The sequence below is a fragment of the Scyliorhinus canicula genome, chromosome 6, assembly GCF_902713615.1.
Source record: "Scyliorhinus canicula chromosome 6, sScyCan1.1, whole genome shotgun sequence".
Taxonomy (NCBI): Eukaryota; Metazoa; Chordata; class Chondrichthyes; order Carcharhiniformes; family Scyliorhinidae; genus Scyliorhinus; species Scyliorhinus canicula.
The window spans coordinates 216,082,366-216,154,454 of NC_052151.1; the positions used below are offsets into that span (position 1 = coordinate 216,082,366).

The 72,089-nt window shown below is 43.6% G+C and overlaps 1 protein-coding gene across 1 annotated transcript; it reads left to right on the forward strand.

Moving 5' to 3' along the window:
• The first annotated feature begins 14,336 nt into the window (after window positions 1-14,336).
• On the forward strand, window positions 14,337-41,255 carry LOC119967871. The gene is made up of 12 exons (XM_038800950.1): window positions 14,337-14,521; window positions 17,398-17,509; window positions 24,626-24,719; window positions 25,203-25,257; window positions 28,630-28,770; window positions 30,651-30,811; window positions 33,522-33,620; window positions 34,439-34,584; window positions 35,287-35,458; window positions 38,928-39,040; window positions 40,582-40,666; window positions 40,846-41,255. The coding sequence occupies exons 1-12, from the start codon at window positions 14,407-14,409 to the stop codon at window positions 40,900-40,902; spliced, it is 1,350 nt and encodes a 449-aa protein (XP_038656878.1). The 5' UTR covers window positions 14,337-14,406; the 3' UTR covers window positions 40,903-41,255.
• The last annotated feature ends 30,834 nt before the right edge of the window (window positions 41,256-72,089 follow it).

Sequence of the window (72,089 nt, forward strand, 5' to 3'; positions counted from 1 at the left end):
ACAATGTTAGATTTGTAAAGAAGGTGTGTGGGGCCATCCCCGACTTGGCCACATATGAACTGATAGTGGGAAGGGACTGGAACTTGATGCAGGAGCCAAGGTTGGACAAATCACAGCTGTGGTTGCTAGTCCCATCAGTGGGAGCATAGGTGTTGGCTGAGCTAATGTGGAAATGGGAGGGATGAACCCTTGGAGGTTTCCGCACCCGAGGGAGCGGGAGTACTTGTTTTTTCTCAGCGGTCCATAAGGTGTGCTAGCGGATCGACTTTTTCATGGTGGGGAAGGTACTACTGGCTGGGGTTAAAGGGTCGGAGTGCTCGGCAATTGCAATATCAGATCCTGCTCCTTATTGGGTGGATATGGTACTGGAGAAGGGAGTGGGACAGAGACAAGGTTGGAAGTTAGGACTGGACTGTTGGGGGACCGAGGGTTCTGTGACAAAATTGGAAAGGTAATCGAGGAATATGTAGCTATAAACTGCAGGGGTGAGGTGTCGAAGAGGTGCGGTGTTGAGGGGTGAGGTGATCTCGTTCAAGGCGAAGCTAGACACAGAGGAGCGTGTGGAACGTCAGAGGGTTATAGATGAGATGCTGGAGGGAGACAGAATGTATGCAGAAGATTGGGACCCAGCGAAGTTGGAAAAGAGGAAGGAACTCCAGGCGAGCTTTGACCGACTGTCTACCAGGGAGGCGGTTCACCAATTCAGGTGAGCAAGGGGAGCAGTTTACGAGCACGGAGAGAAGGCAGGGCATTTGTTGGCGGGTCAACTCCAGAGGGAGGCTGCGGCAAGGGAAATTGTCCAGTTGCGGGTCAGGGCAGTGAAGTTGGTGGTGGCTGAAGATCAGATTATCAAGGTCTTTAAGGAATTTTATGAGAGGTTGTACAGGTCAGAGCCACCTGGGGGACGCTGAGAGATGCAAGAATCTCTAGGTGGGATGGAGTACCCAAGATTAGGGGAGGGGGACAGGGCTTCATTCGAGGCGGCCATAGTGGAGCAGGAGATAAAAGATGCCATTGGGAGGATGCAGTTGGGGAAGGTGGCAGAGCCGGATAGGTTTCCGGTGGAATATTATTAAAAAACCAAAAATACACTTGTACTGCTGATGGTGGGGATGTTTGAAGAGGCGGTAGTGAAAGGGGTGTTACCACAAACTTCGGGGCAGTCATCCATTTCCCTGATACTTAAAAAAAATAGAGATCCGACGGAAAGTTGACCGTATAGTCCCATATCACTTTTAAACATGGACGCAAAGATATTGTCTGCGGTACTTACAGGCAGGTGAGGAGTGCCTCCCAAAGGTGATAGGTGAAGCTCAGATGGGATTTGTTAGACGCAGGGAGCTCTTTTAGAACATTAGGGGTGTATCGAACATGGTTATGGCACCGGCGGATGGGAAGGAAACAGAGGTGGTTGTGGCATTGGATGCTGAGAAAGCATTTGACCGGGTAGAATGGGGTTACTTGATGGCAGTTCGAGAGCGGTTTGGAATTGGACCCAGATTTGTGGACTGGGTAAAGCTATTATATAAGGAGCCGAGGGCCAGTGTCCGCAAAAATAACATCAGGTCAGAATACTTTCCTCTACACCGTGGGACAAGGCAGGGATACCATTTACCCACGCTGCTGTTTGCACTCGCGATTGAGCCATTGGCCATCGCGTTAAGATGTTCGGGGGCATGGAAAGGGATAGTGCGGGGAGGGGGGTGCGGATAGCGTATAGGGTGTCTTTATATGCCGATGACTTGTTATTATACATGTCGGAACTCAGTGTGTCAATAGGGGGAATACGGGAGCTGCTTCGGCTGTTTGAGTCTTTCTGGGGGACAAATTAAATCTAGACAAGAGTGAATATTTTATGGTGTCTCGGCCAGGGGTGAGGGAAGGGGTGGGAGGGCTGCCATTCCGTAGGGCAGTGACTCACTTTAGATACCTGGGGTGGGGGTGCAGATTGCTCGGGTTTGGGGGGGGATGCTCCGTAGGTAGAACAATACTAGTTTGGTGGGGAGGGTGAAAGTTTATTTGGCAAAGTGGAATGGTCTCCCTCTGTCACTGGCGGGTCAAGCACAGGCGGTTAAAATGAGTGTGCTACCGCGATTCCTGTTTATTTTCCAATGCCTGCCAATTTTCCTGCCAAAGGCGTTTTTTAGAGAGATTGAAGGGATGATTAACTCGTTCATATGGGGAGGAAAGGTGGCCAGAAATAGAAAGGTGCTACTGCAAAAAAGAAGGGAGGAAGGGGGCTTTGGTCTTCCGGTCCTGATGTATTATTACTGGGCGGTGAATGTGGAGGTGCTGAGCTGGGACAGAGGGGTTGACTCCCAATGGGTCAGAATGGAGGAGAGTTTGTGTAGGTGGTCGAGATTGAAAGTGCTAGAGACAGTGCCGCTCCCGACGGCCCCAGGCAGATACTCAGGGAGTCTGGTAATAATACTTTCATTGAGAATCTGTAGCAGTTTCGCCAGCAATTCGGGTTGGGGCAGAGTCAGTGGAAATGCCGAATCGGAGAAAACACCGATTTGAGCCAGGGAAGTGGGTTGGAAAGTTTCGGAGATGAGAGGAACAAGGAATTAGGACACTAAAAGATTTGATTCTTGGGGGTCGTTTTGTGGGATTGAAGGAGCTGGGAGCAAAGTATGGGCTAGAGCAGTGGGGCATATTTCGATACATGCAGGTTCGATACTTTGCCAGAAAGGAGATACAGAGTTTCCGGAGGAGCCGGCCTCCACATTGCTGGAGGAGGTGCTGACTACAGGGGGACTGGAAAGAAGGTAGTATCAGCGGTTTACAGAGCGATTTTGGAGGAACAGAAGGCACCACTGGAAGGGATTAAGGCAAATTGGGAGGAAGAGTTGGGAGAGGGTATGGAGCAGGAGTTCTGGTGTGAGGTGCTCCGGAGGGTGAACGCCTCCACCTCGTGCGCGAGGTTGTGGCTGATACAGCTGGAGGTGGTGTATGCAGCACAACTTAAGAGGGCGAGGATGAGCCGATTCTTTGAGGGGGTAGAAGGTGTGTGTGAATGTTGCAGGGGAGGGGAGGGGGGAGAGGGACCACAAACCACGTTCATATGTTTTGGTTCTGTCCAAAGCTGGAGGATTACTGGAAGGAGGTGTTTAGATTTATCTCTAAAGTGGTGCAAGTGAAAATGGACCAGGGACCTCGGAATGCCATATTCGGGGTGTCGGACCAGCCGGGTTTGGAAACTGGTGCGGAGGCAGATGTTTTAAACTTCGCCTCGTTCATTGCTCGAAGGCATATCCTGTTAGGGTGGAAATCAACCTCTCCACCCTCTGCCCTGGCATGGCGGGGGGGGGGGGGGGGGGGGGAGGGGGGGAGGGGGGGGGGTGGCTGGAATTCTTCACGCATGAAAAGGTCAAATTTGAACTGAGGGGAAGGATGGAGAGGTTCTACAATTCATGGGCGTTATTCATTATGCACTTTCTTGAATTAGATTACATCGAACATTAGGGGGTGGGCTGGAGGGTTGTGGGGAGCGGGACAGTATTTGTTAATGGTGACTATAAGTGATTATTGATTCTTTGTTGTCATTTGGTTTTTTTAAAAATGCGGACTATTGTCTGGCATTTCGTCGGAGGATGCGATCGTTGTTATTGATATGCGTATTGACATTACATTCGTTCGTGATTATTGTTTATTGCTGGGTGTAAATTTGGGAGAAAATGTGAAAAAGGAGCATAATAAAAATGTTGCAAACGTTACAAAAATATCCATTGATTCCACCACCAATGCACAGTAGCAGCAGTGTGAACCATCTAAAGATATGCTGCGGGTGCTCTACAATGGTGCTTAGCCAATCTCAGGAACACGAGCATCTGAAAGGACAAGAGGAGGATATATCTGGGAAGAGCATCATATGGAAGTTGGCCTCCTCGCCATTCATCATTATAACTTGGAAACACATCACAATTATTTCACTGTCGCAGGATGAACATCATGGAGATCAACCTCTAAAGGTTCTGTGGATGCACTTACACCAAAGGCACTGAAATATTATATTAGAAAGCTCACATACATCATCTTAAGGTATTTCCTGGATGGGCAACTACCACTTTGAACAGAATGGCCAAATTAGTCTTGGAGTCCTGTTCTGTTCTCTGAGCCTTCACTGAGGGTTCTGCATGTGCGATGTTGTTACTAGGTCGTACCTGAGACAAATACTTCAATGCTTGATTCCTTGTCCTTATTTGTGTTCTATTTTGAATTGTTGAATGATGTCTTTTTTCTAACAACAGGTTCATATTCCAGATATTGTTCCTCAATATTCAGACATTATGTTCCCAGGTGTCTTAAAAGTATTGATGGGCAGAGGTATCTGGGTGTACAGTTGCACAGGCCACTGAAATTGGCAACTCAGGTGGAGAATGCAGTCAAGAAAGCACAAGGCATGCTTGCCTTCACGACCGGGACATTAAGTTTAAAAATTGGTAAGTCATATTGCAGCTTTTAAAATCTTAGTTCGGTCTCACTTGGAATATGCTGTTCAATTCTTGTCGCCACAATGCCGAAAGGATACATTAATAGGATGGGACTAGATGGAGATGGTCTCCCAGACGGGCAGCATGGTCGGTGCAGACTTGGAGCCGAAGGCTCTGTTCCTGTATTGTAATTATTTTTGTTCTTTTGCTCTTTGTTCTTTGTCAGCTTTCTTGAATTCTGTAAACTTTGGATCTGTGCATTCCAAGCTTTCCTTTAAAGAGTTCACTGGTGCAAAGGTGTCATTTCAAATTGATCGAAACGTCTCATCTTGCCTGCTTCAGTTATTTTAGCACAAACAGGACCTTATCGCTACACCATTTAGACCTATGCTCTGTTTCCTATCTGTCAGCCAACTTCTAATCGATGCCGCCAAGGACCCATCATTCTCAAATATTTTTATTTTGCTAGCAAGCCTACAAAGTGGCACTCTAGCAAATCCTTTCTGAAAGTCCAAATGCACAATGTCCACTGAACTACCTTCATCCATTGCCTGTGTTGCCTGTGTTAACTCGTTAAATATCTCAGATAAATTTGTCAAACATGACCTCCCCTTGACAAAGCCATGTTGACTGTCTAATATTATCATATTTTTTCTAAGTATATTTGTATCATCCCATGTTATGGCCTCCATCAGTCTTCCCACTAGTGATGTCAACCTAACAGTTCTGTAGTTTTCTGCGTTATCCTTTGCTACTTTTTTAAACAGCGGCGTTTCATTTGCAAATGGGACTAATCCTGTGTTCAGAGAGGCCTAGAAAATTTCTGTCAATGTCTCTGCAATATGTTGTTTTACCTCTCTCAACAATCTAAGATGCACACCAGACTCTTCCCAATTAATCCAACTTCTCCATATGAATACGGAGTCTACTCCTAATGATTAGAGCAACTTCTGCACCGCTGAATTCAAACCGATTCGTCGGTAATTACGGAGTTCATCCTGAGAAACGTTTTCTTTGTGTAATTTTCTTTGTCATTGAACACTGAAAGATGATAGCTAGTGCCGGCGCAAATTCCACTCTCACTTCGTTCAATGTCCTTGGATGCATCTCAAAGAGCCTCGATGCATTTTAACTTTCAGGCAGCGACTGTCAACACAACCGTCCCTGCTCTTCAATTTTTCAACGCTTGGTGGCAGAGTTTTGTCCTCCGTCACCACAGCTTGGATAGACTCTACATCCCTCGTCAAGTCAGAAGCAACATGTGAACTTTGTAGCTCGACCACGCTGCCTGACCATGTGTGAAAACTGTCTTTTAGATTAATGATCGGGCCAAAACGTTTGCTGTCATGTTTATTATTGTATATCGAAGGAGGACTTTGGGATTACAGAATTACCTCGTAGCTCTTCTGCATTCTTCTAATGTGTATTTTCAACATTCTTCTGAGTAGTTCATATTCCACTTGGTTCTCAAGTGCTCTTTGACCTTTCACATTTTTTGTCCCCTTGGTATCTGTGGCCATTAGCACCAGGTCTCCCTGGGTTTCTGTTGCTATGACTCATCTTTCATTCTCACTCCACAGTATAAATATTTCCCACTTTTTCTGTCTGTTAGCTTTGACAAAGAGTCATCGGAATCGAATCGTCAGCTCTTTTCTCTCGGTACAGATGCTGCCAGACTGGCTGAGATTTTCCACCATTTTCTCTTTCATTTCAAATCCATCATCCGCGGTCATTTGCTTTTATCTCAATTGTATTTCCGAACCTGGCGCTTTTCATAATTCTTTCCCTAATTATTTTAATTTCAATCTCCATTATCACCCGGATGTGTTTAACCGATTACCCCCTTCTGAGGAAATATGCCATCACCGTGCTCAAACCATTTATCTTTTGAAGGTGGCCCATTGTTCATCGACAGCTGTTTTCTTTTTTCAACAAACTTTCTTTCACGTCTTGCTGTCCCAGTTCTGTTATTTTCCATGGAAGCCGGCTCCGCACCATTTCGTTATTCTTACTCTCGGATTATCGTTCTCTAAAATCATCCTAACCCGAGCAATGAAACAATCACTTTCTCTTCTACATATATCGTCTACTTGGCCCATTTCATTTCGAGACTCGGAGTTCATCCGTCCTTGTTAGACTGGACAAGTATTGCTGTCGAAAGTATCCTTGGAAACAAATCTAGGAACGGTTGACCCTCTCCGCATTTTACCTATGTACTGTCCACTTACATTCACATAGTTAAATCTCCCAATATAAATACTTCAGACAATTCGAATCTCGCTATAATTGCGCTGCAGATTTGTTCCTTTACATTTTTCTCACTGGTTCACCGTCTGCAGAAAACACAAAGGAATAGAATTGAATAGTTTTTGTTCCTAAGCTCTGGACAACATTATTTTCTCTTTGGCCCTTGGAGTCTGTTTCCAACAGCTCTGCAATATTCTTATCCAATATCGCCTCCTCTCTTTTTATTTTCATTTCCAAACTTTTCTCAACATTTTTCTTCCCAGGAATATTTAAAACCCAGCCTTCACTTCAGTGATCCTGGACTGTGTTATCGACACAACGCTAGATTTCCAGGAGGAAATGTGTTCCTGTTTTGATGCGCCTGCTCAGTGCTTCAGATATTTGCCTCTTTTTATCCCGGCACTTGGCCTCAGGCATTTAACTAGCAGATATCAATCTTTTCGACTGTGTTCCTTGCCGTCTCTTTACATTTCTGCGCATCTCGGTGGTGCATGTTTAGTTCCGCGTGCTTTTACCCAACCGAAGTATCCGCTTACATTCATTTCACTTCTCTAGGTTTTCTGAAAGCATTTCAGACATCTGGAAATTTACAGGTTACTCATGCTGAAATGTTTCAGTTTGCTCAGCGGCTTTAGGCTGCTTTACGGTTTTCTGAATATTGAAACCTGCGAGGGCCTGCCTTGCATGGGCTGCTTTGAAAGAACACTCAGCATTTTCCAAATCTACGATTACTGCCATCTTGAAGGACAAGAGCAGCAGATACTTGGGAACACCACTACCTGGAGGTTCCCCTCCAAGTCACTCACCATCCTACCATGGAAATATATCGCCATTCCTTCCCTGTTGAAAATCCTGGAACTCCCTCCCTAACAGCACAATGGGTGTACCTACGCCTGAAGGACTGCAGCGGTCCAACAAGGTGACTCATCGCCACCTTGCTTTGATTTGATTTATTATTGTCACATGTATTAGTATACACTGAAAAGTATTGTTTCTTGCATGCTGCACAAACAATGCATACCGTACATAGGGAAGGAAGGAGAGACTGCAGTATATAATGTTACAGTTATAGCAAAGTGCAGAGAATAGATCAACTTAATACAAGGTAGGTCTATTGAGAAGTCTGATGGCAGTCGGGAAGAAACTGTTGTTGAGTCGGTTGGTACGTGACCTCAATCTTTGGTATTTTTTCCTGACAGAGAAGGTGAAAGAGAGTATGACCGAGGTTCGTGGGGTCCTTAATTATGCTGGTTGCCTTTCTGAGGCAGCGGGAATTATAGATCGAGTCAATTGATGGGAGGTGGGTTTGTGTGATGGACTGGGCTACATTCACGACCTTTTGTAGTTTTCTGCGGTCTTGAGCAGAGCAGGCTCCATACCAAGCTGTGATACAACCAGAATGTATGCTTTCTATGGTGCATCTGTAGAAGTTGGTGAGGGTCGTAGCTGGCATGCCAAATTTCTTTAGTCTTCTGAGAATGTAGAGTCATTAGTGGGCTTTCTTAACTATATTGTCGACATGGGGGAACCGAAACAGGCTGTTGGCGATCTGTACACCGAAAAACCTGAAGCTCTCGACCCTTTCTACTTTGTCCCCATTGATGTAGACATGGGTATGTACTCCACTACGCTTCTTGAAGTCGATGACAATCTCCTTCATTTTGTTGACATTGAGGGAGATATTATTGTCGTCTCAACAGTTCATCAGATTCTTTACCTCATTCCGGTATTCTGTCTTATCATTCTTTGAAATCCGACCCACTACGGCGCTGTCATCAGCAAATTTGAAAATTGAGTTGGAGGGTAATTTGGCCACACAGTCATAGGTGGACGAGGAGTATAGTACGGGGCTGAGGACACAGCCTTTTGGGGCACCGATGTTGAGGATCATCGTGGAGGAGGTGTTGTTGCCTATCCTTACTGATCGTGGCCTGTGGGTTAGGAAGGTCAGCATCCATTCGCAGAGGGAGGAACCGGGGCCAAGGCCGCAGAGTTTGTAGATGTGTTAGTAGCAATGATGGTGTTGAAGACTGAGCTGTAGTCGATAAATAGGAGTCTGGCATAGGTATCTATATTATCTAGGTGTTCCAAGGTAGAGTTCAGGGCCATGGAGATGAAGTCTGCTGTGGACCTGTTGCAGCAGTAGGCGAACTGTAGTGGATCAAGGTAATCAGTGAGGCTGGAGTTGATTTGTGCCATCACTAACCTTTCAAAGCACTTCATGATGATGGATGTCAGAGCCACTGGACAATAGTCATTAAGGCATGCTGCTTGACCTTTTTGGTACAGGCATGATAGACATCTTCTTGAACCAGATAGGGATGTCAGATTGTTGTACAGAGAGGATGAAGATGTCTGCGATTACCTCCGCCAGCTGACCGCGCAAGACCTGAGTGCTCGTCTGGGTACCCCATCCGGGTCATTGGCTTTCCGTGGGTTGAACTTCGAGAAGGCTGCTCTGACGCCAGCAGTCGTGATCTCAGATACAAGTTCATCCGCGGAGTCTGTGGTGGAGGGCTCGCTCTCCCTGACCTCTTGCTCAAAGCGTGCATAGAATGCAGTGAGCTAATCAGGGAATGGTGCACTGGAGCAGACGATTTTGCATGCCTTCATCTTGTAGCCCGTTATGTCTTCCGTGTGGCTAGCCTGGGACTTGAGCTTGGTTTGGTAGTGTCTTTTGGCATTTTTGATGGATTTCTTTCGATCATATCTGGCTTTCTTGTAGAGGTCAGGGTCACCTGACTTGAACGCCTCAAACCTCGCCTTCAGCAAGCAGCGGATCCTGCCTGTTAATCAAGGGTTTCCAGTTGGGAAACACACAGATTTGCTTCTTAGGCACAGACGTCTAAACACTTACGAATGAAGTGAGTTACTGTAGTAGTGTACTCGTTCAGACTGCTCACAGAGTTTTTAAATATTGACCAGTCCACTGACTCTCAGCAATCCCGTAGGAGATCAACCAGTTCCTCAGACCAAACAAGCACGACTTCCTTTCACGGATTCTCCCGCTTCAGTTTTTCCTTTTAAGGCGGGAGCAGGAGCACAGCCTTGTGGTCAGATTTGCCAAAGTGTGGCGGCCGATAGAGCGGTCGGCATGTTTGATATTTGTGTAGCAGTGGTCCAGAATGTTCGGGTCTTGGGTGGAACAGGTGATGTGTTGGTGGTAACTTGGTAGTATGCTCTTGAGCTTCGCCCCCGCTACAATGATCAAGGCCTCGAATGTTTCATTTCAAGGCTATTTGTGGTGGTGAATATTTCATCCAGTGCGATTTTCACGTTCGCATGGGGTGGGATGTAAACTGCTGTCAGGATAATGGAGCTGAACTCCCGTAGAAGGTAGTAGGCGACATTTTAGCTTCAGGTATTCTTATTCTGGGGAGCAGAAACTCGCCAGCGTTGCTACATCTAGGCACCAGGAAGTGTTGATTAGGAGGCAGACCCCACCTCCCCTTGCCTTGTCTGCGGCCCCTGTACAGTCCATTCAGTCAATTGAGAAGCCTTCTGGTTGTAGGGGACAGTCCGGTGAAGCCGGAGTGAGCCATGTCTCCATGAAGCAGAGCACACAGCAGTCCCTTAGTTCTCTTTGAAAAGTGAGTCTGGATTTAAGTTTCTCTAGCTTGTTTTCTAGAGATTAGACTTAGCCAGGAATAAGCTCGGCAGAGGGGCTTTGGGGCTGTGTTGTTTCACTCCCACCTGCAGGCTTGCATATTTTCCACACTTCCTGGGGTGACTGCTTCTTTCCGAGCCCGGGAGACGGTTAAGGGAATAGTTGTGTCAAATTAGGTTCTTCACTCTGGTCAGTGTGTGGATGGAGTATTTGTTGCCTTGCTTGCAGTTCCTGCGTCACTGGGTGGGTCTGCGTGGTCGAGCGTTCTGGGTTGCTGTCGGGCTGTGGTTTGTCCTCACAGGTTGGTGAATATCCAGACCACACTCGGGCGCCGATGTGGTGAAGGCCGGTAAGTGGATGGCGTCTCTGGGGTCATGGTTGTTGATGAGGCAATGACCTGGTCTATGCGTTGGGGTCCAGAGCGACCATTCCAGATCGCGGTCTTCCTTCACAGGATAGAGGATCTCTAGACCTGCAAATAACTGAAAAGTGCAGTATTTGTGATTGTTAGGCTGTTGGAGTTGATTTTTAGGAGTGCTGAGCAACTATAGGGGGGGGGGGGGTGGAGGGTGAGTTTGGGGCCGGCGGGAGGTCGCAGCTCTCCGGGTCAGAGGGGTTGGAAGCTGGGGGGTGGGAGGAAGGGCTGGAGCTCCTGCGATGCTGGTCTTGTCTTTGGAAAGCAGCAGAGTGGATATCGCGGCTTCTGCGGTGTCGCAGGGCTCTGGAAGTCTGAAGAGTGAAGGCCTTGGCTTCTCTGGCGTTTTCCTGGTCTCTGGCAGCCGCTGGAGGGGAATTCCCAGGCATGGGACTGCAGCTCCGCCAGCTGCTCACACGTGGTCGGCTGGCCCGTGTCGATTTCAGGTCGTCAGTTTGAGGTGTCTTCAGTGTCCTAAAGAACGCTGGATCTGAAAGTATTTGAATAAGAACATTGTTTGAAAGTTTACAAGAGTTAGAATTAAGTTTTAGAAGCATAGAAGGAGAGTAAAAGGAACAATTAGAGGGTATGCTGGGCCCAGCTTGCAAGAAGTCGCCACGCTCCGGCGCCATCTTGAATGGCTTTTTGAGGTATGGGCAATGAATGCCGGCCTAACCAGCGACGCTCACAGACTTAGTAAATTATTTTTGAAAAATCACCAGGTCGTAATGAGTAAATGTTCCTGATTTCCTGTTAACTTTGAACTACAGGTGTAGGCTCCACAACGGTTTGTTTTAGGATAGGTGCACGATAAAAAAAATTCCAGGAGCCCTCCTCGGTCAGTCCTCGTTGAGAAGCAGTATGTGTTGCATCGAGCTTCTCTCGTGACGGCAGAGGTAGTTCTGCACCCAGCCGATGCACTTGCTGCTACATCTTGACAATGAAGTCATACTAGCCGCTGCACCATGTGAATTCGACACAAAAAGTTTGGAAGCTGACCAGGCGCCGGAATGTGGCGTCGAGGGGCTTTTCACAGTCACTTCACTTAAAGCCTACTCAGGACATTAAGCGATTTTCATTTCAGTTCATTTTCATTTCAGTTTAATTGCAATCCAATTGAGCAATTCAAAGACTTCAAACCAGCTGCAATATTCAAAAGAGGCCAATAGTTTCACAGGTTCATGGACAACCATTGGATGTTCTGAGGATTCATCGGATTTCAAATGGCTAATATTTGACTGGATATTTCTGCCATTTAGAACTCTCTGAAAGCCTGATATAATTACATGAGAAAAAGCCAGGTGACTTTTTTTCCTTCGGATTTCTTTTAACCGTCTAAAAACGTCATGTGTTTTTTTTCACACAGATAGACACAATGAGGAGATGCCGGTGTTGCAAGGGTGGCCCTGTAAGAACTTTTCCAACACCAGGTTGAAGTCCAAGAGGTTTGTTTGAAGTCACTTCTCTCCTTCATCAGGTGCTTCACAGAGAGAAGATGTGTGTGTGGATGGATGGATCGATGGAACGATGGATAGACAGATAGACAGTCAGTTAGGGGAGTGAGGGATGGAGAGAGAGGGAGAGATGGATAGATAGGTAGAGAGATAGAGAGAGAGCGATGCAAGGAATTGTTGGAGTAACAAACGAATGTTGGAGCAGCTTCAATTTATCAGGAGTGCATCTAAGCCTCTAAATGCAGAAATGTGAAACATATCAGCCCACGATTCAAGATGGACACTGTCGTAACGTCTGGTTGATCATATACAATATTCTGCTCTCGCCATGAGTTGCAGTGCAGCAAAGAAATCTGTAGAACTTAATATAAGGGCGGATATATGGACGCGAGGCAATTGGAAGATAGTAACACTCTTTTGGAATTTTGGATGTGACAAAGGACTAAAGAATCATGAGAAAAAATAACCTTGTCGACCTATCCTTTCAACACACAATGTAAACATTACAAAAAGCTCCGTACCCCCAGACGTTGTCTTGGTTGTACCACAATGCTCGGAAAAATAAAGAAGAATACATAGATAAGCCGCTCAGGTGGTCAACAGAAAACCAGCAGAGCGCGTGTATTCTGTACTCGTTAATTATTAACACAATATTTGAGATACAATCTCAAATCTACTTCTGATGTTCACAATTCAATTAGGTAAAAAATAACATCCAGCCAAATTCCACGTATGATATCTCTATTTGTTTCCAATAGTTTTCCAGACCATCTCAGATTTTCAGAAAACGGCTGGTATTCATCTATTCAGTTTGTTTTTACATTACTTCATTTATCTCTCAGGCCGGCTCTTGCTTAAGGCGGGGCTACAGCTAGGAACGCTGTGAAGAATGGCCAGCAACGTCCATCCGCAGCAGGATCAGGTGTACGACGAGGGAAAGACCCACAAGATTGGATTCTTCGCTCTTGGGTTGATGAACAGCTGCCCTGAGATTTATTATCAAATGTGTGGCGAGGCTATAAATGTATTAGGAAGAGTTAGAAATGGCGATGAGATTGTAAGTACTGGTTAACCGTGATAATACATTCTCCCACGAGCAGACATTCCTTCCTAATATTTACTTGCCTGATTCAATAAAGGTTTCACCAGATTTTAATGCATCTAAATAATAAGTAGAACATTAACAATACAGCCAATATTTAATGTCGTTAGGCTTGAGGGTAGATTGACTGCCACAAGTTATTGAATAATGCTACATGCAACAGCAAGATGCAAATATCATTGACAACTGTATGCTATGATTAATGTCAATGCTGTGACTCAGTTGGACATGTGTAACCTACAAATTACTGATGATATTGTGGTCGTGTTTTGCTTCATTTAACTACTCGACTGATGTGTATTTTGTAATGAAAACGACAATCCAGATGCCAGTATTTACTGTCACCTTATGGTGGCACGGTAGCACAGTGGGTAGCACTGTTGTTTCACAGCGCCAGCGTCCCAAGTTTGCTTCCTTGCTTGGGTCACTGTCCGTGCAGAGTCTGCCCGTTCTCCACGTGTCTGCGTGGGTTTCCTCCGGGTGTTCCGGTTTCCTCCCCCAAGTCCCGAAAGATGTGCTTGTTAGATGAATTGCACTTTCTGAATTCTCCCTCAGTGTACCCGAACAGGGGCCGGAGTGTGGCAACTGGGGGCTTTTCATATTAACTGCATTTCACAGTAACAAATATAAAGATTATTATTATTCTGAATCACTTCTTTCGAAACAGTGAACACTCGTCACATTAAAAAAGTTGCATTAGATTCACCGTAATTAATCACCAGTTAAGATCCAGTAATGAGCTAAATGAAAGGCTAAATAAGGTTTTGTTAAAGTTTGTTTGTGATTGGGGCCAGAAGGATTAATCTATTTTTATTGTTAATTTGGCTGTGTCACTGGACATCAGGAGATTAGTTAACCTACTAAAATATAGCAGTGTGCAATTGGTGTTAAATGGTTCAATATAAATATATTGAGCTGTGCCAGTTCCTGGATTGTAGATGAGCAGAAAAAAGCGATACTGCATTTGGTGGAGGCATAGAGTGGATACTTCAGCGAGGTTAGTGACCTCGCACACAGGGGGTGTCGTTCACCCATGCGTGTGCTATTCCTGCTTCTTTGCGTGTCACTGACGGTTATCGACTGGTCAGCTGTGAAGCTGCGCATTCTGGGTCTGTGTGGAAGGAGTTGCGGTATTTCGAACACAGATCATGTCGGGATTCCTCAGGCTCAGGACGGTTTCAAACCCTTCAGAGAGTTTGAGTCTTTCCGTTGATGAGAACATCCTCCGCGAGTGTAACTTTCTTTACACTGACCCAAAACATGGTAAGTCATTGGGTGCAATTTTTATTCGTGCAGAAGTGAGATTATTTTCAAGACGTGCTTAAAGCAACCACCAAGGTCAGCCCCTTGGATCCGAGAGACAGCAACTGGCAGCTACATTTTCGTGTTGGTGAGTCACTGGGCTCTCGGGTGTCACTCAGCCTGAATTAGCACCAGTTTAACTGTGTCATGTTACTTTCGGCAGTATTTTGCTAAAACGCTCTATGCTTTGCTCCAGCTATAGGCATCTGTGATGTTTAAAGGGCATTGGATCTATGCGGCATTATAAGAAATCAATGGGCCACAATGGGATTTAGAATTGCAGAAGGATAAGGGATGCAATGGGCGTGAGGTTGACAGAGTAAAGGTCTCTAAGTGAGAATTACGGAGCGCGGTCATAAGCATGTGTTTTTCAGTTAAGAATGTGAGCCTTATATTTCAAAAGTAAGCGAGGGATTTAAGCTTTCCAGAGTGCGGCAAAACGACTTGATCCATAACCACAGGTTGCTAGTGAACCGTATCGTTCACCACATAGCCCTAAGACCTTCTGAAGCTGTGTTTCTCCGCTCATTAATAACTTTGCTGATCTTTTACAACAACTGCGATTTTGTTCTCCCACACTTTGTCCGCTGAGAGGCAAGAGTCTATTTATATCAGCCTGGAGTACACTATAAAAATAGTAGGGTCACAACGCTCTGAGGCAGAAAATAGTAATGGCACACATCACGCAATGCGAAGAATTATCTTCAAGCTGATATAATGTTACCATTTATTGTGAGGGAATTCATTACAAGTTGCTCACGAAGGTCGGGAGGTGATAGGGAATTGGCGAATCCACATATGGAACTTTGTGTACAGTATTAATATCCTTATTTAAGGGAATAGACAAATATGTAGAAGTAGTTCAGACAAGCTTTATTATAATGATGCCAGGAATGGGAGGGTTGTCTTATGAGGAAAGGTTGGAAAGGTTAGGTTTCTGTCCATTGGAGTTTAGAAAGGTAAGAGGCGATTGGATCGAAACCTTGAAGCTCCTCAGGGATATTGACAAGATATTGATACCTTGCATGGGGATTGGATGTGTCCTCTTGTTGGAGAATCATGACTATGGATCACTGGGAATAGGAATTACAAAGAAAATAAGGGGTCGATCATTTGAGACAGATTGTCTCTGAGAGGGCCGTGAATCTCCACAAACGCCCCCCCCCCCCCCCCCCCCCCCCCCCCCCCGCCAACCGATACCCAAGGGTCGGTTGAAAACAAAGTTGTTTTTAAGACAGAGTTAGATATACTCTTGAATACCAAGGAGTGAAATGTTATCCGGGGTAGGAAGGAATGTGTGGTTTAAGTCACATCAGCCAAGATCTAATTGAATGGCGGACAGGTTCGACTAGTCGAGTGACCTACTGCTGTTCCTAACTCGTATGCTCCTATGTTTGTATTTTGTTTTAATTAGAAATGATCGTCCCCCATATCCTAACACCGTTGCCCCATGCAATATGTTCCCTGGCCAGGTAAAGGGAACAATTCAGTATCTATCCCGTGAACCTTCTTGAGATCTTACAGTTTTCAATATGTTGGCTCCTGATTTTCTTAACCTCAGAGAGTATAAATCCTTCTAATGAGTCTCTAATCGTAGGACATGTTAGCGGATCAAATTGCATTCAGTTTCGCTGCACTAAGCTAATGCAATACTTGCATTGGTGCGATATTGAGTCCAGCACAAGGTATTATAATATATATGTGACACCAAGGCCCAGACATTTGCTGCAGGTTTTTCTTATTCTTGTATCCTGCATCACTGCCACTGGTGGTAAATTTCAGTTTGCCACTTGCCTTCCCAGTTGTTTCCTGTGCATGTATGATTCCACGTCACACGTGTGCACAAATCGTTCTGAACATCAATAGTTAGACATTCCATGATTTTTCAGAAAAGTCTGCTTTCCATTCTTACTGCCAAATTGAATGAACTCACTCTGTCCCTAATTATAATCCAGCTGCCGCCTTGCCGTACTCACGTGACATCGCGCATGTCATTCTGTTTATGGCTCTTGGCAAAGTACTTATGCTTCCTCAACTATCGATTGTGTGAAATGCATTGTAAAAATGGATACAAGAGAATAAAGAAGACCATGTGATTAAAAGGCTGAGGGAATAGGAATTACATTTGCAAATGTGTGTATACCTGAAAACTGACTATTATGCAGGTAAAGTTAAAGGGTTAGAAGAGTAATCCATCAAATAATCTGTCTCTGATCTCGTTGGCCGAGATTTAGAATCCAGTTCTTTAGTTAACGTTGCTTTCAGTGGACAAGGGAGTGGGATGATATATGAAGTGATTTATTGTTACTCATTCTGAATGCCTGCATAATACAATGTATTATCTTTAGCGTCCTTTCTTTCGTTCATCTCTCTCGATGTGTTGTCTTTTTCCTCCCGTTTTGCAAAAAAACAAAACAGGCGTCTCTTTTTTACACAATGTGCATCTCTCCTTGTCTCCTTGTGGTAATATGCACTCAAGAAGAACAGTCGGCTGGGTGCGAAATGGACGGTCAAATCTGCATCGACTGTTTCTGCCGCCGTTCAAGGATAAAATGATTCCGTTAATTAAAACAATATGAGGAGTCCAAAAAGTCTGCTTATCGCAGCTAATACTCCCATTTCGCTACCGTTATTGGGGCGTGAGGAAGCATCCGGTAGCAATATGATATAGAAATTAGATAATAGACCTTCAATGATTTCAATGGAAACGTAAATTTGGTGTGTCTCAGCATTGTTTAATCTTTCATCTTTGAACGACGTTAAAATATTGTGCATGTGTTACTTAAGTCTACATGAAAAATATTTTTTTTTGATCGGGCTGCTTGTTATGTTGCAAGGTCTCGTGGACATTGCCAACCGGCTTGGACTCAGACTCTTGGCTCCAAGGAAGAAGATCACAGTGATGCTAATGGGTAATCATTCGGCCGGGAAGAGCTCCTTTATCAATTGGTGAGCACTTCGGTTTAATATTCCTCTTGGGGCTTTGTCGACGTTGGTGGGAATGTATTTTTTCCAACTCAAGCTATTATTAGGGCATTCATAGAACATATAGCGCAAAAGGAGGCCATTCGGCCCATTGAGTCCGCACCGACGTACGCCAGGCCTCGGTTTCACCCTATCCCCGTAACCCAATAACGCTTCCTAACCTTTTTGGTCAGTTAGGGCAATTAAGGAATGGCCAATCCACCTAACCTAAACGTCCTTGGACAGTGGGAGAAAACTGGAGCACCCGGAGGAAACCCACGCAGACATTGGCGCGGTGAAGCCACAGTGCCTGGCACGTGTGCTACCGTGCTGGCCAATTCATTGGTAATAAAGTGCCTATCAAAAGCAAAGCAAGCATTTTCTTCAAATGGTGATATCTACTTTATTAATTTTAGTCATATTTAATGCCGTGAATAACTGGAGACAGCAGATAATACTGTAAATTATATTTTCCAAAGCTTTATTCATGTCAAACCTTATTCGCATTATTAATGCCAACATTTCTGAGCATGTGACATGCTCGTGTTACAAATTTGTTACGTTACCAAAAACAATAGCAGGGCGGTGATAAAGTGGATGGAACGAGAGGAAAGACATTCTGGGAATTGAACATTTTTTTCTCCAGGAAAATAGTCCCCTTGGTGGTTGGCGTTGTGCTTGGAAAATAATGAAAAAATAAACTTCCAGTTGCAAATCGCATCTCCCATCCTTTGAGATCAAATTTTGCTGTTCCACAACTGGTACCACTCTCGTCTGAACATAGCAAGTTATTAATTTCAAATTAGAGCGAGGACATCAACATAGAAACTCTGTGCACATTGGAGAAAAGTTCAAGTGGAGGTTATTAGTCCTCTCAAACCTGCTCCATCAGTTAATTAGATCATGGCTGATCTGATAGTAACCTCAAATCGACAATCCTCCTGCCCCCATCACTGTTGCTTACAAATACTCTATTGACCTCTGACTTCAAAGTCTTCACATAATCTGCTTCCACCAGGAGGAGAGTGCCAAAGACGCACGACCTTTTCAGACAAAGAAAAACAATCTTATCAACATTTTAAATTGGCGACGTCGTATTTTTGAAGCAGTGACCTCTAGTCCTAGACGTTCCAAAAAAGGAAGAATTCTCATCACAGCGAACCTTTTAGGACATCTCGGGATCATGTATGCTTGAAAAGGTCGCCTGTTCCTGTCCTGCACTAAGTGCAGACAATGGTGCTTTCCCATAAAACCGATTACCTACCTATTCCAGGCATTATTCTGAAATTATTTTCTTTTATTTTGCGAAAGTGCTTCCAACGAATATTGTCCCTGATACTGGGTAGAACAGAAACATTTCCTTCCTACTTTTGTTTGTTCTCCTCCCAATAAACAACCAGACACGATGTTATTACCTGATTACTTGCTGTACCTGTATACTGGCCTTTTGTGATTCATGCACAAAGGCACCCAGAACCCTCTGCATCTCAGAGCACGACGATCTCTCACCATTTAGATGGTATGATTTTCTTATATTCTTCATTCCAAAATTATAAATTCCCATTTTCACATATTATATTCCACTTTTCAGATCTTTATCCACTAATGGAACTTGTGTATATATTTTGGCAGGCTCCTCATACCCTCTTCGCAACTTACATTCCAGCAAACTTTGTGTTATAAGAACATTTTTCATACGTTCCCATCTATTCAGACGATAGGGCGGCAATGGGACACAATGATTATTATTGCTGCCTCACAGACCGATGGAGCTAGGTTTGATTCTGACCTCGGTTAAATGTCTATGTGCAGTTTCTATATTTTCCCTATGTCTGCATGGGTTTCCATCGCGTGCTCTGGTTTCCTTCCAGTCCAAATATGTGCAAAGATTGGCCATGCTAATTTGCCCATTGGTGTCTAAAGGCTTGTTGAGGTTATGTGCATAGAGCAGGGGCTTTGACCCAGGTGGGAATTTTCGGAGGGTCGACAGATTCGATGGGGCGAATAGATTCCGCTGTACTGTAGGGATTCTATCATTCTATATTTATTAAGACATTCTCAGTACTTCCAGCACTGAGGACGGGTTTGGAAACAGTGTGGAAGTTTAATGAAAAGGGAAGTGTTCGTGAGGAGGAGAAAGTAGTACAGGTTTGCTTTTCGAAGCTTTTCACCCTGAATAAATTGGTTTATGTTGCTCTCAAGGGCAGGAGGCCAGCCGTGTGTCAGTATCGGATATATCCTGTAAGTGGTCAAGGTCCATTTTCTGAAGTTATAAATTTGTCCTGCAGTCTGTCATAAGTTTAGTTTTTACCTAAAATGAAATAAATAATTGCACAAAGTAATTAAGTTATTATATTCAGATCTAAAAATGGCAGTGCAGGTGATTTGTTCAGGGTGCAGCATATGAGCACCCATGTTCACCGGCGTTATCCAGTGCAAGCACCTTTGCAGTAAGTGGCTGTGCCTTGAGCAACTTCGGTTCACAATCAAGTTGCAATCTGAACTACGGACATTGCGACAGATCAGTGAGCACTCGAGCTACCTGGATATATCTTCTAATTTGAAAACTGTTAACGTCAGTAGGGTGTGACTGCAGCTGAGTCAGGTCAGGGGACCGAGGGGGCAGTAGTCTCAGCCTCTGCAATTGTCCAACGGCTCCCTAGAGCATGCTTGCATAGACTGGCGGTTGAAGGTTGGATGAGCTAATTAACAATGGGATTTTGTTACAGGAACAATTCAAGTGGAGGGAACATTGAAGAGGTTTGTGGTAGTCGTGGACATTATATTAAGGTGGATTTGACACTGTTCTCAGTAGTCGAGATGACTGTGTTGCCTGCCCAGTTCCAGGGTTCAGGGCATCTGCTCCAGGCGGCAGAGGAACTTACATAGGGGATAGAGGATGGCTATCATGGTTCATGAACGAAGCAATGGCATAGAAGTACTGGAAAAGGGTACTCATTCTTAGAGTCGGTGCAGACTCGATGGGCCGAACACCTTCCTGCTGTACTGTGGGCATTCAGTAATTATATATACAGTCTCAATCCTGCCAGCACTGAATCTGGCTTTTGATGGAATGTGGAAATTTAGTGACAGAGAAGAGTTCGTGTGGAGGGGAAGGCTTAGAGAGTTTGAAGAGCTAAGCACTAAATTAATCAATAAAACCTGCCAGGAAATACTTGCTGGATTATTATCTGAGCCGCGAGAAGTTGGCACAGTTTACATAATACTGGAGAGATGAATACGTGGCTCAAAGCCTGATGTACGAGAACTGGGTTTATGTTCGTGGGGCACTGTTGTGCGTACTCTGGAAAATGAGGCTGTGCCGTTCGGATGACATACATATGAAGTGTGATGGCACCAATGTTCCTACAAATATCATAACTGGAAAAGTAAACAAGGCTTTAAACTAAGTCGAGGTGGAGTGGTTCTGGAGAGGGCATATGTCACCCTAAAAACAAATGGATATGGCAATATTACATGACAGCTATTTATGTAATGTTGTACAGAGTGTGAAAGAACAGACAGAGTGTACAGACTGCAACACACAGGTATAAAAGTGAAAAAATGCTAGAGCAAAGGAAAATTAATGGCTATATATTTAAATGCCTAAGTATTGGCCACGAAATAACTTGATTAACCTCACGAACTGGCTTTAATTGGCATTATCTAATAATAATTGCAGAGATGTAGTGATAGGGAGATCAAAACTGGGAACGAAATACTTTGGGGTATCTGAGTATTCCACGGAATTTATTGAATCTTGGATATCATAGAAACTCTGCAGTGCAGAAGGAGGCTATCCTGACCATCAAGTATGCACTGTTCATAGAAAAGAGTAGAAAACCGAGGCACACACCTCCACTGTACCCCGGTAGCACAGAATCCCCACCAAACCTTTTTGCATTCCCAAGGGGAAATTGTCGAGCCCAATCCACCTAACTTGCATTTTCTTGGGCTGTGGAAGAAAGCCAGAGCAATTATGCACTTGAGTAGGAACAATATATAAGCAGAATATTAATTAATTGAGAAAGTCTGCAGAAAAATGCAGCAGAGAAGGATTTCGGGGTCCCAGCGTAAAGATCACAAAAATCTAGCATGCCAGTTCAGCGTAGGAAGGCAAAAGAAATGCTGGCATCTATTTTGAAGGGAATTGAGATAAAAGGTGGAAGTCTTTGCAAAACTATGCAATACACTAATTAGAGCCAACCTAGAATACTGTCACAATTTTTGGACCCCTTATTTAATGAAAGGGGTCCTTGATTAGTTGATTAGTAAGTTTGCGGATGACACAAAGATTGGTGGAATTGCGGATAGTGATGACGACTGTCAGAGGATACAGCAGGATTTAGATCATTTGGAGACTTCGGCGGAGAGGTAGCAGGTGGAGTTTGATCCGGACAAATGTGAGGTAATTATTTTTGGAAGGTCTAATGCAGGTACGGAATATACAGTGAATGGAAGAACTCTTAAGAGTATTGACAGTCATAGAGATCTAGGTGTACAGGTCCAGAAGTCATCGAAAGGGGCAACACAGATGTAGAAGGTAGTTAAGAAGGCAAACGGCATGCTTGCCTTCATTGGCCGGGGCATTGAGTATAAAAATTGGCAAGTCATGTTGCAGCTGTATAGAACTATAGTTGGGCCACACTTGGAGTATGGTGTTCAATTCTGGTCTCCACACTACCAGAAGGATGTGGAAGCTTTGGAGAGGGTGCGGAAAATATTTACCAGGATGCTGCCTGGTGTGGAGGGCATTAGCTATGAGGAGAGGTCGAAAAAACTTGGTTTGTTCTCACTAGAACGAAGGAGGTTGAGGGGCGACCTGAGAGAGGTCTATAAAATTATGAGAGGCATAGACAGAGTTGATAGTCAAAGACTTTATCCCAGGGTAGAGGGGTCAATTATTAGGGGCATAGGTTAAAGGTGCTACGGGCAAAGTTAAGAGGAGATGTACGAGGCAAGCCATTTTACACAGAGGATAGTGGGTGCCTGGAACTCGCTGCCAGAGGAGGTGGTGGAAGCAAGGACGATAGTGACGCTTCAGGGGCATCTTGACAATTACATGAATATGATGGGAATAGAGGGATACGAACCCCGGAAGTGTAGGACATTTTAATTAAGACAGGCAGCATGGTCGGCGCAAGCTTGGAGGGCAGAAGGGACTGTTCCTGTGCTGTACGTTTCTTTGTTCTTTGTTCTTTGTTCTTTGTTCTTGAGAGATATACTGACATTATATTCAGTCCGGAAAGGGTTTTCCAGGCAGGTTTTGGGTATGTACGCATTTTCATATGAGGAGACGGTAAATAAATTTTGCCTGTACTTATTGGAGACAATAAGAATGTGAGGCGATCTTTTTCAGACATATAAGATTCTCAGATGTCTTGACAAGGGCGATGTTGACAGGTTTTTCCCCCTTGTGGTAGAGTTACCGATTTTCATGGTTCTCGACATAATTGTTATTTTTGTTGGAAGGTATATCATCAGCATGTTTCGGCAACATTTTCAAAAGGATTTTTTTAAAGTCCTGTCTATTAGCAACTAGAGCAGCGTCAGTGCACAAATACATTGATGACTATTTAAGTGACGCGATCCTGAGTGGAAAGTACTTTGTGGTACACAACATCAATAATCGCTTAATTTAAATTATGGCACTATTCTGAACATGGAGGCAGCAGAACGAGAACATGGAATAGACGAACGTTTTGAAAAAACACATTCCAAAATCAGTACAAATGTGTACCAAAATAATTATTTGCGAAATAAGGTACAAGTGTGTCTAAGGAATATGAAACATCTGCATAAGAGAAGGGCAAATGCAGCAAGTGCATGAGCAGGCCACCACCTGAACGCTTGCCACCAAGCCACATAGGAGGCGAACTTGGAGTAGAATACACATTCATCACTTTAGAATAGGTCACCCTTTCTTTGTTTTCGCATGCTATCGTAACTTTTAGTCGTCCGAGTTAAGTTACAAAATTCAAACGGCATCAGTAATCCAGTCTGTTGGCACATTCAACGTTTCTAAAGTCTATTAAACTCAGCTGGGAAGCCAGGGTGGAGCAGTGCTGTTTCACTTGGTTCGACACTCTAGAACTATGTAGCCAACTTTCAGGAAAGTGGTAAATAGTTCAGATGGACAGGAGGTGGATTTCTTTCAATCAGCGATTATGCGTGTTCGAATGTGTCCCACTTAGAACTGAGGATATTCTGTCCTTGAGTATATTCAAGAAGTAGGTAGGCCGCCTCCAATGGAATCGGAAAAATAAGGGCTTCGGGCAAACCAGAGCAATGGAGATGGCTGGAGGGGTTTTATGGCGGACTTCAGGCCCATTGCTTTTGTTCTTATGTCTTGGTTTTTTTGTTCAAACGAGGCATTTTTAAATTGTAACAGGGAAAGTTAGCATGGAAACCTGGCCAACCAGGGCAACATAAATATTAATTCGGGGAGCACGGTAGCATAGTCGTTAGCTCAATTGCTTCATAGCTCCAGAGTCCCAGGTTCAATTTCCGGCTTGGTCACTGTCTGTGCCGAGTCTGCACGTTCTCACTGTGTCTGAATGGGTTTCCTCCCGGGTGCCCCGGTTTCCTCCCACAGTCCAAAGATGTGCAGGTTAGGTGAATTGGCCATGATAAATTGTCCCTTCGTTTCCAAAATTGCCCTGAGTTTTGGGTGGGGTTACTGGTTTATGGGGATAGGGTGGAGGTGTAGGCTTGAGTAGGGTGCTCTTTCCAAGAGACGGTGCAGACTCAATGGGCCGAATGGCCTCCTTCTGCACTGTAAATTCTATGATTCTATTTAAGACAGGAAATGTGAATAGATGATAGCAATTAAATGTTTTTTAAGTAGAAATAAAGTAAAAATGTAAGTATGGCATAGGTCAATGAGGCACTTCGAAATGCCTACATGCAGTCTTTATATTAGATTTCTTTATTATATTCGCAGCTGACTATTCCACATATTTCTCCTGATAAAATTGATTTCTAGCCCCCAAGCTATTATCCTGAACAATTGGTAGTCTGAGAGCTTCCATTTGGAGTTCAAGAAATTATTGAAGTGGCTAACAGTCCAAATACTTCTTTTCTGACAATTGCATCTTTCAGGTATATCGAAGAGCATATACAAAAAACAGGCGTGGCGACCGAAACACAAGGATTTACTTTTGTCACCAGTGGCAAAAAAAGAGAATCGCTCACGGTGAGTCGTCCTGTGAACGATTGCAGAGCGACGGCTCATTCCGTGTTTTTGGCTGACTGTCTCGTCGGCAAGTTCAATGTTCAGGCTACGGCTCTCTGTATATTGCTGTGTACGTCTCAGTAAACAGAAGAACAGGGTTATTGTCTTCTTTACATATTTCTGCGGGTCCTGATCTGCTCGGTCGCCTCCCAACTCCACCTGTCAAACAATCAGAGGTTTAGATCACGTGAACTTAATAGGCACTCGGTTCCCACTCATAGCAACATGCAGAGGAACGCGCGGCAGTTTCGAGTGGTGTATCAAAAAACAGGACGTGTTCATTCCGTAGAAGTACGCTTTGAAATGGGCAAACATATGGAAGAGCCGTGATACACAATGGGACGCTACACGATTGCACTGCAAAACCACGTGTACAATGGTGATTGCAATGATAGAACGGCACTGTGGATTTACTATTTCTAAGTATTGTATTTGCTTTCACAGGGCATTGCGACGCTGCTCCTTTACCCGCATTTCCAGGCATTGGAACAGATCGAAGGTACATGCAGAGCGGCTATTGGTATGGCTGCAAATAAAAGGGGAATGTAATATTGGGTGGTGAAGAGCTGTTCTAGTCGAGGAAAAACATAGAATAGTGCAGGGTCAAAAGCAGGATGTGCGGTATGACACATAATTGACTACTGCAGATCATAGAATTTACAGCGCAGAAGGAGGCCATTCGGCCCATCCAGTTTGCACCTGCCCTTGAAAAGAGCACCCTACTCAAGCCCACTCCTCCACTCTAACCTTTCTGGAGACTGAGGGCAATTTAACATGGCCAATCCACCTAACCTGCACATCTTTGGACTGTGGGAGGAAACCGCAGGAAACCCACGCAGACACGGAGAGAACGTGCAGACTCCGTCGGACAGTGAATCAAGCCGGGAGTCGAAACTGGGACCCTGTAGCTGTGAATCAACGGTGCTAGCCACTGTGCTACGGTGCTGCCCGCATGTGATGAATGGGGATTTTAATTATGCTCATCGGGGTACTTTATCTTCTCACTGCGAGTGGTAACGAAGCAAAATGAAACACAAGGGTAGTGCAGAGAAGGGAGAAGAAAGCGAAATAATTGAGCAGCCAGGAAACAGCTAAAGGGAGAGATCCACCTAATCTGCACATCTTTGTGTTGCGTGAGGAAACCGGAATACCCAGAGAAAACCCACGCAGACAAGTGCCAAATCCACAGTCACTCAAGGCAGGAATCGAACACGGATTCTAATAATTGTGCAACTGTGCCACCTTTACTAATGGACGGGATATGCATTACTTCGGCTTCTGATTGTACTATTTTTTGTTTTTGCCCCTGATCCTCTCGGCTTCTGGGGACTATCATTCCATTCTTATCATTTCAGGTTAGGGTACTGCAATTGGTGTAGTTTCTGTGGATTTCAGCACAGCCTTTGACACGGCCCCGTATAGGAGCCTGATCAGTGGGATCCAGTGTAACTTGACATATCTGATCCAAATCTCGATTATTGTTAGAAAGCAGCAAGTGGTGGTAGATGGCTGCTTGTATGACAGGAGGCAGGTTTCCAGTGGCGTGCCACAGGAATCAGTTGCTGGACCCTTATTGTTTGTGGTATATGCAAAAGGTCCAGATTGGAATTTGGGGCTTGGAGTTGGGGGTGATCAGTAATTTGAAAATGACACAAAGATTGGCCGGTCGGTTAATGGAGAGCTGGAAGGTCGTGTTTTCAGGAAGATAGAGATGGGTTGCTCAAATTGGCAGATCAGAGTAAGATAACATTTCACTCTGAAAAGGACGAGCTGCTGCACTTTGGAAGGAGTAATAGGAAAAGGGAGAACTCAATGAATAGTAGGATTCTACGAAGTTCAGAGCAAGGGAGAGACCTTCATATACCTGTCCATGGATCCCTGTAGGTGGCAAGACAGGTGGATATTTTAGGTAAGAATTCATACAGGACACTTGCATTCACCATTCATGGCATAGATTATAAAAGTATGGACGTTATGCTGGAACTGTAGCAAATTTTGGTTAGACCACAACGTGACATGTTTGTAGTTCTTGTCGCCTTGGGATGTGTTGCACTGGAGAAGCTGCAGAGGAGATTCACCAGAATGTTCGCTGGGGTGCAACATTTAAGCATTAAGAGATGCTGTAAAAGCTCTATTTCTTTTTTTGGAGATTAGAGGTTGAGGGAGACCTGATTGAGGTACAGACGATTGTGAGGGTGATAGTTCGGGTGCTTGAAACCACCTATTCCTCTTAGTTGCAGGGTCAGGAACGAGTGTGCATTATTTTAAGTTGAATTAACATTAACTCACAAAGTTTCCTTAGACAACACCTTCTAAACCATAAGGGACCACCACCATCTAGAAGGTTTAGAGGGAAATTGAGGATATTATTTCACCCAGAGTTTCCTGGTAGTCTGCAATGCTCTACCTAATGCTAGGAATCCTACGGTGCAGAACTCACCTTCTAACCAGCCAAAGCCTGTCCTCCATCAACAAAGCATAAGCCAGCAATATAATAGATCGTTTCAACTAGCTTGGATGAGTGCAGCTCCAACAACATTTAAGAAGCTCGCAACCATCCAGGACAAAGCAGCCCACTTGATTTATCCTCTTCCACAAACATTCAAACGCTCCACCACCCACGAACAGTGGAAGCCCTGTGTACCGTCTACAAGATGCACTGCATTAACTCACAAAGGTTCCTTAGACAACACCTTCTAAACCATAACCACCACCATCTAGAAGGACAAGAGCAGCAGATTAATGGAAACCCCTCCAACTGGAGGTTGCCCTCCAAGTCACTCACCACCTTGACTTAGAAATATATCGCCGTTCCTTCAATGCCGTTGGGGCGACATCCTGGAATTCCCTCCCTTACAACACTGTGGGTGAACCTGTACCTCAAGGACTTGGGCGGTTCAAGACCGCAGCTCACAGCAAACTTCTGCAGGGCAACTAGATGGTCAATAAATTCTGGCCAGAATCAGCGACGCCCACATACCTAAATTCGTTTTTAAAAATACCTATGAAGATTCTAGAGGCGTGAAACCTCACAGCATGGCTGAGCAAGAAACAAATGTCCAAACATTCTCGGGTATGGTCAAGGCTATGGCTGTGGACAGTCGGAATAGTGTAAATTCAGTGTAGTTCATTGCTGCCAACTTGATATGCCAAACGTGCTTTTCTGTAATGCATGACTCTATGATTCAACTAATTCATGGAGGGTCGAGCACAAGGATGCCAGCGTTGAAATCTTACAATTTCTATATTCTGCCTCAGTGCTGATCACACAGCATAAGTGAGATGGATAAACTAAAATTATGTGTGTTAATCCAGAAAACTGGGCGAATACGAGTTACAAAAATAAATAGGCTTCAGACATGCAATGTATTTTGTTGTATCGGTGATGTAGCAATCTAAAATGTTCTGCAACAGCTATTAAAACAATATGAATGTGTTGCACAATAAAATAGGACAATCTATGAAGAAAGCATTTTGCGTTTACAAGTACCCAGATATGAGATAAAAGGGCCAGAGAATCCCTGGTGTGCCCATTGATGCCATTCGGCCGATTGACCCTGCGCTGTCCTTCCGAAAGCGCACTCCCACTCCCTTGTGCATTGATCATGGCCAATCCACCTAACCTGGATATCTTTGGGCAATAAATGGTAATTTAACATGGTCAATCCACCTAATCTGCACATCTTTGTGTTGCGTGAGGAAACCGGAATACCCAGAGAAAACCCACGCGGACAAGTGCCAAATCCACACAGTCACCCAAGGCAGGAATCGAACACGGATTCTAATAATTGTGCAACTGTGCCACCTTTACTAATGGACGGGATATGCATTACTTCGGCTTCTGATTGTACTATTTTTTGTGTTTGCACAGGTGTGACAGACTACCTCTCCACCGAGATTAGCACCTCTAAACAAAAGAAGTTTAACCTATTAACGTTTATTGATACCCCGGGTCTGGTGGATGGTGACATGACCTACGAGTTCGACGTAGACAAATCATTGATCTGGCTTGGTAAGGTATCAAACGTGCCCTTGAGATTAAACAAAAGTTAAAGAATATATAAAAACGAACAGCAGTTTTATGCACGGGAATATACTGAAGCGTTGTCGATACAGAATAATGCATCAGTTATTTAAATGCGGAGACCGAGAAAAGGAATTACGAATTGTAAGTGAGAGAACGTGAATCTGCTGACATGCACGGAGAAAGAATCTGAGTGAAGATCAACACAGGACACATGTGTTGCTGCCAATTTGACTGCGCTTTAACAGGGAAGTGCAGAGCTTTGAGGCAAACACGCTGCAGGGTCGCGGATATAACTATAAGTCGGGATGGTCTATTTTTGTGAGGGAACCTGTCGTTCATTGTATCCATAGCGTCTATTGGTGTTAATTTTGTGTTTAAGGATTGGGAGATTTGTAAAGATATTCGTGTAGATTGGCGTAAATAGAGAAAGTAAAGCTTTTATAATGCAGAGTGGACATGGGAATCGAAGGGACACATATGGCGCGACGATATTGTATCGGTAAGAAGTTCCATATCATGGAATGCATGAAAGGTATGGAAGGTTAAGACAAGATTTTGAAATTCGGTACGATGCCATGATCAGAGTTTGATAGTAAAAGGTTTACTCTTGCGAAGCACACTGCTGACTATTCCAAAGATGTGCAGGATAGGTGGATTGTCCATGATAAATTGCCCGTTGTGCCCAAAATTGCCCTTAGTGTTGGGTGGGGTTACTGCATTATGGGGATAGGGTGGATGTGTTCACCTTGGGTAGGGTTCACCTTCCAGGACTCGGTGCAGACTCGATGGGCTGAATGGCCTCCTTCTGCATTGTAAATTATATGATATTGCGAGAATTGTCAATTTAAGGAAAATCGACGAGGAGGGCAAACGTTAAGTCCGCGAAGCTGGAAGCGTGAGCCAAGGAATCTCACTGCCGTAGCTTGCCAAGTGCAGGGAAGGGAATTTCAAAAACGGTTGTTGAACTTGTGATGGCAGGATAGCATTTAACGTCTTCAGCATCTGTAAATCCCCGGAGTCAAATGTTCTGTTTGAAATCGTCACTGTTTCTGCATGCTAAAGATATTCCGTTGAATGGTTCGACGTTAGGCTCGCGATATGCTGCCCGCAAGGCAACTGAACACTAAATGGACGCGTTCCAACGATTAGGCTTAATTAACCAATCAAGTCGCCAATACCATTTCCCACTGGTGCGAACCTGCCTTAAATGATATTATTAGGCTGCAGTTAGATTATATGCCAGACGAACTGCCGTGCTAGCTGCCCTTCTGTGACGTTAATATTTAGCATGGCAATTGAGCAGGTTCGAAGACCCTGCGCAGAAACATTTAATTAAATATCACAAATTATCAGTTGTGAGGTTTCAATTTACATCACTGTACTTCAAGTCCGAAACCACGGTTGTTTCGCTAAGTTCCTCTTCATGAACGAATCGCTCAGCATCCTCTTTAACTGTCACTTTTGGGATTCTTCAGAATGTTTTTTTCCAAATCCAGTTCCGTGGGTGTGGGGTGCCAGGGTGAATAGAAATTATCCGTATTTTAACCAAGACTTTGATTAAACCTGATTTCCCATCGCCGTTAGAAGGAACAGAATAATCAATTTCAGGTAGAATGCAGACAGTTGCATTCAATGGTCAGACACAAAGAAGGAAAGGTAAGAATCAATAACCTCCTTCATGCCAATAAGTAAATAGGTTCGGTTCACCACAAAATCTGGCCACCATTTCGTTGGCCTGAACAATGTCAGTATGTGTTATTTCATTGGCGGTTTTGCGATGCACCTTGAAAATATTACTTTCACCCTCCTAATACTTCTGAACACCCTGTACATTATCCAGTCTTTCAATTGTTTGCCGCCTGTAGGGAAGCAGGCCGACCTGATCCTTGTCTTCTTTGACCCGATGGGCCAGGCTCTGTGTAAACGGACCCTCGACGTTGTGGAGAAGCTCAATGAAACACAGGGCGACAAACTGAAGTTCTACCTGAGCAAAGCCGACGAAGCTGGACACGAGAGTGACAGGCAGGTACAGGGTTCAATTTCTAGCACCTGCGAACTTCCTTCATTGGGTTATTTAAACGTACACAACGTGGAAGCAATGTTGTGCCGCAATATTTAGTAATACGTTTCATGTTAATAACTTCGAGGAAACATGTATATCCTTGTGGAGGCATGATAAAAAAAAATGCCTGGACACGTGAAAGAATATGACAGTTCGTTTCATCGAGTCACGATAAAAGTGAGGGATACATGAAAGAATGGGTGGGCTTACCTATTCGGCAATGGGTGGATAAGGGCCATTCCTTAGCCAAGCAATGTCTAAATAATATCAGAGAGTTGCTATGTTTTACGTGTTGGAACGAAACAGGTTGAAGTGTTATCATTTGAAAACTTTGAAAGGCTGCCATATCATGGGAGTTAGATTTTGTCAATTATTTCAATGTTCGGTGTTTTTGAAGGGGAGGGTACTCTTTCGATTTATTTTACAGCAGGACGGTGTTATTTTCAGATTCCACCATGTGTAGTTGCAGCTAAAAAAAGATTCCGCGGAGTTGCTAATAGGCCCTGGGAAATTAGGGGCCATAGTATTCGGAGGAAGCAGCGAAGTTGGCAGAATTCGGCTTATTTAGTGCTGGAGATAGTCAGAGTTTCGCAACGCTCCGCAAAACATTTCTAGTTAATTGCAGCTGGCAAAGAAAACCAGGGAGAGTGTCAGGTTAACGAAGATAGCGGATTGTAATAGACTGAGAATGTGGTCAATAATTAGGGGCAGAAATCTAGGTCTGAAATCCCATGTAGGAGACTCTCTGGAGATGGATTGGCCCATCTAGAGTTGGTGTCTTGCTGCCCAGATATGAACCTCCTCTGAGTTGAAATCCGAGACGAGATCTTCCAAAGTGAGAAGTGGGAAGCGGTCGTGAGAACTACTGAATTTTTACGATATTTTGTGACTCACAGTGATCTCGGATGTCTTGGTGCATTGCATAAACATTCTTACAATCCATCTTTGTCGCGCATGGCATTTACATTTTAGTTTGCTCTGTTTCCCATTAGTTGGCCTGGCAATTAATATTTATCTGACGTTTATTCTGAATGCTGGGCGATAAAACATGTTTTTGCACTGTTTTACTTTTTTTGTAATTCTGCCTACCCTTGTAAAGTATATGTTCTTGTTTAAAACGGTTTATCCTTGTGGCTATATTCTTAAGATGTTAAATAGGGCTTTTAAACATTTTCAACCATAAGCAATTAATTAGAGGTTCCTAACCATGTTTCACCAATATATTGGCAGCCGTAGTTCCACTTTAAGCTGAGAATAGACGGAAATGATGCAGACAATGTAAAATGATCCTTTGTGAAGGAGAGAATGAACCTTTCGTTGCAGGTATTTTGAACGGATTATCTGAAGATTAATTGCCTTATTTTGCTAGAGCTAACATCCAACTCATTAAACGAATAATGTTGTAGATATAATTGTTTTCTATTATTCAATCTACAATGCATTCATTATAATGCTGTTTATTGATGCTGACATTTATATTTAAGAGGTCAGACTTATTAAAATACGGAATGCAGCGTTTGAGAAAGTATGTTGGGCTTTATCTTTCTTTGCAGATAATCAGGTGTGTGGGGTCATAAACATAAAATACTGCAGTAGCACTTCGGGTATCATATGACTTTGGTTAGTTATGTGATTTCCAGTCTGATGGTCACTAATGGTCAGTTTGCGTTTGCTCAGGATCACCAGCTTCTGACCTTTTTAATAGTATTGTTTCAAAGTGCTGAATTCCAGAGGTTAGATGAGAGTGACAGCCTTTGACCAGTGCAGCAGGAAGGCTCAGGGTAATCGGAAAGCATTGGAATCAGGGAGAAAATCCATCGCTGGATGGAATTGTACCTCGCACAAAAGATGGTTATGGTGGCAGGAACTCATTCGTCTCAGTTTCAGGGAATGACGACAGGAGTTCCTCCGGGCAGTGTCGCGCGCGTAAAAATCTTTAGCTGCTTCATCAATCACCTTCCTTCAAACAGATGTCAGAAATTGTAATTATCGCTGGCTGACTACGCAAAGCTCAGCAAAATTCACGCCGCGTCAGATAGAAGAGCCATCCAGTGCCGAATACAGCACGAGGTGGACAATGTTCAACCGTCGTCTGACAAGGGGAAAGTGACATCAGGGCCAAACAAGTGTCAATCAATAACATCTCCAACAAAACAGGATCCCACCATCAGATCTTGACAATCAATCACTTGTGCAGCAAGGAGCAGGCCTTGCGTGGACAAGACCTAACGGATAGTGAGGGGGCACCCCCTCGCCGCCCCCTGGCTACCCCTTCACCAGTCCCCGCAGCCCTCGGGAAATTAAACTTCACCAAACTATATGCAATTCAGGTATGTAATTACAAAGAAAACTGAGCACAATAATCTCGACGTGGTCTGACTAACATATTTAGCGAAACGTCATTGTGCTCATTCGCACCCGGCTTCGTAACAAAGAAGAACATACTGTCTGCATTCCAAATTGTTTGCTATGCACACAAGCTGACGTCTGGTTAATCGTCAAGGACAGCAGGATTTATCTCTATCGGTTTACTGATTCTGAAGTGGCTTGCGTCATCCCGTGTACATGCAAACATCCATGATAGGTGGAACTGTAAATTTATGTTGGAAAGTTAACTGATAACTTTCGTGTTTGTTCTACAGTTTCAGGGGAATGTATGTATTTTGTTCCTCAGAGAGTAATGATGCAGATTGTGCAGGAGCTGTGCAAGAGACCCGGGCTGAACAAATGTGGTTTTGATATGCCGACCATTTACATCCCAGATGACAATAAGGTACAGTGGCCCCTTTCCATGTCAATCAAACTTAGATGGACGACTCATTCGTAATTTTTAGAAATCTCATCGACTGAGGATAGTCATCAATTGGATAGGTCCACTGAAGTCAAATCCTAATTTCCTTCGTGCATGACACTGGTTTGGTTGAGCATTATAAGTAATGTAAAAAGACTGTTGCAATTTTGACAGACTTCCATATGAAATTGCATATTGGTGTTTGAACCAGTGGGGGACTTGTGAAGCTACTGCCCATCAATTGGAGTCAGCTGAAGAACATTATATAGAACACAAATGGAGACGGGGCGGGGGGCGGTGATAACGTGAAAGCATGTCCAAGGCTTGAGGCAGTATCGTTCCGATAGTAAGATTGCCATGCTTATGTTGCTCCATGTAATATCAGTGAGTTGCATCAATGCATCCTGCAACTCAAACGTAGAGCAGCAGCATACTGAAATATTATTAGCGATTCTAATTCAGGTAGGATATAAAATAACTCTCCAGAAATAGATAAATACATTAAGAGCGAATGATGCATTATTTGTGGGGAATTCCAGGAATGTGATGCAAATGTGCCAGGACGCATGACTGGCTGAAGCACTGGACGAGGGAATCTTCCATAGTTAATAATGATCGGAACGCCACATTTCTTGCCGCAAATTCCTTTGGGAAGGGAAATTGCGATTTACGTTATCTGGTATGATTGTAAAATATAAACTCAATTCCTCATAGTAACGCTGTGGTATATTTCACCGTGAAATTTGTGTAATTTACCACTTTGTTTTGCTTATGTTTGCTTATCTATTTTGTACTGCCAGCCAATACGCTGTGTGAATCAGATCCAAGAAGTGTGTACAACGATAGAGAGGACTATCAACCGAACAGTTCAGAACTCGCTGAGACAACTGGAGAAAGATTGCGAGTCGATCATCAAAATAACTAAACGCCAACTCGAGGAGAACAGGTGACGCTTTAGTATGTCAACTTGTCAGGATAAGTGCAAAATAAGGATGGCGTCAACAATGTTTTTTAGAATTGTAGTAGAAAAAATGTTAACGGAAGAGGGCAAGAGCGACCGCTTAAATGGTGTAGCCACCCGTCATTTGTTAACATAAGACTATATATGGAGACAAAATAAACAATGTGGTGCCCCTGTAGCACATGAAATGATGCATGTCAGGACCGTGGGTTCCTGCTTTATTTTCTTCAGCAACAAAGGCTGGCCTTTCCACGCTCAGATCCTAAAGTGCAAATAAAAAGTTTATTTTTATTCATATGCGAAATTAGCAAATAATTGGTCACAATCAATAATGTCTTGTGTGTTGACGAGTGCCAAGGGGCGGGGAGATGTTTACATTGAACCTTCCTTAGTTGCCCATTTTACAGCTTGAAGTTAGTGGAAGAATTTTTTTCAGATACTGATAGTAGCTACAGAGTTCTCCAGTATCACTTGCATCCCAAATTAAAATATTTCAGTAGTGCATATCTCAAAATAGTTATTGAACTCTTTTTGACGCATAAAATTATATATTTAAAAAATGTCTCAGATACAATTACTATCATTGATCTATAGTCTTGTCCTGCACGGATGTCCATTATTATAACTATTTTGAGAAGATCTTTGCAATGAACAAGGAAAGGCCAAGACCCCTGATTTTCATTTCAGTGCACAGGCGGCAAAGAACAGGAGAATGTGGATACAGCGTCTATTTTTCCGTTCCATGATGTACCTGGCACCACTGTCATTGGTCGCAAGTTTCATAATTTCAAACACATCAAGAGAAAATCTCAACGATATTATGGGCGAAGATTTGGCAAATACTTCATTAATCTGGGCGGTATGTATCTTACTGTTTGGCGAGGCTATGTAGCAGAAGAATTGCCTTGCCAGGTTATCAGCGATGGAAGTTTGTCTTAGAATAACTGATTGAGTTAATTATGCCTATATTCTATGCAGTTTAGAATGAATGGCGATCTTATTAAATAATGCAACTTTAAGACGGATCCTACCAGGATATACCAAGAGCTGTTTCTTTTTTTTGCGGCAAACTGGGTGATCTAGAATATGATGGAGAGAAAATAACAGCTATAGTTCAGTTAGTGTCACGAAGTGCATTGATATTATCTGAGAGTGCACACTAACTTCGTTCGGTGCATAATTTCAGTTTTTGCAATGGGGTGAAGGTACAAGTCAAACTCCAGTGAGACTGAACAGCCGCCATCGAGTACTAATGGTTAAAAGCCATGTATTCAAGGGAAAAAAGGAGAAATACACACACCAGGTCTACTGTATTCTCTGGCATTAAAGGCATATGGACTACTGAATCCACACATGTTATGTGTGGGTAGATTCAGAAATGATTTTCTCGATGGTGGAAGATCCCGATGGTGGTCCAGTACTAGGTATAATCGTGTTAGGATATGGGGTAAACCATTCTGGACGATGAGAAGAATTTTCTCCAACCAGACAGTCGTCAACCTGTGGAATTCACTACCATAGAAAGTACTTTAGACCCAAAAGGTTGATCAGTTTCATGAAAGAATTAGATACAGCTCTTGGGGCTAAAGGGATCAAGGGATATGGGGAGGCGGGATCAGGGTATTTAACTTGATGAACAGCCGTCATCAAAAAAAGGTAGAGCAGGATTGAAGGGTAGAATGGCCTCCTCGAGCTTCTATCTTCTATGTATGTGTCTAATTATGAAGAATTTACACCTCATTCCAAAATATATCTCCAATATCTGAATTCCGTGAGACTTCCGCTGTTCTCACCAACAACTTCCAAATTGAATATGATCTAAAAAAAATATATACTTATTATATAACACATGGATTATACTTAAGTTTGGGAGACGTCTTTGCCTGGTCTGGCAAATGAATGTAAACTGCTATTATGGAACTTGTTTGCACTGCCTTGGCTCCACGACTTAAAGGCAGGTTGATGTAAACATTGGCACTCCTGCTTGGTGGTTGGAAGCTGCACTGGCTAGTTCTGCCGGCTAGATGTTTGCTGGACTCCCTGGTTTCTGACATCTGGCCAATTATGACTTTGTTCCCCTTTTATTATGCCTTGGGTGAATTTGGCTATCTTCTCCGATCGGCGTTGTTTAATCTGGAGATTAACATATGTATACCTCATTGACCAATCAGAATTGCCTATTCAAACTGTTTCCGCTCAAAAGCCATTCACAGCCGCTTTTTAATTAAATTGCCTTTTAAACTTGGCAGCACGGTAGCATTGTGGATAGCACAATGGCTTCACAGATCCTGGGTACCAGGTTCGATTCCGACTTGGGTCACTGTCTGTGCGGAGTCTGCACATCCTCCCCGTGTGTGCGTGGGTTTCCTCCGGGTGCTCCGGTTTGCTCCCACAGTCCAAAGATGTGCAGGTTAGGTAGATTGGCCATGATAAATTGCCCTTTGAGTCCAAAATTGCCCTTAGTGTTGGGTGGGGTTATTGGGATAGGGTGGGGGAGTTGATCTTGGGTAGGGTGCTCTTTCCAAGAGCCGGTGCAGACTCGAGGGGCTGAATGGCCTCCTTCTGCACTGTACATTCTATGAAACAAAGCCAAAAAAACCTCTGAAATTTGGAAAGACGCATCACATTAGGGTACTCTGAATACTCGGTACCTCTATCACTCGTTTTGTTTTCCCATTTGCTCGTCAAATCGCATCCCGTTATGCTGCGTTAACTTCCATTAACTTATGTTGCTAGACAAATTCAGAACATTAGAAAGAGGAACAAATCGAGATGAGGAGAAAATTGTTTGGGTCGATTATTGTGCATTTTTTTTGCTGTCCAATGGATTGTATAACATTCATCGTTCACTATCTCCAACACTAAAATCGATAGTTATTTTCTTCGATTTGCCACATCAAATTAATGGTTATGGGAGAGGTCAAGAACTGCAACAAATTTTGAACATTGACAATGGTCGTTTTGAATGGTGGAACTTGCTCATTCAGCAAAACGACTTGCTTTGCCTCTTTATCTCTTTATATGTTCTGTCCTAACAGTGCTCAACTGTCGACGGTACTAAAAACAAACGCCGCAAATGGCGGTAAATTGTATTATCAACAGGAAGACATGGCTAGCAAATCATAGAATTGTGACGAAGGAGGCCATTCGGTCCATAGAGTCTGCACCGGCCTTGGAACGAGCACCACACTTATGCCCACGCCTCCATCCGGTCCCCGTAGCCCAGTAACTCCACTTAACCTTTGGGACACCAATTTGCAATTTAGCATGGCCAATCCACTTAAAATGCACATCGTTGGACTGTGGAAGGAAACCGGAGCACCCGAAGGAAACCCACGCAAATGTGGGGAGAGCATCATGAGCATCAGGGTCTCTACTTATTCATAACACGACATCGAAGTATACGCACGGTAATTCACGAACCCCCAGAGTTACTCTGATTACAGCCCCTCTCGTCCACTTGGCGCCGGAATGTGACGACCTTTTCACAGTAACTTCATTTGAAGCCTACTTGTGACGACAAGCGATGCTCATTGCATTTCAAGGAACCAATACCGCTCTTTACTGACGTCTTCTCTACAAGACAATCGGATTTGTTTCCCTATGGACCAGTATGTCTTTGCAGCGTGATTCAACTTGTCGTCCATGTGTCGTTGGCATTTTCTGACCATTCTGCTCTCGCCTCTTTCCCTTCCACCCAGAATCACAATAAGTTCCCCTTTTTACTCACCTCTGACCCGTGAACGCACACATTCACTCGATTACCCTGCACTATGTCCAATGCTTTGCCACATCAAACATATGGAAATTGTGCACATACAAAGGACACGTTTCGTGGAACTGTTCAGAAGAAGATATTCCTTGGGAAGTGGGGAGGTAGATTTAATATGCACGAGCGCAACAGAAAAACCTGCCCTGACCGTAGTTGATTGCTGGTGTCGATATATTATTGATCAATTTACGTCTCATGAGACGCATGACTTTTCTTTCTGCACAACATAATGCAATGGGCTAATAAATCTTGATATGCTCTTGAGATTTTAGAGACTAAAGTTGTTTGGTGTGCTTTTTTGTCCAATCTTAGTTGTCCTTGTCTCAGATGACTCAGTCTCAGATTATTCTCTATATTAGTAAGGAGTTAAACGTTATTCGCCTCTGAGATTCAGCAATCATTGCTTTGTATCTGCGATGTCTCACTGTGATCGCGAACATATCACAGTAGCACCTAGGTGTAACTTTGAATTACTTAAGAAAAAATGTGAGTGGAACACCTCGTTTGTTATTGGCATGTAACCTGTGTTACTTTGTTCAATTTATCTTATTGCTAGTGGTGCGTATCGAAAATCTGGAACTGGATAAGTGGAGAAAGTTACCTACTGGCGCTGATTATGCTACTTGGCTTCATGTTCGTCTCAATGATGCTTGCAAACTGTTGCCACAGGTATTTGTTATCTGACTTTCGGGCTAACAACGACGGTGCGCGCATTACGTTAGGATGTTAACACTCAGAGAAACATGCATTTCCACGAAATAATGAATGTCGCATAATGCGGCAGAGGTTCACAGAGTCTGGAGGAAGCAAAACATGCCAGAATCAGTGAAAAGGATAAAACATTTGAGCGGCCAAAAATCAACCAGGCCGTGTGAAATAAAGCGGAGCACAGAGAGTAAAAACTGACGATTGCATCTGCCAGTAACCAAGAAAATTTAAAATAAAATATATATAGATATAAAGAAACGTATAATCATTACACTTTTCTTTAAAATTAACATCCTCCACCTTATTTCAGGTTCAAAGCGATGACATTTGAGTTCAATAGTCGTGCATTCTGTTGTTGACGCAATTGGGACCATGCCTTGGTGTTCCATAATATTGTAACACATTTCCAAAATGTATTGTTCTTATAAGTCACTTGCTGCCGGCACTTCGATCAAATTACATTTTTAGATATTTTAACATACCGTCCTTACCTCCTACCTCCTCACCCCCCCCCCCCCCCCCTCCCCACACACACCATTAATTCACCCACCCCAACTTATTTTTAAAAAAATCACAACTCATACACGTCTCTAATCATTAACTTAATCGGAACTCGGACAGTCCATCAATTCTGGTCCCCTTCTTCACACTGCCAACAATATTCAGAATCCACATCTGCTTTTATTAAGATCCTTAATATTAGTTAGCTTCTTTGTAATTTTCCGTTATTTTCTTTTAACACTCACTGTTGCTGTTTAAACATGTATTGAAAACAGTTCCGGAAGAGTACAAAATACATGTTCTACACCCAATCACATACAAGCTATTTCAGACATTAATTGCAGGTTTTCTTTTAGAATGTTATTGGTCCCCTTCCTCGGGCGCTATCGCTGCTGCAAATATCCTTAATTGTGTTACTTACTGCCCACATTCTACCACTCCTTTGTTAACACAAAACAAGTATTCAAAACGGACATTTTCTGCGCCACATGACAGTAGTGCGCTCTATTTCTTCAGCCAGCATGCTTTCGTTATTCCTAGCATTGGGCTCCAATGCGGTAAACTCATTATCTGGGCTGAGCAGGTTAATGCAACTTGCTGTTGCATGGATTTAGGCGAACGGTGAATGCCCTCGTCATCCTATACTCAGAAGATTGCGCAAATACAGTTCCAAATTTCCTGCCATTAGATCAATGTACTTTCAAAATTATGATATTCACTGACTGTTTGTATTTGGGACCGCATCGTGAACGTGCACAGAGAGGCATATGTAAACACATAGTGTTTAATTATGATTTGAGATGTAAATGCAAGCCTATTTTGGAAACAAAAATAACAAGCAATGTTGTGAGACTAACAGCACCTCAGATGTTTTCTTTGAAAATGTTATGTGGTATCAGAATCAAAGATGTACAGTAACATTGCATTGTCACTGAGGAAATCAAGAAACTGGTCGTCCACGCATGATATCTTTTGCTTGAAGATTTATCTCTATTTTGCAGCACAAAAACTACCTTAACCAGGAAGGAGAAAAAACAGCTAGGAGCAAATCGTGATTATGTCGAACGCGTTGTGGTTGAGAAAAAGGTAAATGTTGTTTCTGTTCCAACGACGCTGGGTGTCTTCGATATATTCCTAGCTGCATTAAACGTTACAACATTCTGTTGCACAGTTCTGTCTCTCGACAACCTAATCTACAATATAATCGGTTTGTGGAAATAATCAATTGAAAAGTAAATATAATCTATTTGTTTTATTTTTTTCAGACACAATTCTATGAAATGTACCTCTCTCAATGTATCTCGGAGCAAGAAATTATCTAAAATACCAAGAGAATTTTATAAGTATCTGTGTGGAGCAAGCAACTTCATGCACTTCGTAACTCTGGGCGTTCTTGATAATATGCAACAAATATGGATATAAACGAATGGTATCCAGTTAACTGAGAGAAGCTATGCAGTCAGGCTTCCGTTCTAGCTGCTCCAAGGAAGAAAACAAGATATTCCTGATGTACAATATATGTTGTACTTAAAGTTTGCCGCACATTTAATTGTAGATATGACGAGGCCCAAAAACTGGATATTGTTGCAAACATAAGCTGCCACACGCAACCTTAGACCTCGGTAGATGAAATTATAAAATTTGAACTCAATAAATTACAGACGAAAGTAAGTAATGCACTTGGTTGTCACCATTTGATAATTCCATCATTTTTCTCCACGGCAGAACGAAGTTGTTTTGTGAAACACTTGAGCAATGAGCTCACCACTACATTCAGCGTTTCACTGGCTACTCTGGTCATGGTTCCTCACTGACGTTTTTGTTCTGTACGCAGATATTGCGCTTTTGAAGGAAAATAATTATTACGTAATAATCATTTATGGCTGACGGTCAGGTAGGCCACCAAAATAATTCAGTAGTTAACAGCCTTGCTGATGAACTATTCCGAATCAAATGTGTTTGATCTGGATGTTTGAGATATTGCAAGATGTGTAGTCAGGTGTAAAAAATAGTCAGGGATGCGCATGTTCCACACAGTGCAGCTGAGTTCTGGTCGCAGAATTTGGCTGGAAATACCCTTCCGGCTGATGAAGTCTTGCTTAACTGAGTATAAATGCGTTTTCTGGCGCCTTGACAATTACGCAACCGTGCGCTCAAGTTCGGTGAGAGAGTAACTGAAACACGTTTGCTTAGTGCTATCAGTCTCAGAATGTGACTCAGCTCTCTCACAATATTGCCTTTTACTCTGGCAATTTGTTCACTTCTGTGTCTGCCTTTGAGTCACGAAGTCGTAGTTTTAAGTTCCCCAGGGATATGTGAGTGCAATACGCAAGGCGGAATCTCGGGTGAAATATGGTCTTCTTCGGTCGCCAGGGGAGCCATATTGAGCTGGAAAGGTTATGTTGGATATTGCCCGAAATGTAACATATTTAGTGTTGTGATCACAGCAGATATTAACGACTGAACAAATCACATTCCAAGGCCTAACTTGGATTAAAGGTCATAACGTTTTGAGGAAAATTCTGAAAATGAGAATACCATTGGGGATTTGAACAAAGAATATTCTTATAAAAGATTCCCAAAAAGACTCTTTTCTTGACCAGACCCACATGAAACGCATTCCATGACATGCGTATTTTTATATATTTAGCTCAGAAATCTGTGAAAATTGCCCAACGTAAATTTGTTGTAGCTTTAATAAATACATACCACATACCTCTGGAGGCCTATTTCACTGTGCTGTAAAATATTGAAGTTCGGAAAAAGATTTGTTTGAAACGCAAGACGGTTCACGACTCACGCAAACTGTACCTTCTCCCTGTCCACTATTTCTGGAACGTCTTTCCAACAACGTAACACTGAAGCCCGCCACATTAACGCTAGAATTCTTCTTCCTCTTTTATCTCAGGTTCCATTGTGCTCTCCCCTCTTTGAAAGTCAAAACGTTCCTAAAATAAAGTCATTAATGTTACTATTTAATCTCTGCTTTCGGGTCAACACAAGATAATGTATCGTTTTTTGTTTACCCATAGAATCCCTATAATTTGCAAAATGTTTTCTATCCTCGCCGTTTCTCTTTGATATTCGAAGGAAATTTCAAGGTATCTAAAAAGCAAATGCCAGAACAACCAGTTAGTTGTACCTCTAACATAACATAGTATCTCATGGCAATGTACACACTTAACTTCACGATCGTTCCATGTCTTAGTTCTCACAGGCAACCTGCCTTTTCACATATGGAAACACACTTCACAAAATTACATAATATTCCTTCCAAAATATTTGAAACAAACTATCATTGATTGTCACACTCGCTGCTGTTTTTTCTAAACATAATATTCCAGAATCCGCAGTATTCTATTTTACTTTATTTTAGTGGATATCATCTTGCAGGACCGACGGTTTGGCTGTAATGTCAATATCTTTCATGCCTCAAAAAGCGTGGTTTACATATAATGGTGAAAACATTAAATTTACGGAAAAATGACTTTGTTTTGGAGAAGAAATCAGTTCCCTTCTGTTGACACAGTGAATCGTGACCCAATATTCATCGTGATTACAAAGCAACGCAAAATATACGTTTGAATAAATATCCAGTACCTTGAACGATACTGATGGCCAGATGGCATAATTAAAGAAGATTTATTTACGAAATAGGACAATAGATTACAACAGATGCCAACTTGAGGTGTTGTAATACACCGTTTGGAAAACTACATTAGCTGTCTATTTTCACCTCTTCATTTCAACGGGCATGCGTTTACAGAATGTACTTTCTCAATTTATATATACATACGAGCCAAAATATAATTTCATGAATGAATATTCGTTTTGAGATGTTCTTTGAGACTGCTTTAAGAGGTCGATTGAATCATGTGAGGAAAATGTAGGGCCTTTAGCTGTAGTCTTCATAAACTGTGTTCATGGTTTTACTTCCGGGAACCCACTGAACAATCTCTGCTTCTCTACGAAAATGCCCAGTACTCTAGCTCCTCCCATTAGCTACATAATTTTACTAACTGAGTACCAAGGCCTCGAATTAAATACTCCATAGGAAATCCTCCTAATCCAAATAAAAATAAAACATTAGCTTTTAGGATTCCCTAATCACACATCTATCTCTCGAAAACATTCAAATCGGTACTGCTTTAATAAATGACAACAACAGTGAGATGTTAATACAGGTTTTCCGCCCTAACTGCACCAAATAGAATAATACAATGTATCTGGAATTCGTGCATTCATCACACCCCACCGCTTTAAAAAATAAACAAGCAATGCGAAAAGATGGCTGCATTTTCCAAAGCCATTTAACTCGAAACACTTCTCATTACAAAACAAAATAGTACTATGGTACTTCATTGTAGTGTTTATGTAAGCGTAATTTTGACGATAATGAAGATTATTATTATCATTTACATTTTGGCATGCAAATATAAACATGAGTACAGTCCATTCCAGTCAATGCTTTCTTCGTTCAAAGTAACAGGCTTCTCACATTTCAAAGCCATGAGAAAGCATCTGCAATCAGGACATTTCTCCTTTCTGCAAGTAAAATTTATAAGTTCAATAGTTGTAGAAATCTAAAAGTTCTGCATTTCGAGCTTTTTTTCCCCTTTGTTCATGGGATGTGGGCGTCGTTGGCTGGGTCAGCACTCATTGTCCGTTCATCAGGACATTTAAGAGTCAACCATATGGCTGTGGATTTGGAGTCACATGTAGGCAGACCATGTAGAGACGACAAATTTCCTAACATGTCCGACATTAGTGAACATATGGGTTTTCACGACAATCAGCAATATTCTAATGATCACCTTCAAACTTTCAATTCCAGATTTTTATTGAATTATAATTTCACCATCTGTCGTGGTGGAATTCGAAGCCGGATCCGCAGAGCATTGCTCTGGGACCCTGGTGTACTAGCCCAGTGACACTATCACTATGACACTGCCTCCCCAATCATTAAACGTTTCCAAAACCTTTAATGTATTACAGTCTGAAAATACACTTGTTTCAAATTAATTGCTCGCTATGTTAATGTTAAGATTTTGAACATCAGCAGGAAACTTTTCGTTTCCTTCTCAATTTTTGAATATTACTTTTGATGAATTATTCGTGACCGAAAAAAAAGACAAGTTGTTCTATTATTTAGTACACAGTGCAGCACCAACGCCCACATCTCCCGAATCAATTGACACCTTAAATTGCGTGGCATAATTACGTGCCCCCAACACTGGTGAGGTGTCGAACACAGTTTTCAGATTGTCGAATGCCTCCAGACATTCTGACGTTTGCTGAAACTTCCTGTGCTTTTTCAGGAGTTCAGTTACTGGAACAACAACACGGGTACAAATTGGCACGCTATTCCGGTAGAGCCATTAATGTCCAGAAGTTTAATACGTTATCTCTTCGTTGATGGACTTGGAAAACGCCCAATAGCTCTCGATTTGCACGTTCCGTGGAGCCATCTGAACATGTACAATTATATTTCGAAGTAATTTGTCTTGACGTTTCACAAATTCACGTTTCGCCAAGTTTACCATCAATCCAATCTTCTGTATTAGATCGAATGCTCCGTAAAATGTGCCAAATGTTTTTCCACTTTTGACTGAACACAACCAAATCGTCAAAGTACACTGCACAATTTAGCCCAGAAAATACCGTATTGGTTAATCTTTGGAACGTTGCTGGTGCATTATTCATTCAAAACGACATAAATTTCAAATGGCACAGGCCACCTGGCGTCACAAAAGCACAAAACTCCTTCGCACTGTCTGATAAAGGTACTTACCAGTATCCTTTACGTAAGTGAAGTTTGGTAATACAATTTGCTGGGCCCGCTTTTTGAACACAGACTTCAAAACTAGGAACAGGATAAAAATCTGAATTAGTAACTCTGTTCATCTTCCTGTAGTCCATTCGCAATCATTGTGTTCCATCTGGTTTTGGGACCATCACAGTCGCTAATAGGAGTTCTGGAAATAACTTGTGGTAGCAGCTCAGTAGTGCTGGTGTTTGAAAATGCAGAAATTTGGCAAGCTTGTCCCAATGTCAAAGTATTAATGGAGAGGCGGGGGGGGGGGGGGGGGGTTGGTTATAACATTAACACGCACCTACCAGAAAGTTACTGAAAACCTGGCATGTGTCAGGGTAATATGCTGCAGCAATACATCCTGGATGCAACAAGGGGACAATTGCAAATTATCATCCTGATCTCAAACCCCCATGTGTGTCCTTAACCTGCTGAAATATGGCAACTAAGCCCAAAACTAACTGGAGGAAGGAACCTCATCTTCGTAGTAAAAGCCTTCTGGACTTAACATTGAGGTAAACATCCGACTGTCAACTCTCCCCTGCACCTCTACCTCATCTTTATTTCCATCAAATAATTTTCATCTCTTCCATGCATCTATCTTACCCTCACAAGTCACCCCCAACCCAACCCCATTTGAGCCACCTGTTCTCCTTTGCACTTTGATATACTGCGTACATTTCTTCTGCCATTAACACATTCTAATCTCTTGATGTGCCAGATTCAAGTTTCTACAGTACTGTTATCAGTACCCACGGTGGGCCGCCTTTCTTCATTTGAATTGCACCAGGCAGGAACGTATAACTTGCAATTCATACACATGTTCCTTAAATATTAGTGCTTGCTTATCAACGATCATGCTTTTTTCTACATAAACTTAGAGTACCCAATTCAATATTTCCAATTAAGGGGCAATTTAGCGTGGCCAATCAACCTACTCTGCACATCGTTGCGTTCTGGGGGCGAAGCCCACGCAAACACGGAGAATATGCAAACTTCAAACGGACAGTGACCATAGCTGGGAAACAGTGTTGACCACTGTGCCATCGTGCTGCCCCAACGATCATGGCCTTTAATGAATTTTCCAATCTATCTTAGTCAACAAATATCTCATAATTTCGTAGTTTCATGTTTAGACAGGCCCTTACATTCATTTCGGACCTCTGCACTTCCACCCTAAAGACGTGTTCCACAATTTTGTGACCACCGTTCCATAACGGACTCTGCACAAACCTTTCATTGCATCCTATAAAGTCAAGGGTGACAGGTTGCCTAGTTAGAGTTCAACATAGTGGTCAAAGAGAAATCAGGTGCAGTCTAGGAATTCATCTTCCACTGTATTGTTGCCAATTTGATTTACCTAATCTATATGTGGACCACGTCATTCGTGATTCCTGCAGCACCCTTTTTGCATGCAATTAGAACTTTCTAGTTTGTGCCATCCTCCATATTGCCACTGTTTTTTGGAGGCCCGTTGACCAATTCAACTTTTTTATTGACGCCTATTCCCTTCCTAGCTCCACACAGACTAATTCTAAATCTGGAATATCTGATCCAGTATCCTCTCTCACTATTCCATTCATTTAATTCTGATCCAAAAATATCATCCACCACCTTTCCCTTTTCGTCTGTCCTTCCTGAATAACGAATGCACTTAGATATTCAGTTCCCAACCTTGACACCTCTGCATAATCGCATGCTTACCACGCAGGTGCAGCAGGCGGCAAACAAGGATAATAGTATGTTGGCCTTCATTGCGAGAGGTTTGGCGTACAGGAGCAGGGATGTGTTGTTGCAAATAGACAGGGCCTTCGTGAGGCCACATCTAGAATTTTGTCTGCAGTTTTGGTCTCCTTTTCTGGGGAAGGATGTTCTTGCTCTCGAGGGAGTGCAGCGAAGGTTTACCAGTCTGATTCCAGGGATGGCGGAACTGTCATATGAGGAGAGATTGACTCGGTTGGGCTTGTTCTTGCTGTTCAGAAGAATGGGGGGGAAGGTATCAGAGACTCATAAAATTCTAACGTGCCCAGACAGAGTAGATGCAAGGAAGATGTTTCCGATGGTGGGTGAGTCCAGAACCAAGTGTTACATTCTGAGGATTCAGGGTAAACCATTTCGGACAGAGATGAGGAGACATTTCTTCACCCAAAGAGTGGTAAGTCTGAGGAATTCATTAGCACAGGAAGCGGTTGATGCTAAAACATTGAATATATTCAAGAGGAGGCTGGATGTAGCACTTGGGGCGAACGTGATCAGAGGCTATGGGGCGAAAGCAGGATTAGGCTATTGAGTTGGATGATCAGCCATGATCATGATAAATGACGGCGCAGACTCGAAGGGCGAAAAGGCCTCCTCCTGCTCCTAACTTCTATGTTGCTATCTATGTATCTGCCATCAGTTGTATACCAACTTGCACCGTTATCGTGTCTACCTTATTTCAAATGCTCCGTGCATTCAGAAGAGGTTCCCTGTGATGTATCTTTTGAACATATTTATACATTTATTTTCTATGGCCAGATTTTCTGCGAGCGTCTCTTTCACTTCCACTTTTTCTTCCATTGTTGCTTCTTTTTCCCTCTCTTTTGTCTCCCACTCGGTAGCCCAGCTCTCTGCGACTCCAATTTAAATCCCCAGCAACAAGGTACTCCTCACCCAACTGAAAATATGTCTAACCTTTGTTTCATCGAATGATTTTGAAATTATGCCTTGCATATCACTTGTTATTTATCAGAGCAAGGGCCCAACACCCTCCTTGGAGACTTGCATTTCAAATCTTCTTCCAAACTGAAGAACAACGATTTTGCACTCATCTGTTTCCTAACACTCATCCAATTTCTTACCCAAATGCTTAAATCCCCGTTAATTCCTTAATTAGGATTTTGTTATGTTGTGTGGTACGTACCGAATGTTTTTTTGAAATTGCAAAACACCAGATCAAGAGCATTCACTCAGAAACATTCCGGCTTAGCTTCTTGAAAATACAGCCAGTTGGTGAAACATAATTTAACCTTGCTGGATTTCCTCATGGGTCCTGACGATAGATGTTGTCCCAGCTAAACTTGTCCAGAAAGGTCCCTACGCATTAATTGAATCTGGCTGCACTGTAGTTGCCAGAATTATCCATGCAACGCTATAGGAACAAAGATATAACATTCGCAATGCTACTGATCTCCATTGCCACCTTTGTTTCTCAGGATGACTGGAAAGTTATCAACAGTTAATTTGCAATTCCTGCTCTCACATCCCTCAGTGTCCTTGGATAAGCATCACGTGGACCCGTAATTTTCAATTTAATTGAAATATAGCCCTTGTAACTCTTCTTTCTCAATTATGAATTCCTCGAGTGACCAGAAACTTCATATCTAACCTCGATCGAGGTAACATCTTTTCCTTTGTCAAGAGAGTTAACAAGTGATAATTGTACAGCTTTTTGTTTTATCCTGGCTCCATGTAACAAGGAGTAACAAGGAGTAAAGTCACAAGTTTTTATTTTATTTTTATTTTTCAGTAGTTGGGAAGTTAGTTCAGTGGGAATGGAGGCTAGGGCAGTTGAATGTTCCTCCTGCAGAATGTGGGAGGAAATGGTCACCTCTAGTGTCCCTTCTGACTACATCTGCGGGAAGTCCACCCAACTCCAGCTCCTCGAGAGCCGCATTAGGGACCTGGAGCTGGAGCTGGATGAACTTCGGATCATTCGGGAGGCGGATGAGGTTATTGAGAGGAGTTACAGGGAGGTAGTCACACCTCAGGTAAAAGAAGAAAGTAGATGGGTTACCGTCAGGGGAGGGAGAGGGAACCGGCAGGCAGTGCAGGGATCCCCTGTGGTCGTTCCCCTCTATAACAAGTATACCGTTTTGGATACTGTTGCGGGGGACGACTTACCAGGGGTAAGCAATAGGGCGCAGGTCTCTGGCACAGAGTGTGTCCCTGTTGCTCAGAAGGGAAGGGAGAAGAGGAACAGAGCACTTGTCATTGGGGACTCCATAGTTAGAGGAACAGACAGGAGGTTCTGTGGGAACGAAAGAGACTCACGTTTGGTGTGTTGCCTCCCAGGTGCCAGGGTTCGTGATGTCTCTGATCGTGTTTTGGGGATCCTTAAAGGGGAGGGGGAGCAGCCCCAAGTCGTGGTCCACATAGGTACCGACGACATAGGTAGGAAGAGAGATGGGGATTTGAGACAGAAATTCAGGGAGCTAGGGTGGAAGCTGAGAGCTAGAACAAACAGAGTTGTTATCTCTGGGTTGTTACACGTGCTAGCGAAGTGAGAAATAAGGAAAGAGAGGAGTTGAACACGTGGCTACAGGGATGGTGCAGGAGGGAGGGTTTTGGTTTCCTGGATAATTGGGGCTCATTCTGGTGTAGGTGGGACCTCTACAAACAGGATGGTCTTCACCTGAACCAGAGGGGTACCAATATCCTGGGGGGGAGATTTGCTCGTGCTCTTCGGGGGGGGGGGGGTTTAAACTAATTCAGCAGGGGGATGGGAACCTAAATTGTAGTCCCAGTGTACAGGATGTTGAGAGTAGTGAGGTCAGGGATAGGGTTAAAAGTTCGAAAGAGGGCACCGGCAAGCAGGACGCTGGTTTGAAGTGTGTCTACTTCAACGCCAGGAGCATCCGGAATAAGGTGGGTGAGCTTGCAGCATGGGTTGGTACCTGGGATCTCGATGTTGTGGCGATTTCGGAGACATGGGTAGAGCAGGGACAGGAATGGTTGTTGCAGGTTCCAGGATTTAGATGTTTCTGTAAGAACAGAGAAGATGGTAAAAGGGGGGGGGGGGTGTGGCATTGTTAATCAAGGAAAGTATTACGGCGGTAGAAAGGACGCTTTAGGACTCGTCTACTGAGGCAGTATGGGCCGAGGTTAGGAACAGTAGAGGAGAGGTCACCCTGTTGGGAGTTGTCTATAGACCTCCGAATAGTTCCAGAGATGTAGAGGAAAGGATTGCAAAGATGATTCTTGACAGGAGCGAGAGTAACAGGGTAGTTGTTATGGGGGACTTTAACTTTCCAAATACTGACTGGAAATACTATAGTTCGAGTACTATAGATGGGTCAGTTTTTGTGCAGTGTGTGCAGGAGGGTTTTCTGACACAGTATGTAGACAGGCCAACAAGGGGCGAGGCCACATTGGATTTGGTACTGGGTAATGAACCCGGACAGGTGTTAGATTTAGATGTAGGTGAGCACTTTGGTGATAGTGATCACAACTCGGTTATGTTTACTTTAGCAATGGGCAGGGATAGGTATATACCGCAAGGCAAGAATTATAGCTGGGGGAAAGGCAATTATGATGCTATTCGGCAAGATTTAGGATGTATAGGATGGGGAAGGAAACTGCAGGGGTTGGGTACAATCGAAATGTGGAGCTTTTTCAAGGAACAGCTACTGCGTGTCCTTGATAAGTATGTACCTGTCAGGCAGGGAGGAAGTTGTCGAGCAAGGGAACCGTGGTTTACTAAGGAAGTTGAAGCACTTGTCAAGAGGAAGAAGAAGGCTAATGTTAGGATGAGACATGAAGGCTCAGTTAGGGCACTTGAGAGTTACAAGTTAGCCAGGAAGGACCTAAAGGGAGAGTTAAGAAGAGCGAGGAGAGGACACGAAAAGTCGTTGGCGGATAGGATCAAGGAAAACCCTAAGGCTTTCTATAGGTATATCAGGAACAAAAGAATGACTAAAGTAAGATTAGGGCCAATCAAGGATAGTAGTGGAAAGTTGTGTGTGGAATCAGAGGAGATAGGGGAAGCATGAAATGGATATTTTTCGTCAGTATTTACACTGGAGAAAGACAATGTTGTCGAGGAGAACACTCAGGTTCAGTCGACCAGGCTAGATGGAATTGAGGTTCAAAAGGAGGAGGTGTTAGCAATTTTAGAAAATGTCAAAATAGATAAGTACCCTGGGCCAGATGGGATTTATACAAGGATTCTCGGGGAAGCCAGGGAGGAGATTGCAGAGCCGTTGTCCTTGATCTTTAGGTCGTCTTTGTCGACAGGAATAGTGCCGGAAGACTGGAGGATAGCAAATGTTGTCCCCTTGTTCAAGAAGGGGAGTAGAGACAACCCTGGTAATTATAGACCTGTGAGCCTTACTTCGGTTGTGGGTAAAATGTTGGAAAAGGTTATAAGAGATAGGGTTTATAATCATCTTGAAAATAACAAGTTGATTAGCGATACTCAACACGGTTTTGTGAAGGGTAGGTCATGCCTCACAAACCTTATTGAGTTTTTTGAGAAGGTGATCAAACAGGTGGATGACGGTAAAGCTGTTGAAGTGGTGTATATAGATTTCAGTAAGGCGTTTGATAAGGTTCCCCACGGTAGGCTATTGCAGAAAATAAGGAAGTATGGAATTGAAGGTGATTTAGCGGTTTGGATCAGTAATTGGCTAGCTGAAAGAAGACAGAGGGTGGTGGTTGATGGCAAATTTTCATCCTGGAGTTCAGTTACTAGTGGTGTACCGCAAGGATCTGTTTTGGGGCCACTGCTGTTTGTCATTTTTATAAATGACCTGGAAGAGGGTGTAGAAGGATGGGTTAGCAAATTTGCAGATGACACGAAGGTCGGTGGAGCTGTGGATAGCGCTGAAGGATGTTATAGGATACAGAGGGACATAGATAAGCTGCAGAGCTGGGCTGAGAGGTGGCAGATGGAGTTTAATGCGGAAAAGTGTGAGGTGGTTCACTTTGGAAGGAGTAACAGGAATGCAGAGTACTGGGCTAACGGCACGATTCTTGGTAGTGTAGATGAACAGAGAGATCTCGGCATCCAGGTACATAAATCCCTGAAAGTTGCCACCCAGGTTAATAGGGCTGTTAAGAAGGCATATGGTGTGCTAGCCTTTATAAGCAGGGGGGTTGAGTTTCGGAACCACAAGGTCATGCTGCAGCTGTACATAACTCTGGTGCGGCCGCACCTGGAGTACTGTGTGCAGTTCTGGTCACCACATTATAGGAAGGATGTGGAAGCTTTGGAACGGGTTCAGAGGAGTATTATTAGGATGTTGCCTGGTATGGAGGGAAGGTCTTACGAGGAAAGGCTCAGGGAATTGAGGTTGTTTTCGTTAGAGAGAAGGCTGAGAGGTGACTTAATAGAGACATATAGGATAGGCAGAGGGTTAGATAGGGTTGACAGTGAGAGTCCTTTTCCTCGGATGGTGATGACCAGCACGAGGGGACATAGCTTTAAATTGAGGGGTGATAGATATAGGACAGATGTCAGAGGCAGTTTCTTTACTCAGAGAGTAGTAGGGGTGTGGAACGCCCTGCCTGCAACAGTAGTAGACTCGCCAACTTTAAGGGCATTTAAGTAGTCACTGGATAGACATATGGATGAAAATTGAATAGTGTAGGTCAGATAGGCTTCAGATGTTTTCACAGGTCGGCGCAACATCGAGGGGCCCGTTCTGCGCTGTAATGTTCTATGTTCTATGTGTCTGCAACTCCTTTTAATCGATAATCAGCGCACATCATTCATTTCCCAATAGTATTATTCATACGCATGTAAAACATTGTTGTATTCCATTTTATAATAGCTAGGATTCTCTTTTTATGCACTCTTCTTCTTTTTCTTTGCAAGTTTTGCCACCTCTAAGCGGGCCCTTTAATATTCAACTTGTTCATTCATTCTATTTTTTCACCTGATATCCGTCATCTCCAGAATTTTTAATTTCACCTTCACGTCTATCTATTTCCATGACCTACTGCTCCCCTTAACATTGCCTGCAACGCTAACTCGTTTGATGTACCCCACTGCTCAGCCATATTTCTGCCAACATTTCTTCCAAGCTCTTTACCCTCGGATGCATTCTCATCCCATCGAAGTAGCCTATCACCCAATTAATTATCCCAGCACTGGATTGTTCTTTCTCCTTTGCTATCGTCAGCCTAAACCTTCTGATATAATGATCACTCTCCCCTACATGCTCTCACATTTTTATTTCATCTACTTGGGCCAGCTACTTTACGCACAATGAGTTCCAATAATGTCCAACTTTGACAGAAGCTCAGCCAGAATCCAAACATTATCTCCCTGCTCTCTCTGCATATGTTGTCAGACATGCTGAAATTGCCTAGTGTTTCCTCTTGTTGAGTCAGCACATTCATTTCACGGGTAACACGCTGCTTCAGAAAATTCACTTGAAAAATCAGCAACGCTTTCCCGTCTTTGCCTTTTCATTATTCTTATCGCAGCCTATTGTTGGATACGTCAGGTACCCCATTATAATTACTCTGTCGTTGCCCCTTTCTGCAAGCGCAATGTAAATGAGTTGTGCTTCATCCACCCACAAGTTAGTTAATCATATACCACACTGATCTAAGTTGTTGCATAATTTACATTCCCCAATTGTAGCCAGAGAGATTCTATCCTTGATCCTTTTGGAATACCCTTCTCTTTTGTACATCCATACCATCTTTGAAAGATACTGCAAAATCGCCCCACCTTCTTTCCTCGTTCCTTGCCTATCATAAACATGTTGTACCCAGCTCGTGCCCTCGTTTGATCATGGGTCTTTTCTGCAATAGTATTATACTTCGATTTGACAACCTGTGCCTATAGTTGAGCAAATATCTCAACTAAACTCGATGCATTCACACACTATTTCTGCTTTCGACTGTTTTATTTTGCCACATTCGAGCACCACCTCCAATGACTTATTATTGTCTATTCTAGTGCTATCAAACTCTACAAATGTTCCAGTTATATTAAAACCGCTTTCTGGTGTATTCTACTTTCCAAGTAATGCCTTCCTTCTTTCCACCGCAGGTATTCCTGCCTCCCGCCCCACTATTGTTGAGGTAGTTGACATGGCGCTTGTGTTGAAATTGAAAGTTCCAACTCCATTCAACAGAGCAGCATGCCGAATCTGTCATCAAAATATCTTTCTTTCATCAGCTTCTATAGGAAAAGGCGTGATTGGAAATGGGAAACACTGTAATGATCAATGAAATACCGAAATTAATAGCGAAAGAGGGCGATAAAATGTTCACTGTCCCCTACATGTTCTCGCATTTTTATTTCATCTAATTGGGCCAAACCCTCACGCAGAATGAGTTACAATCGTGTCCAATGGTGAAAAGAGGCAAACAACCCATTGAACGACAAAAATAATGCATGCAATTTAGAGCGAAATTGCTATTGTTTTTATGTTTAAAAAGTGTCTGCAAAAGATTAATAAAGATAATGTTCCAATCGTTCGGGCAATGACATTTTCCAAGGAAAACGTTGATGGTTGAGTGAAAAAGTATTAATTTAATGTTAAAGTAATATAAATTATTCATTATTCATATTAATGAAGGGCGTTCAATGAATCAGGATTAAATATTACTCGATTACGTTCAAAACAATCCGAATGAATCATTGTTCTTTAAAGTAAGACGATGAAAAGATGCATACAATATGCAATGTAAAGTCTGATTTTTTATGATATAGGGATATGTGATATTGTCACCAAGCAATGTCAATCAGTTTATATTTTATTCTTTCATTGTTTTGAACATACCACCACTGTGCAATGGCCTATTATTCTTCTGGAAGTTGGAAATCAATGGTGCACAAATATGCAATGGCAATTTATTCTTCTAAACTCTTGAGCAAAAACGTATTTTACCAGTTAAACAATGTCCTCGCGTTGGTTTGACATTGAGCAGGAAGGAACCCTGCGAGTGAGACAGGGAATAGTCAATTGTTCGTCCGAGACTTCGTACATATTTTCTACCAGATTCAGTTAGGGCAAGACAGGCACACTAAAGGAATCTCGCAGAATATTCTGATCTATAATTTATTGTTTTGCGCTTATAGCGATAGCAATCGATTTTTTATGGCTTTCTCTCCTGTGAGTGAACATATTGTGTTTCCGATTATGTGAGTCGATCTCGGCATGGCGAGAATCAATGTCTTCTGGATCTATGTTTTAAGTAATTTTGCAATTAGCTGCAATGGATATATGATCCCATTCTTCAATTCCTCCCTAAATCTTCTCTGGGTCACGCCATAAATGCATGCGTTGGTACAGGTACTAAGCAACTGCAGCATTATTCCGATTGTTTCGAGGTCACTGGCTGTATAATGTTGGGCGTCTGTTACGTGTAGAGATATAAAATATCCGACTTCCGTGCTCCATAAAAGTATGAATGTGCCCGATATACTGAAGAGTAAAACAATGGATTTCTTTCTATTTTCTATCTCAGGGTCCTTATTTTTCGCTGCACTTTTATGGCTCTTCAGTGCCGTGCGAACTCGACTTGCCACCAAAATGTGCCTCGCCGTGAGAGCGTTGAGCATCAAAATCAAGATGAACGGTACACAAGGGGTTAAAACAAGATGAATAACTTCGAATGTTCCCCACGCTGGTTCGGTAAAAAAGGCCTGTTTCATAACACAACCTCGTGGTACATTGTCCATTATATATTCAGGGTCAAATACAAAGTACCACGGAATGCTTTGTAAAAGGCTCAGCACACTCAATACGCCAAGAACAACAGCCGCCACTTTCTCATTGCAATATTTTGTCTTTAGCTTTTGACAACTAATTGCGACAAATCGATCGAAGGTGAAAGCTACTGTGAACCACACTGACGTTTCTGTGACAGCAAAGAGCAAAACTGCATTCAGGCGACAAATTGTGGTGATGCTCAGGAATGACACTGGGAAATAAATACCCATGGTGCATCTTAATATGACATCACTGACGACAACTAGGAGGTCCGCTACTGCCATGGCCACGAGGTAACTGGTCACACATTTAGAGAGGCCACACTTTCCACGGGACAGGATCACAATTGAAATGAAGTTAACTGTAATATACAAAAATAAAGGTATGAGAGGTAGTTCGTCAGACTGTCAGCAACATTATTCAATGCAGCCTTGAAATCAGTCGATTTAGCCAATATAGAAGGGGAAAGCAACAGCAGGAAGAAACCAGGCAATACAAAATAATTGGCCATCTTGAAGCAATAGTTATATTTCCCTCCACACAGGGAAAGATGAAGCCTGGAACTGCTGCGGAACGTTAGGCTGGTTCTGCGACCAGAGGTAAATGTTGACATCCAATAGAGTGGGACTGGGTCAGCACGGCCAGAGTGGGTGGGCCAAAGTGGGTGGGCCAAAGTGGGCGAGGGTGGGCGGGCCAGAGTGGACGGGCCAGGGTGGGTGGGACTGGGTGGGCCAGGGTGTGGTAAGGTGGGTCAATTGTGGACAATATAATTTATTGATAATTCCATCAAACCTCACTGGGCAGCACGGTAGCATGGTGGTTAGCATAAATGCTTCACAGCTCCAGGGTCCCAGGTTCGATTCCCGACTGGGTCACTGTCTGTACGGAGTCTGCACGTCCTCCCCGTGTGTGCGTGGGTTTCCTCCGGGTGCTCCGGTTTCCTCCCACAGTCCAAAGATGTGCGGGTTAGGTGGATTGGCCATGATAAATTGCCCGTAGTGTCCTAAAAAGTAAGGTTAAGGGGGAGGGGGAGGGAGGGGGGGGGGGGGGTTGTTGGGTTACGGGTATAGGGTGGATACGTGGGTTTGAGTAGGGTAATCATTGCTCGGCACAACATCGAGGGCCGAAGGGCCTGTTTTGTGCTGTACTGTTCTATGTTCTATGTTCTTACTTCATTGAAGCCTACTCGTGACAATAAGCGATTTTCCTTTCATTTTTCATGTGAGCTTGCATGCACACTCACCGACCAATGCCGCTCGTCAATCTCACCCACAAACCCGCCAGTCACCCACCCACTCACCCAAATCCCCCTTATCCACCCACCCACTCACACTTGAACGACCTACCCACAAACGCTCCCGCACAAATACCAACCTACCCAATTCGCAGACCATACTCTATTCTACTCATGCATCGCCCAATGACGCAGTCACTCATCAATTCGCTCTCCCATTTACTCACCCATTCACTCATCCTTTCATTTACCAAATTGTCTCGACCATTCCCTCATCAATTCTGGAAGCAGCATTCAAACGCAGCATCTTTAAACTTATCAGAGAGAATACGACGGTTTCTACCGCAAAAAGGTTGCGTGCTTCATCCGCCTCTACTCCACCCCGACCGATTTTCACAGGTGGAGCTACTTGTGCATTCCTTTGACACCTGGAACTGGAATCAAGACATGAACCATCAAGCCAATAGGCTGGTACCAATGCTGCATCCCACTGGATGAGTATATCAAAATAACGCTAAAGCAGTCAAGACAATCAAGAATAATACCGCTCATCTGAAAGTGTACTTGCTAAATCTATCCATTGTACAGCCGACCTGCTCGTGGCGCACAGTGGCGGGAGGTTGTTCCAGCGACAGAATAAGCTCAATGCGCCACAACAAGGCCTCCAGATTACTGCGAGAAAAAATTGTTTCGACCAAGACTCCACCAGCAAGAATAATCAGTTCATTATTCTTCGTAAATGTAATCGCCTTCATCTTCTCCCCAAAACCAGCCACAACCCTAAAGTTCACCTCATTTGCTTTCTGGCATAATGTTTGTTTCAAACTTTTAAAAAAACCTTTACCAATGTCATCAAGAGCTGTACATCACAGGAGCTACAGCATTGGTTCCTCAGCCCATCCAACCACCTATACCAATTTACCAGCTCAACGACAGAGAACAAAATATATTCTGTCCATAATCCATGTATTCACATGATAATTCCGTGTGCAGCATATAGACTTTCAAGGATGCTGAACGATCCTTGAGAGAAGATAGTAACGTGTCAAATTTTAATACGATCACATATTTGAAGAAAACAGCACATTTGCTTGCCAGGCTGATCAGATTGCACAAACTACAACCGTGTGCAAGTACAGATTGAACATTTCCAAAATATCTCTTTTCGAATGCAGATAGGCAGTAGGAAGAGCAACACAATGAACCATGATTTTTTGAAACTAATGTCGTTTCACAAGCATTTACCAGGAACGCCAAGAGCTGCAAGACTTGGATAGTAAATCGCTTTTATTTCTTCCAGTACAGGAGAGCCCATCTTCTCCGCCAAGCGATTAGACTTTGCCGTGACTGGTGCCTGAGGTTTGGTTTATGGTCTGAGCTTTTGCTTTGATTGGCACTTAAGAGGGAAGTGAAATCTCCAGTGGCGCAGTTCTGTTCCCCTCGACATTCCGATTACTTACAGTCAATGAACAAACTGATTGCAACATCGAAGTTTAACTTTCTCAAGCTAATGCTGCAATCTGGATAGATTGCGTAAAGTGAACATGTCAATCCTCAGAATACAAAATAGCGTACAACAGAAGATATTAAAAGTAACGCACAGGTCGACTGTTGAAATGGAGCTACAAAATTTTGTACGGTTGATAAGACAGCGGGTGAAAGTGTTTGCTTTCCTCCAGAATGAACAGTATATGGGTCAGACACAAGTTTGTAAAATTTACACCTGATAACAAAGCCGGAGGAGAATTGCAATTTTGACAAGAAGAAGAGATAATGGATCAGATTTAAAAGTATTGGAAGCAATGTCCTGAACGCGACATCACAAAAGTATATTAAACACGATTGTATTGTGTGCAACGTATGAATTTACATACATACTGAACAATATTTACTGGAGATAACGAAATGACAAATTTTACAACGATTACATATTTGAAGGAGACCCAACATTTGCTTGCCAGGGTATGTTAAGGCTGATCAGACAGCATAAACTAAAACTGTGCGCGACAACAGGAAAGAAAATTTCCCATATCTGTCCTTCATTTTACAGCTGGTCAGAAAATTAGATGCAACCAAATGTGCAAAGGTGCATTTTCATTGACGCGTGCTTATTACCTGGTCACTCATTGCCTATCATGGTATCATAAGGTGAAGGGTATAATTCATCCCCACGTTCCTATTGTGATATTCAAGCAGATCATAACTGATATGTTCCAGAGCGGGTGATTCACATTTCTTGGAATGCTAGTCTAACAGCTTTCTGGCGATTTCTGCACTCAATCTTCCAGTCAGCGAGGAGGTGGCGAAAGTACAAGATTGCCACGAACTTCGACAAAATGTTTTCTGCTTGTGCTGTCAAATGGCTAAGTTTTAATGGTACGATTTTACATTTATCGCTCCTTTATTGGGACACCTGCCAAACCAACAATCGTAAATTAACACCATTATCAGTTATCTCTTTAATCTTCTTTGATTCCGAGAACAGAATCGTTAATGATTTGGCACGTCGTTGCAATACAGTTCTCTTCCACCAGATGTCAGTCCAGTGAATTTGTGCTGCTGTATATTTTGTGGCAAATCAAATAACCGATTAAAATAAATATAAGAAACTGCCTGAAATAAAAGAAAGTTAGGAATAAAATTTACAACATCAAACCAAAGTGTGATGAAAGGCAGAAATCTCCCCAGTCCCCGCGGTGCACTCCGGGAATTGTAATCTGTACTGTACCCCATTCACAGACAATCATTTTTGCCTTTATGCAGTGCGAAAACTAAATGCATCAGTCAAGGTGTTGTACGAAAAAGGGTCTACCCAACTGAAATATTAAACCATCGCCATGACCAGTGCTTCCAGTAAGGAACAAGATTTCGTGAGCCGTAATTATTATTTGAACATACTTACCAGAGTATAAAAATATGTGTATTTAATCTTCCAAACTGATTGCAACACCTAGATATTGAACCTATTCTGTTAAAATGAATTGAAATTGAACAACAATCTGAAGTCACGTGGCATATGATTGATCGTTCTTTAACCCGTCAGTGTATATATTGAATGTGCTTCACTCCACTCTGCAGCTCAATAATAAACCTGGTTTATAATATTGTCTGGGCATGCCCAAGGTAATGTACTGACTACAATGATTCAATTGCCAAACGCATTCAATACTTATTGCGAAAACAAATTGATTTTTTTCATTGTTGTGATATGCATGAAAGGAGATGAACATGTTTTGTTTTCAATCGCAAAATGATTACAGGAAGAATTTTATTTCCCTAAAGTTGTGATTTTGTTCATCTTATTGACATTTTATTCTTTTAGCTTTGACAAAGGGTCATCTGGACTCGAAAATTTTGCTCTTTCCTCTTCCTGCAGATGCTGCCAGACCTCCTGAGATTTTCCAGCATTTTCTCTTTTGCTGACATGTTATTCTTATTACCTGTCACATTTTGTTATATCCCTCCTGTGCTTTACGTAGTTCAGCATGCTTCACGAATGAGTATCATTGTAGTAAAACCAATAATCTTAAATTTGTCGTTAGTGCAATTCTCAGCACACACTTGATTGTTTAGGAAGTTTACAGTCATGGAAAGAAATATAATGTTATACATTATGCTTGTTTCTCCCTATATGTTATTGTGAGAAGCCAGATATATTAGTATATCTGTATTATTCCTCTTAAAGTAAAATTAACACTTCATTGAATTTGATTTATTGGCACATGTACCAAAGTACAGTGAAAAGTATGTTTCTGCGGCCAAGGGAACGTACACAGTACGTACAGAGTAGACAATAAAGAATAATCGACAGAGTACATTGACAAATGATACATCAACGGTTAGTGATTGGTTGCAGTGCGGAACACAGGGCCAAACAAAGCAAATACATGGGTAAGAGCACCAGGGCATCGTGAATAGTGTTCTTACAGGGAACCAGTCAGTCCGAGGGGGAGTTGTTGAGGAGTCAAGTAGATGTGAGGAAGAAACTGTTCCTATGTCTGTGTTTGCGGTTCTTCAGACGCCTGTATCTCCTAATTGATGGAAGGTATGGAAGAAGGCAAAGTCTGGGTGTGAGGAGTCTCTGATAATGCTGTCTAACTTCCTGAGGCAGAGGGTGGTGTAAACTGAATCAATGTGAGGGTGGTAAGCTTGTGTGATGCGTTCGGCTGGGTTCACCACACTCTGCAGTTTTGTGCAATCTTGGGCCGAGCAGTTGCCATATCAGGCTGTGATGCAGGCGGATAGGGTGCTCTCTGTGGCACATCTGTAGGAGGTTGTGAGATTCGATGCAGACATGCTGAATTTCTTTAGCTTCCACAGGAAGTAGTGACGTTCTTGGGCGTTTGTGACTGTTGCATCACCCTGAGTGGACCGGGACAGATTGTTGGTGATGGTGAACCCCCAGGAGCGTAAAGCTACCGACCATCTCGACTTCTGAGCCATTAACGCAGGCGGGGGTGTGTGACATGCTCCGCTTTCTGATCAGTTACTGTGTCTTTCCGACATTTAGAGAGGTTGGCGGCTATCTTGAGTTGCCAAAGGAGCGGTTGGGTGGCCATAGTGAGTTGCCAGAGGAGACGGTCGGTGGCCATCGTGGGTTTCTGGTTGTAACCCTTGACGGTCAGCATGCGTTATCAATGAAGATGACGTTAGTGATGCGATAGCCTGTGCGCGGTCTGCTGGGAGATAGACCCTCCACATGTGCATCTCTATTTTTTAAATTATTGTCATTATTCCACTCATCCACTCCCGGTAAACATTCGGTTGCCTCTCAGTTCGGAAGCGTCGATTCTACTTTATTTTGCTTCGCAATTTGTCTTTTTTATATCCATGTGCCCTGCGCGCTGCATTCTGGGTACATTTGTGCTGCGCGTACAGTTCCGCCAACGGCATTTTTTGATAAGAAAATAATTATTGGTATTTTATTTTAACTCATTCCCTGGTAGTTTTGCCGGATCAGATTTTCAGTCACGTTAACATTGTCTTCATTATAGAGGTTGGAGACAGGATAGCAGAGACATCAGGGCAATATGGTGGCCGCCTCCTTCCATAAGCATCTGGCTTACGCGCAGTTCTCGAACGAACAAGACATAACACTGGGAGGAGCAGCAGCGGCAGGGATGCTATCGCGGCCCGTAGCGGCCAGGAGGGGAAACGGCAGCGACAGGGATGCTATAGCGGCCCGTAGCGGCCAGGAGGGGAAACAGCAGCGGCAGGGATGCTATAGCGGCCCGTAGCGGTCAGGAGGGGAAACAGCAGCGGCAGAGATGTTATAGCGGCCCGTAGCGGCCAGAAGGGGAAACAGCAGCGGCAGGGATGCTATAGCGGCCCGTAGCGGCCAGGAGGGGAAACAGCAGCGGCAGGAATGCTATAGCGGCCCGTAGCGGCCAGAAGGGGAAACAGCAGCGGCAGGGATGCTGTAGCGGCCCGTAGCGGCAAGGAGGGGAAACAGCAGCGGCAGGGATGCTATCGCGCCCGTAGCGGCCAGGAGGGGAAACAGCAGCGGCAGGAATGCTATAGCAGCCCTTAGCGGCCAGGAGGGGAAACAGTAGCGGCAGGGATGTTATAGCGGCCCGTAGCGGCCAGGAGGGGAAACAGCAGAGGCATGGATGCTATGGCGGCCCGTAGCGGCCAGGAGGGGAAACGGCAGCGACAGGGATGCTATAGCGGCCCGTAGCGGGCAGGAGGGAAAACAGCAGGGGCAGAAATGCTATAGCGGCCCGTAGCGGCCAGAAGGGGAAACAGCAGCGGCAGGGATGCTATAGCGGCCCGTAGCGGCCAGGAGAGGAAACAGCAGCGACAGGAATGCTATAGCGCCCGTAGCGGCCAGAAGGGGAAACAGCAGCGGCAGGGATGCTATAGCGGCCCGTAGTGGCAAGGAGGGGAAACAGCAGCAGCAGGGATTCTATAGCGGCCCGTAGCGGCCAGGAGGGGAAACAGCAGCGGCAGGGATGCTATAGCGGCCCGTAGCGGCCAGGTGGGGAAACAGCAGCGGCAGGAATGCTATAGCGGCCCGTAGCGGCCAGGAGGGGAAACAGCAGCAGGTGGGCAGTCAATGTGTGCGATGGTGATAAAAGGGCGAACACACCATCGGAATCCCTGCTGCAAATTTCAATCACGGACTATAGTGATTTAACATTCATGCTTCAGCTACCAGATGCAGGCATGGAATGACTTGATGTTCTCCAGGTCCACAGGGACTAGCGTCTGCAGCTTCTAGACGCTGCCAGCAGGTTGCGCCATTGGATTACTTTGGTCCGCGTGGCGTCTGAAGAGTTGCTGGAGCTTCACTCAACTAGGCAAATGGACAGTATCCCTTCACACTCAATTTCCCATTCTACCGGCCATATTCGCTTCCCCATTACTCTCCCCATTCCAGCTTTATAATTCAACACTCGGCCACCCCTCCACGCACCCACACCCCCGACAACGTCGATAAACACCGTTTCCCATACCCCATGTCCTCCAACGCTGTTTTGTTTTTTTCAAATTACCGTTCAAATACCAACCAGGTAAGGTCAGAATTACAAATCTCTTTACTGTCAGAAGTGTCTGGTCACAGGGAATGTAGGGGAATGCATGTCGTACTTACTGACACAATTATATCTGGGTTCAGTTGCACTGCTCTAATCTCCAATGAGGCATGCTATGGGTCAAGGGCTGGACAAATGGGATTAGTGCAGTCAGATCTTTGTTCACCGGCATGGACACGATGGGCCGAATAGGCTCCCTTTGTGCTGTAAACGTCTATGAATCGATGAATCTTGGACGGTGGAGTTACCCAGAACGTGCTTCCCACCAGCCTGCAATCGGTACTGCTGCTGCCCTGCCATTAACCAGTGCCAAGCATTAATGACACTGATTCGACGAGAAGCAGCGAATGTAATAACGATTCTGATATTCAATAACTTCAGAAATGAAGGGGGCTAGAGCTGGTGGATCACATATACGACCGGAGGGTTTGTAACCTCAAATGTCTGGTATTTCACTACCACCATTGCAAGAAGTAATACTATTCCTTAAATGTTGATCGATGCAGAAATGAAGTGAGAATGTTAACAGAAATTACCCAAGTGAGATACACGCAATTTCCCATGAATGCTTTCCACTCCTGCTTAGAATGTTCCTTTTTATCTTTGGTACAGGCAAGCAGTCATCTGCTGCTTACTCGAACCTCGGATTATTCTCGTATGGAGCTGGCCCGGAATCCTCACTGGAGTTTAGGAAGCATTTATATGTTTTGAACTTGAGATGATTTGAACATATTCACTTTAATTAGAGTTAGAGTTTGAAATGCCCTTCCATATTAGCTGCCAGTTTCTTCTCATGCTCCTTCTTCGCCACTTCACCTCCTATCTGAACTGTGGTTATGCTGATCAATTTTGGACTGCATTTTCCGTCTGACGTCTGCCCCAATATACTCTGTGCTGTCTACTCCACAAGCACATATATTCTTACTTTCCGTAATTTCTGCTTCTTTTGTTCACCAGAAAGTTCTGGATTTGTTGCGCAAAATTTCGAGGCTATCCACTGACTTTTCTCAAAATGCGTTCATCTTTGAAGGTAGCCCAATGTTCTCTCGCTTTTCCTGCCGACGATCGAATGAAATTTGTTCAGCTCACTCCATTTTTATCCCCATTTAAATTGTTTTCCCGCAAATTCTTATTTTTTATCCTGTCATGGGATATGAGCGACACGGGACTGACAAGCATTAATTGTCCATTTGAGTGAATGAATGACATGCAAGGGCGTTCAGAGGGGTAGTTCATAGTCAGCCGCATGGCTATGTCTCTGGGGGGCAGCTGACCACCATTCCTTTTACCTGAAAGGGTCATTATTGGAACTGACTGGAAGTACCCCTTCAAGCCACACAATACCCTGATTTGGAAATATATCGGCAGTTCCTTCACACTTGCTTGGTCAAAATCCTGGAACTGCCTCCCTAACAGCACTGCGATGTACCTGCACCTTATAATGTGTGATTATGGTAGTCCTTGGCCACCTCCCAAACATGAAAGATTCCTCAGACAGGCACAACACAGGTGCTAATGCGAATCACAGCTCTTTCAACGGCCTACATTAAAAATTCAAATGACCACTCACAGGGATGAGTTAAGTACATTGAAGCACAAAATAACCATCACCAATCATAAAGCCTCAGGGAGGTCCAAAAACGCTGATTAATGCAGAAAATGGCTGCTCCCCTACTGTCCCTACCGCACACTCTCGGGACAGGGAGGCAGTATTTGATTCAGGACGATCTGACCCCCACACTGTCCACGCCAAATGTTAAAAGCAGTCGCGCGAATTAGAGATAGTGAGTAATGCTCCCTCTACTTTTTTTCTACTTGACGATTCCAATGACTGACTGTGAAGGCAATGGAAGGGGCTGGTCCTGGGGGTTGGGGATGGGGAGGGGTTTGGAACACAGGGTCTCGTTATATGCAGACGACCCTATATCTTTCTGACCCGCTAGGGGAGGATGGGGGAGATTATGCGGGTCTTAGCGGAATTGTGCCGGTTCTCGATGTGCAAAGTGAATATGGGTAAAAGCGAGGTTTTTGTGAACCAGGCGACGGGGCAGGAAAGGAGACTGAGGGAGTTTCCGTTTAAAGTTGTGGGAGGGAGTTTTTGCTACTTAGGTATTTAGGTGGCACGGGGTTGGGAGCAGCTACATAAATTAAATCTGGCCCGTATACTTGAACAAATTAAAGAGGACTTTCAGAGGTGGGACATGTTTCCGTTGTACTGGTGGGGAGGGTACAGACCATAAAAATGACGGTTTGTTTTCCAGTGCCTCCCTATTTTTACACCAAAGGCCATTTTTAAGCGGGTGATATCTGGGTTTGTGTGAGCGGGTAAAACCCCTCGGGTAAGGAAAGTGCTGTTGGAGTGGAACCGATGGAGGGGTGGTCTGGCACTTCCAAACTTTAGGAACTACTACCGGCCGGCAAATATAGCCATGATTAGAAAGTGGGTAGTGGGGCATGGGTTGGTGTGGGAGCGGGCGGAGGTGGCCTCATGTAAGGGCACAGGTTTGGAGGCATTGGTAACAACTCCTCTGTATTCTTGTCAGCCCGGTACTCCACAAGACCAGTGGTAGTCTGGTCCCTGAGAGTCTGGGGACATTGGTGGAAGCATATGGGAGTGGAGCGAGCATCGGTGTGGGCTCCAATTTGTTGCAGCCACCTGTTTGTCCGGGGAGAATGGATGGGTGGTTTCGGCAGTGGCAGAAATCTGGGATTGAGAGACTGGGAGATCCATATATTGATGGCAGCTTTCAATTTTGGAGGATCTGAAGGAGGAGTTGAATTGCTGAGAGGGAATGAATGTCGGTATCTGCAGGTGAGGGATTTTGTTCAAAGGCAGGTTTCGATATTTCTGCTTCTACCGCCACAGGGGATATTGGACAAGGTAGTTACTACAACGGGGGTGGGGGAAGAGAAGATATCGGAAATCTATAAAGAACTTACGGAGTGGGAGGAAATCCCACTGAAACATCTCTGCATCCTCCTCACAGCTCACCCGCCTACACAATATTTTATCGTCTGAAAATTTGGAGTCAATAGAGTTCCCTCGTCCAAATCATTAATATATAATGTGAGCCTTTGTCCCCCTGATCGCCCGCCGTAGAATCCTGCCCACCTAAAGCTGCAGACTGGCTGTCCGAACTATCAGAATCTCTCCAAATGGAGAAAATCAAATTCACCATCCGTGGGTCGTAATATGGCTTCCATAGAACATGGTATCCATTCACCCGGTTGTTCCAGGACCTGTCTGCGGCCAGCACCGATGTAGCTCCGACACCGCTAAGGTAGCCAAGACGCAATAGGGGGAGGGGGAAGACTGGGGGGAAAAAATGCGTAACCAGACCGAGCGAGGGAGAGGGGGCAGAAGGAGGGGGAGAGCAGGGGTTGGGAGAGCGGGGTAAGCAATAGAGGAGAAGCAGAACGGAGAAGAGAGAGGGGAACACAAGCGGGAAAGGAAACACAGGGGAATACAACGGCCACAACCAATACTGCAAGGCGGAAGGAGAAGAAAAGAATGAAAAGAGGAAACGGTCCAAAGTCGAAACTCATGTCAAAAAACAACAAATATCGACCGAAATGTAAATAGCGTTACGGGAACCACCCAGATGCCCATCCGCCACCCAACCCCAATCGCCGCCCCCTCCCCCCGCCCCAATCCACTCCTGTAAAAGCCTTTTCATTATGTCTGAATTGATACTGTTTAGAACAAAACACAAGAAAAACATTAAAAAATATATACATATAAAATGAGAGTTTTAAGGCATGACATAACTGACATGAATCGATGCTCTCGCTGATAACGGTACGTTTTCGAGATTTTCAATTAACCTCATCATTCATTATAGACTCCCAACAATTTCTCCACCATAGATGTTAGGCTATTCAGTAATGGCATGCTTTTCCTTATTAGCCCTTGTTTAAAAATGGAGTGTAAAGACCAATTCTCCAATAAAGAAGGAGGGCTCCTGAATACAGGGAAATCTGAAAGATGTTAGTTAGGCTATCCACATGTGGTCCCTTCTTTCATTCAAGGCACTGGTTTCCTCATTATTGATTTATTTACGTTCATTTTACTTAGTTCCTGTCTCCAATCCACTTTTTGTGATCAAGGGACTCGGGCAAGCTATTTTCTACTGTAAAGTTCTGTCGCAAATTAATCATTCAGCATGTCTGCCATTTCGGCACAGTCATTGACGATATTGTAATGGCAAGGGACTGGTTTAGCACAGGGCTAAATAGCTGGCGTTTAAAGCAGACCAAGGCAGGCCAGCAGCACGGTTCGATTCCCGTAACTGCCTTCCCGAACAGGCTCCGGAATGTGGCGACCAGGGGCTTTTCACATTAATTTAATTTGAAGCCTACTTGTGACAACAAGCGTTTTTCATTTCATTTTCATTTTATTTTCATGTGTGTGTGTACCATTAAGTAATGGCTCTTTATCAAATAGCTAGCTGCGGTGATGTCAGTGTGTGGGTGGAGCTGAGCTCTGCACTGTCTTTTATTTTCGGTTTGAGCTGGAAGCCATTTTGGTAGATCTCTGTTTTTTTTAGTCTTGGCTGTGACTTGGAGTGCTGCAGTGAATGCAAGCACATGTGTATTAATCTCTCTCTGCAATCTAAAGAATGTTTTCAGCTCATCTGACAATTTCAACGTAGTACCTGTTTCTGTAAGGAATGCAAACATGCTGTCTGTATTAAAAAGCCATGATGTGGAGATGCCAGTGTTGGACTGGGTGAGCAGAGTAAGAAATCTTACAACACCAGGTTAAAGTCCAACAGATTTGTTTCAAACACTAGCCTTCGGAGCACTGCTCCTTCCTCAGATGAAGGAGCAGTGCTCCGAAATTATTCGATAAGATGTTAATGTGGGTGTTTATAAGGTGATAACTGGATTTTTGGAAATAAACAGTGTTTTTTGTTTAAAGATTCCTAAGGTCTCTGTTGCATCGCACTTGGAAAGTGGAAAGTAGCCCTCGTGCTCCCCACAATAACAATCTATTAAAAGTCGTGAGTCAGGTGACATCCATGATATACTTTGGAGTTTTCCCAAACCCTGGCACAAAATAAAATCCAGGCTTTCAGTCTTTAATGCACCACATTTCTCTTCATCATGCACTTTCCCTTCATAGAAGAATACAATGTCTTGTTGATTTCGTGATTACTAATTCCAATGTTAATCGGCCCATTGTTGAACCCGGACATATTGTTGCAGGAAATTATTACTGATACAATCCAAAAATGCACTAGCTGTCTTCCAGGTTCGTGACTGCCACACACATTCTATATTAAAGTTAAAATCTCCCAGTAATGCTGCTTTGACTTTGCGACGCACTTGCTGAACTTCTGCGTTCAAACAATCCATTCACCTGAAGAAGGAGCAGTGCTCCGAAAGTTCGTGTTTGAAACAAACCTGTTGGACTTTAACCTGGTGTTGTAAGATTTCTTACTAAAAGGCTGAGGGAATAGGAATTACATTTGCAAATGTGGGTATACATGAAAGCTGACTATTACGCAAGTAAAGTTAAAGGGTTAGAAGAGTAATCCATCGAATAATCTGTCTCTGATCTCGTTGACCGAGATTTAGAATCCAATTCTTTCGTTAATGTTGTTTTCAGTGGATAAGGGAGTGGGATGATATATGAAGTGATTTTTGTTACTCATTCTGAATGTCGGCATAATATCTATGCAGTCCAACGCCGGCATCTCCACATCATTCATACAATCTAGCACAGCCGGGCTATTACGAAGGGTCTATAGAGACTTATTACAGTTTTAGATCCTTTCCTGTTTCCCCGTTCTACCTATAAGCTCTCCACTGGATGCCCCCCACCCGCCCCCAGTATATACTTTGTCACCAATAAAGTGATTCCGTCGGTCATCAGTAAGGCTACCAGCCACGCCGGCCTCCCCAACCCTCCCCGCACCTCTGTCCCTTTCTCTATCCGTCCCGTTAGCGTTATAACCTGGTATATTCAGTTCCCAGTCCTGATAATCCTGCAGCCATGTCGCAGTCATGGCTCTTAAATTATAATCACCAATTTGACTTTCTGCCTCTAGCTTACTTAACCTGTGCCTTACAGTCCATGCATTTGTCTATGGAACGATTATGTGCCCCATACACTCTAACCACTGATGCTTTGCTCGTCTGGTTATCATTCCACTCCTCGGTTTAGTCAATATACACCTTCCGTTTGCCATTTCCTGCTGTACCTGAAGTAGGATTCCTGACTATGTATTTACTGTCTGTCCTGTGACTTGTTTTTGAAACTGTATTTACTTCCCCGCACCCTCCTGTCAGATACTAGTTTGAAGCCCAAAGTCCGTTTGGTCAGAACAGAAACTGTCTGGCAACTGTTTTAAGATTCCCTTTGGGATTTGTGTAGCTCAGCATTTATCATTTTCCGTGCCACAATATCGCCGATATCTAAAACATTGCTCATGAGTTAGCTGAAAATAAACATTTAAAAATAACCAAGTTCTGACCTAAGCCTGTGCTGGCTATTAGAAATGAATCTTCATGTGACTACCAAACCTCAATTGGGTTGGTAATACTCGAACCAGACCAGGTCCCACCATCTGGATCATGGTTGAAGTATGTTGAAGTTTGATACTGCTGTTAACTGTGTCAATGTTTGGAGAGAGGTGAAGAATAATAATCGCCACAATCTTCCATGGAGTGGCAATCGCTGTTGAATACCATATTGTCCAGCACTCTTGATCTCCGTGTGTATTCTTGGGTTTTCCACTCTGGTTTCATGAAGCGTTGGAGCGTCCTGCAGGTAAGGAATGCGCCTTTTATCAAGCACCAGCTGCCGCATTCTGACAGGTAAACAGTTTAAATTGAGCAAATCATCTTTGAAAATCTATGGACAGACAGTAAGCATGTAAGAGGTATGTTGTAAGTGGTTTAGGTCGCATAAGGGAGAGCGTTGATAATCGTGTACGGGGATTGAGGCAAGTGGGCAGAATTACAGGTGTAAAAGGTGAAATGTGAGTATGATGTTAGCTGCTGCAGGTAGCAGGTGGTCATGTTGGACGTTTGACTCACAGGATGACAGATTGACATGTTGTTAAACAGGCACGCTGTTGCTTTGGTAGTCAGTGTGACAGACTGCTGTGCTGGCAAAGGGGTCAATGGGTAAGTCTGGTTTCTGGGTGAATAGCAGTGGAAAAGATTGCATATGGAGCTAGGCTGGCATGTTGATGCTGTTGAAGATAAAATTATTGGAAGTTGGAAGGGTGAGTAGGTGACAGTTTGGCATTGTTGGAGTGTGCCATCTGTGTAGAGGTGTAGGGAAGTAGAGAAGCAGATGGGTACAGGGAAAGTGTGGTTTGTAGAGAGAATATGAGTTGGCAAGAGTGGAGTGTGGCTGGTGTACCAACATAGGTAACAGGGTGGCAAATGGTTAGGATGGCAAGCGGTTACGGTATCAGGCGGGAAAAGTGGGAGCATGGAAGACAAGCAAAGTGGACGGCTAGCAACTGGAATGTGAGGCAGATGACGAGAGTGATAGTCTGCCTGATGAATGGCGGGAAAGTCTCTCTGATGGAAGAACTATATATTGATAGTGGATGGGTTGGCAGCAGGGAGGGGTGGGTAAGGACTGAAGTTGGCGTGTCAATGATGTTTAGGTGGGTGGCATAGGTGAAGTGGATAGAATGCAAGCTGGTTGATTGGATAGGTGTCTGGGCGTATTGGAGTGGACCACTTTCATGGCGACAGGGGGTAGGTAATTGGCGGTTGTCCAATCGGGTTGGGCTTTGGTACAGTCCGCTGGTCAAAGTGGAATTCGGAGATTGTGGCTTTAGATTGGGTGGCGATGACGCGGGGTGAGAAAATACGTCCGCGAGATCGTGCGGTGGCACGGATTATTCAGTTGGGATAAGAGGAGGGATAAGGTTCTACCGGGTCTGCCAGAATAAACAAAAAATTGGATGATGACCTCCAACCCATCCACTACTTTTCTTCGATGTGCACCCCCTTTAATATGCTGGGATGTAGATTAACAGGCCATGATGAGCTATCGTCTTTCAGTCCCATTGATTTCTCCAACACTACTTTTCTATTAATAAAATTTCACTTCATGACTCTTTTTCATTTCACTCTTGATTCCGTAGCTTTTCTGGCGAGTTATTTACGTATTTCTGAAGACAGAATTGCAATAGGTTTTTTAATTGCTCTGCCATTTCTTTGGACAGATTGCTCCCAAGAGCGGGACAATATTTTCAATACCCATTTTTCATTATGGGCCTCTTCTGAGGGGTCATAATTGCTGCAGACATTCTGTCCTGCATCTGTGGCGTGGGAGATGATGGTGCCGGTCCATTTAACCATATTATCTCGGGTTAAAAGTGCGCGGTCTAAATCACCAAAAACTGCAGTGAAGTGAATCCACAGCCTTCCTGCGAATGCTGTGGGGTGCTCTGTCCTTTTCTGCCTACACTTATTTAGACCTTCGACTGGGTCACCTCTGTTGTACCCTATCGTGTCTAAAATAGCT

Bases quoted from the DNA above. Each gene is read 5' to 3' on its own strand.
- LOC119967871 (XM_038800950.1), top strand. From the start codon at position 14,407: ATGTCGGGATTCCTCAGGCTCAGGACGGTTTCAAACCCTTCAGAGAGT. The intron at 17,510-24,625 runs GTGAGCACTTCG...TGCATCTTTCAG, and splicing joins AAGAGCTCCTTTATCAATTG to GTATATCGAAGAGCATATAC. The intron at 39,041-40,581 runs GTATTTGTTATC...TCTATTTTGCAG, and splicing joins CTTGCAAACTGTTGCCACAG to CACAAAAACTACCTTAACCA.